The sequence below is a fragment of the Nicotiana tabacum genome, chromosome 16, assembly GCF_000715075.1.
Source record: "Nicotiana tabacum cultivar K326 chromosome 16, ASM71507v2, whole genome shotgun sequence".
Lineage (NCBI taxonomy): Eukaryota > Viridiplantae > Streptophyta > Magnoliopsida > Solanales > Solanaceae > Nicotiana > Nicotiana tabacum.
Genome location: NC_134095.1, coordinates 169,816,293 through 169,888,381, shown reverse-complemented (window position 1 = coordinate 169,888,381; position 72,089 = coordinate 169,816,293). Strand labels below are relative to the sequence as shown.

Genomic DNA, 72,089 nt, shown 5'->3' with positions numbered 1-72,089 from the left:
CATTTTGCATGCAATTCTTGTTTTCTTGATTTAAATCTTTGTTTGAGTATTTTCTTGGGGTTTTGACTTAATCTTTGTAGTATCCGACACGTAAAAGATTTTTTTGTTTTTTTTTGAAAAATTATTTGTTGGGTAGATAACCAAACTCAGGCGGACAATACAAAGCTGTCTGCAAAATCCAAGTTCACAAAAATAGTATTTTCTTCTTTGTTTTGTGTTGCTAAAGAATTATTAGTAGCCTATATTATCCATAATAGTGTTTTGTCAGCTTCTTTATTGCTTTGGGGAGTGGAGAAATGAAGAAAATTTTAAAGAATTAGTTGGTTTGAAAAAGATAAGGAGAGAGGAAAATTAGTTCTGATTTAGGTAGAATTTCTACTTGTAAAAAGATTCTCCTCTTTTTGTGGTTATCATAACTTGGAAGAAAGTGGAAAATTGAAGAATTTTTCAAGAATTTAGTTAATGTGGGGGAATGAGCTAGGCAAGAAAACTTTATATGTATGAATAGTTTTTTGTCAATATAATTTCTAAGAAGGGGTTTTGCTTCTTTTTATAAGAAGGGGTTGTTTAATTTCTCTCCAAATTCTTGAAATAGTATTGTTGACAATAGTATATAATTCATTGGTGGAGATAAATCTTGAAAAAGGGGTGATATTAAAGGTTTAAAGATTCTTTCTTTATATACTTTTTTGAGGTGTTTAGGGTGTTTTTTTGTGTAAAGATTTGTGGGGTTGTAGTTATTGGTGTTTATTTGAAAGAAAATGGTTGGTAGTATTGAGGTGAAAAGTGGAAATTATGTGTACTCAAATGGGAATGTACACAATCATAATGGCCTAGAGGAGAAACTTGATGAACTTAGACAAATTCTTGGTAAGGCTAATGGTGATTTGTTAAGAATTGTTTGTGTTGGTGCTGGTGCTTGGGGCAGTGTATTTGCAGCTTTACTCCAAGATAGTTACGGCCAATTTCGCGATAAGGTTCAGCTTAGGATATGGAGAAGGGCAGGTAGAGCTGTAGATAGAGCGACAGCGGAACATTTATTTGAGGTGATCAATTCAAGGGAGGATGTGTTAAGGAGGTTGATTAGGAGATGTGCATATCTCAAGTACGTCGAGGCAAGATTAGGCGATCGGACACTATATGCAGATGAGATTTTGAAAGATGGTTTCTGCTTAAACATGATCGATACACCACTTTGTCCATTGAAGGTTGTGACTAACTTGCAAGAAGCTGTTTGGGATGCTGATGTTGTGATTAACGGATTGCCCTCGACTGAAACACGAGATGTGTTTATGGAGATCAGCAAGTATTGGAAGGAAAGACTAACTGTACCAATTATCATTTCTTTGGCAAAGGGTATTGAGGCTGAACTAGATCCAGTTCCTCATATTATTACTCCTACGCAGATGATTAATCGGGCAAGTAAGCTTTTATCTTTGCCTAGCTTTAAATCTTGTTTCCGGCTTATCTTTACTTAACCAATAGAAATGAAATAGAATTTGCTTCAGTATGAAATGTGATTGTTTAGAAAATATGCAGTGCAATATGGTGTGCTTCGTCGCTGTTTGAATCTTTATGTTTGTTAAACAAACTAAAACTTGTCACTAGGGAACAATTCTAGAAATTTTGAAATTTTCTGATTCTGGTCTAAAATGTGGATCTTTGTTTCTCAAGTTGAGAGTAGCTTTAGACATTTCTTAACACGAGATTGCAGACATCGCTTTATATCTTCTAATGCATCACCTCTATCTCAGAAACATGATATAACGGAAAAGACAAATGGAAGTCATTCATCGATATGTTAGTAGTTGTAAAAGAATAGGAAGAAAGCTTAGCCTTTTCAGTTTCTTAACAATATCGTCTGTTCATTGCAGCTGGAATACCAGTAGAGAACATCCTTTATCTTGGTGGACCAAATATCGCCTCGGAGATTTACAACAAAGAGTATGCCAATGCTAGGATTTGCGGATCAGAAAAATGGAGAAAACCACTAGCAAAGTTCTTAAGACAACCTCATTTTATTGTTTGGGACAATAGCGACCTTGTAACACACGAAGTCATGGGAGGCTTGAAGAATGTCTATGCCATTGGAGCTGGTAAGTCCTGGCCGATCTCAATGTTCATTTGTCTGAGGGTTTTATTCTTCAGGTTAAATCCATTCCTATTTGATTCTTCATCTGTTTTCTAGCAAGCTTTATTATTAAGAAACCAGCTAAAATTAGGAATCTAACGCGAATTCTATGACTATATTCTGCCTTGTTTTTGATTCCAGGGATGGTAGCTGCGCTAACAAATGAAAGTGCTACGAGCAAATCAGTATATTTTGCACATTGTACATCGGAGATGATATTCATTACATATTTGTTGACGGAAGAACCAGAAAGGCTTGCAGGGCCTTTGCTAGCTGATACGTATGTGACATTGTTGAAAGGTCGTAATGCTTGGTATGGTCAAATGATAGCTAAGGGAGAATTGAGCCTTGATATGGGTGATAGCATTAGCGGCAAAGGAACAATCCAGGTATTCATTTTTTATTATCTCTGGTCCCATTTTGTTGCTCTCAAGAGTACACCAAATTTAAGAACTGGTCTTTCATTTTCTTCTTTCGAAAACAATGCTAAGGTGTTGTAGAAGACTGATTTTGTACCATAACAATACTTATGCCGTCGTGCACTTGCTAGTAAAACAAATTGGTTTTGAGGTTGAGCTTATTCTTCTGTTACCACATTAGATCCCCGAGTACCTCAGACAATCATATCACAAGAGGTAATCTGCAAAATGAACTGAAAACACATACATGCCTTTGATTTTGGCATGGACAAAAGTTAAAGGGCAGCCCGACAGAGTCCGGGGAAGGGCCATACCACAAGGGTCTATTGTACGCAGCCTTATCCTTTCTTTTTGCAAGAGGCTGTTTCCACGACTCGAACCCGTGACCTCCTGGTCACATGGAAGCAACTTTATTAGTTACACCAAGGATCCCCTTCGCATGGACAAAAGATCTTGTTATTATTTGAAAACTCATATTTATATAGTCTAAAATACATGATAAACATTCTTTTTACAATGTATCATGTGCATAAGACTCTTAATATATGTGGATTAGAGTTATTTGCCTCTCTTCCTTTACAGATGGAAAGCAAAGATAAACTACTGAAATAATATGCTTTTCACCAATCATTTTGATTCTGGTTGTACAGTGAAAATGTATACTCAACGTTTGGATTTGCCACTGATTGTCGATCCTGAAGTTTTCCAAGCAATTTCCTCTTTCATTCATAAATGCATCAAGTTATTCAGCTCTATGTCTTACTGTAATAGCTTCTAAGTTCCCGACTTTCCAAGCGGTCACATACTCTTACTTCGTGTTTAGGGAGTTTCTGCTGTTGGAGCTTTCTATGAACTTCTAAGTCAGTCAAGCTTGAATGTGTTACATCCCGGAGAGAATAAGCCGGTCGCCCCAGTTGAGCTGTGCCCCATCTTGAAGACTTTGTACAAGATACTCATAAAAAGGTAAGTCTTTGCACAACAGAACATAAAAAATGTTGCTTGTAATTTGTTGCTAATTCCATGATATGAACTCAAAAAGAAGAAGAAAAACAGCTGCTCAGGAATTATTGTTATTTCTATAATTAGAATTTAACTTATATGCACTAACAATATTCAATAGACCCTTATGGTCGAGCCCTTCTCCGCACCCCGCGCATAGCGGGAGCTTAGTGCACCTGACTGCCCTTATTTTACACTAACAATATAAAGAGCTTTTACAGTGTCTGTGACTGTGTAATGTAACATGTTTTATCAGGTTGTTTGCCTTGTTTTCTGGTTTCTGATTCCACGTGTTACGGACAATTACCTATAGTTATCGTTTACGTGACGTGATAGTTTAGTTCTTTTACGCATTCAATGTATATAAGTTAAAACTCTTATATTTACGTGCATAACCAATGGACTGCTACCATGCTAGTAAAACTTGAAAACGAGAATGATGAGAAATTTTCCATTTTTAAGCGCTAACATCTCTATGTGGTTTTTGTACTTCCAGGGAACAAGGGCCAATGGCAATTCTTCAGGCACTGAGGGATGAAAACTTGAATGATCCGCGCGATCGGATTGAGATTGCGCAGAGCCATGCTTTCTACAGGCCTTCACTTCTTGGACAACCTTGATCAATAGTTCATGCAAAAAGACTTAGAAATTAAGCAATGAATAAGTATATAGACTGGTTCAAATTGGATGAAGTGTTATATGTGGTGAAGAAAACATATAGTATATTTGATACTCAATTTGTGCTGATGAAATTACCAATACATGGTCCTATTTTCTTGATATTCATTTTGAATTTGAAGCTTATTTGTTCTTTAGGTGTATAACAGATTTTGATTTGTAGCTGCTGCAAGTATGCTAACCAAACTTCACTATAATCATGAAAACAAAAACCAGCTGACTTGCTGACTTGCTGCAATAAAACAAGAAATGAAAGGCTTGTGACATTGCCTAATGTTGGTGTACTTTGATCCGTTCAATTCTTATAATTTTTATGGTTGAGAGATGGGTGAAAGTAGGAGTATACCTGTTTAACGGGCCAGGTTGACCCGTTTCCGGACCGGCCTAGATTGGTTGTTAGGGGGCCAGGTGGGCTGGGTTAGAGGGGTTGCTCCGTTTAAAAAAAAATCTGGTTAACCGGACCGGTCAAACCCGGTCAACAAAAATACTGTTGAACTGGTTAACCGGCCCGAATCGGTTCAACGGTTATAAATTTGATTTTTTTTAAAAAAAAGTGATATGACCGTTGGCAACGGTCAGCTTCAATTTGGCCGTTGCCCAATGGGTTAATTGCAAAAATAGCCTTTTTTATAAAAAAAATTATACTTTTGGTAATTACTAATTTAGCCCTTTGAAAAACTATAAATACACACCCCTCCTCTTCATTTCTTCACTCATCTCTCATTTCTCAAACTCATATTCTCAATTATCATTCTCTTATTCTTCACCTAAATTGCAATAAACTATTTGGTTCTCATTTTTTTTTGGAATTTAATTTATCGTATTATTTATTATTTGAAGTTTGAACAATTGAACTTCAAACTTTGAACAATTGACGTTTCTTCGTGGTAACATTGGAGTTGCGAAATCATCAAGTGTTCAATTTATTGACGAATTTGGTGCACTCCCTCCAACTCTTTCTCTTATTTATTATTTTATTTGAATATTTAATTTTTGCTAGTAGTTAAATTTTCACAATATGTTTAATGCTGCAAAAAGAGTTTGTAATAAGGTTGTTAATCGGGGTAATTAGAAAGATAGAAAAAAAGGTACTACTTCAACATTCGGTAGCAATTTAAATGACTCTACACATGTTTCTGAAACATTACCTGATAATAATATAGATTATGAACAATTACAGGGAGATTTCGGTATAGAAGATAATGAATTAGAAGTTGAAGAGGAGACACCACTTACACCTAGTAGTGTTGGAGTTGGTAGCAGGGGTGGTCGTGGTGGTAGTAGTAGACCACTTGTGGGCCCGACTACTAATCGGAGAAAAAAAAGTAAGGTTTGGAATTTTTTGACGAAATAGAGAATACTGATAGAATTGTAAAGATGATTTTAAACATAAGACTGAAGGACAATTAGGGGGGACTAGGACACTTAGTAAACATATGAGAATTACTCATCCTATAGAATGAGGCTCTGATTTAGATGAAAATCAAGGAACTCTAAACCCTAGTATTGGATGACTTATGAAATATGATAAAATAAAGGATCATGAGGAATTAGCAAAAATGATTGTTTTGGGTTGTCTACCTTTTTCTTTTGCTTCTTCATCATATCTTATTATGTATATTCAAAGGATTTATAATCTTTTATTTAAAGGTATCCCTAGAAGTACTTGTAGATATGATATCTTTAGACTCCATGGACGATATCAAATATACATACGTTATATGTTTGACTACCTTCCTTGTAAAGTTTCTCTAACTTCTGATATTGGCCATGCTGTTAATGGAAATGATTATTTGACAATTACATGTCATTGGATAGATAATAATTATTGTATGCAAAAACGTATTATCGCTTTTAAATATAATGAAGATCAAAGTCATACTACTATGTTTATAAGTACTACTATTTTGCGAAGTTGTTGAATTTATAATCTTAAGAAAAAAGTACTATGCATGTTTTTTGATAATGCTTCTAACAATAATGTCGCAATTTCAATATTAAGACTGCATTTGTAACCACCACTTGACGAAATTTTTCATGTTAGGTGTGCATGTCATGTTTATAATTAATTGTTAAAAGTGGCCTTGATTTATTTTCAACTGAGATTACTCATGTTAGAAGAGCAGTTGATGTTATTCAAGGAAATAATAGACAATCTAGAATTAGAGAATTTAAGAATAAGTGTACCGAGCAAAATGCAAGCAAAATTCAAAAAATATTTCTTTCCAATTCCTCCGATTTACTTAATGGTGTTGTTTTAAATCCTTCTATTAAGATGTCTGATTGTCACCAATTAATCAATGCTCTATATACTTATATGGAGATTAGACCAACTGAAACCCCAGATATAAATTCTTGTATGAACAAGCTAAATGATTATTTACAATAATTATATAATTATTATGCAAATATAGTTGATGCTACTGCTCTTAATGTAGGCAATGTTAATCTCACTATACATTGCACCATTATACTACTATGGATGATGATGAAGGCCTTGATGGTTTTAATATTTGGTCTACATTTCCTACCACTCAAATCAGTAGCAAGAACATTGATAAACTTCAATTCTACTTGCAAAAGCAAAAAGAGTCTCGCACAAAGGAATTTTCACCGTTGGGATGGTGACATGAGAATGAAAAGCAATTTCCTATTCTTTCCGTTATGGCTCGGGATGTGCTGAATGTGCCAATTTCAATTGTTGCATTATAGAGTGCATTTAGTCAAGCAAGACAATAACTTGGAGACACCCGACACTCATTGGGAAGCAATGCTTTGAAAGTTTTATTATGTTTCAGAGATTGGATGAGATCGGAACGAAGAAATCAGGGACGTGAAGATGTTGATAGACCAGAAGACGAGGAACTTGGAGATACCATCTGAATGTAACACTCCAGAAGATGGCCAAGAAGTTCATATTGATTATGAAGAACTTACTAAGGCAATGCAAAACCTTTGAATTTACTCTGTTTTCGTTAATTTACTTGTTGTTAAATGTAAACTTTAATTTGTAAGTTTGAAATAATAAAAAAACAGTTGCAAATTATAAGTGCAATTTTTTCCATCTTCATTGTATTCTATTATCTTAAATTCTTAACGAAATATTCAAAATTTCAAATATAAGTATTTTAAAGCCTTTGCGTCCTTTTATTCAAATACTCTTTTTATAAGATTGTTTTTTATTTTTTATTTTTACTTTATATTAATATAAATTACGATAGTTATACAAAATTCAAAAAAAATACATTAGCTCGGCCCGACCCGACCCCTTGGACCCATAACCGTTAAGCCCGATTTGAAAAAATTGGTAATCGTCCCGGATCGGAAACTGGTTGGTCACCTTTTTTCTCAACCCGAACCGGCCCGACCCGGCCCACCCGTTAAACAACTTTAAGTAGGAGAGACTCTTGGTACGGTAAATGCAAGTCGTTGAGTCAAACCGTGGAAATTGTCTCTTGCTAACATGCGAAGCAATTTTATAATAATAGATCTAATATGATATGGTCTTTTCCCAAACCTTGTGCATAATTGTCTCTTGCTAACACGCAAAGTAATGTTTTGTATAATAGACCATATAATTAACATGTTGTGGTCTCTTCCTGAACCCCTACGCATAGCGAAAGCTCAGTGCACTATTTTGTGAAACTTTCCCTTTTTCATGTGTCACAAAAATTTGATAGAGGTTGTAACTTTATCTTTTATTCTAGACCGTTGTTTAAGTGAGTTATTTAAACTCGTTTCTTGTAATGGCAAAAATAAGAAAATGTCAAAATAATAAGTGGTCGTTAGGACATAAGAATCATAAAATTCCAAAAAAAAAAAGTGAAATTATTTTTCAAAATGAAAATGGTATTTTGAAATTTAACTGTCCTCTCGCATACCCAGTACCCATTACCCAATAAAAAAGGCAATGGTACTAGTAAAACCATAAGGGTTCGTTTGGTTCCAAAGTTGGATATCTAGGGATTGATAATTCCTGAATCATAATCCCGAGATTTTTAATTCCACCTTTAAAGTGGGATAGTTAATATCAAGGTCTTGGTATAAAATTTATATCGGTATTAGCTAATAACTACACTCAGACCTCTCTATAGCAGTATCCCTATGTAACAGTCATTCACTATAAAAGCCTAATTTTTCTCAGAATCGATTTTTTATGTTATATTTTACCTCTCTATAACAACATTCTGCCTATAACAACAACAACCATCTTTATGACAATACGCTCTTTGTAAAATTACCCCTCTATAACAGCCATGCAGATTTTCTCAGATTATTACTATAATAATTCTAAATATTTAAGCAAATATTTTATAACTTTAATGTACAACTTATAATAGCTATATATATTATCTTAAGGATAGCAGTATGTTCCATGAACATATGCACATCAAATATTTTTATAACTAAAGATCTACAAATGATATATGATAATAGGCGAAATCGAGGTGATTTAGCTATTGTTTATGCTTCCGCTTGATTATATTCCAATGACATATTATGGTTAATTGATTAAAAATAGGCTTTAATTGTGATATGTATACATTGTAGAATGAGGAGCCTATATGATGCTTTCAAGAGGATATTGGAATGATTTATGAGCAAGAACAACCCTTCGGAGTTGAGTGCGCGCAAGGACGAGATGAAAAAATGGACGAAATCAAGCTCCAGGTGCGCGAAGAAAAGCGCGAAGGCGCACAAGAGTTCGCGCGTAAGAAAGGCCGAGACAGAATCATGCGCGAACTCGCGCGTGTCTGGTCCGAAAAAATGTTATTTGGGGTAAAAATAGAAATCTGGAGAGAAACCCACTTAACCTATATAAAGTCAAGCTCGCCCAAGGTTAAATCATCAAGGTTTTCATAGTTTAGTGCAAGAAATAGAGAGGCAAGAGGCAAGGAGGAGTTTTGACCATCAAGTTCTTCTTTTCTTCTCTTGTTTTTGCTATTTTGTGATGAAATTGAACTTATTTGGGATGAACACTAGTATGAGTGGATAAGACCCATTGTTTTGGGGTCATGGGTAAAACATGAATGTTGTTGTTTGGAGTTTAATTTGACAAAGTGGGTTTATCATATTGGATTGTTTATTTAATTCTGCGTTGAATTATTTTGCTGAGTAGCTAACAGTGAAATACTATCTACGAATCTTTAGTTGAACTCAAAAGTGAGAACTTTAGATTGCATATAGAATTAAATAGAGCAAGTTCTTGAACCCGGGTCTCGAGGAACGGATTCGCAATTGGGATAGACATATACCAAATTGCCTCGCTTGGTTGAAATACAGGAATTGTAAATGCGTTCTTGTTAATCTTAATTTCATAGACATATAGGCATTGAGTTGACTTGAATAGGCGAGTAAGAACTCGACAGATTCTTATGAGTAATATCAACCCTGTCAATCAATAACCCAGATAAATTGATTAGTCATTCTAAGCCAAGAACACAACACGATTGTTAACTATGCCCGTGACCCTGGAATATCCTCTCTTACTGTTTGTTACTCGAAATTGCTATTTGTTTGGTTACTTGCTTTAGTTAGATTAATTATTTATAGTTTAAGTAGTAAAACAATTACATCTCTCTTTTGTGAACAACCTCTTGGGTAGATACAGAAATTGAGTTTGAATCAGTCAACAGTTAATCATAAGTCTTCGTGGGAACGATACTCTACTCACTACTCTATTACCTGACGATCACGTGCACTTGCGTGAGTGTTTTTGGTCGCAACAAGTTTTTGGCGCCGTTGTCGGGGACTTAGAAATTAGCTACTTGACTGAATTGAGCTTTTATTATTTATTTATTCGAGTTTTAACTCTCAGTTCACTTTGTTTGTGCTAATACATGAGTTTCTATTGAATGCGAAGAAGTAGAAGCGCAAACAATCTCCTTCCTCTCGATCCCGAAATTGAACGAACACTTCACAGATTGAGGAGGGAGGTGGACGCTAGAACCAGAATTGAAAGAGAGTTGGACATCGTAGTTCAACCACAGCCAATTGAGATGGCAGGTAATAAGGAACGCGTGGTGATTGAAGCCGCAAGGCTCAGTCTGGCTAATATGACTCAGGCTATTGTGAAGCCTGTTCACTGGGCACTTTGAGCTGAAACAATACATGGTGCAGCTGATCCAATCCACAGGGTTATTTGTGGGTTTACCTCATGAAGACCCGCAGAGGCACATTCAGAATTTCTTGGAAATTACGGATACCTGCAACTATCCGAATGTTTCCAAGGACTATGTCAGGCTGACACTTTTCCCCTTTTCACTGATTGGGGAAGCTAAGGAGTGGTTGAATAAAGAGCCAGCAAATTCAATCTGCACTTGGGATGATCTGGCGAGGAAATTCTTAATCAAGTTTTTCCCCACTAAGAAAACAAAGGTATTAAGGAGTCAAATTCTTGGGTTTGAACAACGAGCTGGCGAGACACTACATCAAGCATGGGAAAGGTACAAGAAAATGCCCAGAGACTATCCTCATCATTGCCATACGGACGAGGTATTGGGTCACACTTTTGTAGATGGGTTAGATGATGCTTCAAAGATGAATCTTGATTCAGCTTGTGGAGGTAGTTTCATGGCCAGACCGTACAGTGAAATCCAAATCTTGCTGAATAACTTCACTGCTAATGATAATAACTGGCAAGGGGTGATTTACGAAAGGCAGTTAAGCAAAAATCAGTTGGGTTACTTGAGTTAGACAAAGCTGGCCATGAGAGCCGATATTGCAAAGCTGGCCAATCAGATGACTAGGATGACAATGCAGCAACCACAGACAATGCAACACGTACAACAAATGACTATTTGCTGCGAACTCTGTGGCGACAGTCATATGAGTGATATGTGCCCCACGAATCCAGAATTCATCTATTATGTGGGGCAACAGAACAGAGGTCCACCGAATCAACATGCACAATACGAGAATTCTTACAATCCAAATTTGAGGAATCATCCCAACTTCTCATGGGGTGGAAATCAGCAGAATCAGAATCAGCATAGATCCTAAGGGAATTTCAATCAGCCTCAGAGACCACCCCAACATATGGAAGAAAGTACCAATGATCTGCTAAAGAAGTTGTTGATTGACAATTAGCAACTCAGGACCGACTTCAGAAATCTTGAAAGGCAAATGGGGCAGTTAACAACAAATCAAAACACTAGACCTGCAGGCGCCCTCCCTAGTGATACAAAAAAGAACCCTCAAGTAAATGCAGTTACACTTAGAAACGGGAGGGAGCTAGAGGAAGTGCCAAAGAAAAAGAAAGACAAGCTCATACCTGAGGGAGAGTTGATCCCTAAAGTGACTCAAAAGCCAAAGAAAGCTGCTGAAATTTCAGAGCCAGTGGAGGCCCCAAGACCACCACCACCTTTTCCCTAGAGATTGTAGAAAAAGAAAGATGATCGCATGTTCACAAAACTCCTCTCTATGTTGAGCCAGGTTCAATTGAATATCCCACTTGTTGATGTGCTTCGTGAAATTCCAAAGTATGCTAAATACATAAAAGATATAGTGGCTCACAAGAGAAGATTAACTGAATTTGAGACAGTGGCACTTACTGAGGAGTGCACTTCAAGGGTCCAAAATAAGCTCCCTCAAAAGCTTAAGGATCCTGGCAGCTTCACGATTCCTATGCGCATTGGCAATATTGATGTGGGTCGTGCTCTTTACGATTTGGGGGCGAGCATAAATCTAATGCCCTTGTCCTTGTTCAAGCAACTAGGTCTGGGAGCTCCAAGGCCCACTACTGTGATGTTACAGCTGGCTGACAGATCAATAGTACACCCTGAAGGGGTGATTGAAGATGTGTTGCTGCAGATTGGGAAATTCATCTCCCCCGCTGATTTCATTATCCTCGATTATGAGGCTGACGAACTGGTTCCAATCATATTGGGGCAACCTCTTTTAACTACTGGTGATGCAATTATCAAAGTGAGAGAGGGAAAGATGATTTTGATGGTAGATGACGAGGAAGCAGTTTTTAATGTCTACGGAGCAATCCAACTTCCCCGCCACTATGAGGAGCTCTCAATGATATATGTTGTTGAGGCCGATGAGCAGATTCATTATCCGAATGTATATCTAGACGATTCTCTAGAGAAAGCACTTATGTTGCTTGATAGCCTGGGGGTTGATGAGGAGGTTGAGGAGATGATGCACATCCTTGATACATCTTGTGCGTACCTGCAAGGGACGCACCCCTTCGAGCCTTTAAATAGACCAGAGGGGCCTCCTCCAAAGCCGTTAATTGAGGAAGCCCCAAAATTGGAACTTAAACCCCTTCTACCTCACCTGCAATATGCTTATTTGGGTGACTCTGACACTTTACCTGTTATTGTCTCGTCTGACTTGTCTAAATTGCAGGAAGAAAAGCTATTGAGAGTGTTACGTGAGCACAATCGAGCACTTGGGTGGACTATGTCTGACATTAAGGGCATTAGTCCAGCCTTATGCATGCACAAAATCCTCATGGAGGACGGACACAAGCCCAGTGTAGAGCAACAACGCCGACTCAATCCAATCATGAAAGAGGTGGTAAGAAAAGAAGTGATTAAGTGGCTCGATGCAGGTATTGTATTTCCTATCTCAAACAGCAAATGGGTAAGCCCCGTCCAATGTGTACCCAAAAAAGGGGGGATGACTGTAGTAGTTAATGAGAATAATGATTTAATACCTACAAGAACTGTCACCGGGTAGAGAATTTGCATTGATTATAGAAAATTGAACAATACCACCCGGAAGGACCACTTTCCCCTCCCATTTATTGACCAAATGCTTGATAAATTAGCTGGCCAGGAGTACTACTGCTTCTTAGATGGTTACTCAGGGTATAATCAGATTGCTATAGCCCCAGAGGACCAAGAGAAGACCACTTTTATGTGTCCTTATGGTATGCGTTCAAGCGAATGCCCTTTGGTCTTTGTAATGCATCTGCGACTTTTCAAAGGTGTATGATGGCTATTTTTACTGACATGGTTGAGAGGTTTGTGGAAGTGTTCATGGACGATTTTTCTGTGTTTGGATGTTCTTTTGATAACTGCTTGATGAACCTTGATAAAGTACTTGCTAGGTGTGAAGAAACTAACTTGGTGCTAAACTGGAAAAAGTGCCATTTCATGGTACGTGAAGGTATAGTCCTGGGGCACAAGGTGTCCAAAGATGGTTTGCAGGTGGACAAGGCAAAGGTGGAAGCGATTGAAAAATTGCCTCCACCGATATCTGTCAAAGGCATTCGCAGTTTCTTGGGCCATGCAGGTTTTTATCGCCGTTTCATTAAAGATTTCTCAAAAATTTCCTCTCCCTTGTGCAGGTTGCTTGAGAAAGATGTCACCTTCAAATTTGATGATGCCTGTCTGAAGGCATTCGAGGAGATGAAAGGAAGGTTGGTTACTACACCAATCATAATTGCTCAAGATTGGGAGCAGCCATTTGAGTTGATGTGCGATGCGAGCGACTTGGCTGTTGGTGCTGTCTTGGGGCAAAGGAGAAATAAGATATTCCACTCCATCTACTATGCGAGCAGAACTCTGAATCCAGCTCAGATTAACTACACCATCACTGAAAAAGAGTTGCTTGTAGTGGTGTGGGCATTTGACAAGTTCAGGTCATATCTTGTGGGGACCAAAGTCATCGTCTACACAAATCATTTAGCTATCGGATACCTATTTGAGAAAAGGACACCAAGCCGAGACTGATTCGGTGGATCCTGCTCTTGCACGAGTTTGATTTAGAGATCCGAGATCGCAAAGGAACAGAGAACCTAGTGGCTGATCACTTGTCCAGGTTAGAAAATCAGAACCATGTGGCTGAAGGGGGTGCAATCAAAGAAAATTCCCTGATGAGCAGTTATTGGCAATCACCTCAAGCACAACCCCGTGGTATGCAAATTATGTGAACTTTATTGCAAGTGGGGTGACACCACCAAAATTGACACCAGACAATAGACGAAGGTTCTTGCATGATGTGAGGCTCTACATGTGGGATGAGCCATTCTTATACAGGCTATGTGCAGATCAGTTGATGCGGAGATGTGTTCCTAAGGAGGAGATGGGTGCCATACTTCATAGTTGTCACACCTCGTCATACGGAGGTCATCACGGTGGAGACATGACCGCCCAAAAAGTGCTACAATCAGGTTTCTATTGGCCAAAATTGTTTAGGGATGCACACACCTTTGTTAAAATGTGTGACAGGTGCCAAAGAACCGGGACGATCACTAAAAATCACGAGATGCCGCTGCAAAACATCCTGGTAGTGGAGCTTTTCGATGTTTGGGGAATTGACTTCATGGGACCTTTTCCATACTCGAACGGCCATAGATACATCTTGGTGGCAGTTGATTATGTGTCTAAGTGGGTGGAGGCCATTGCTCTTCCCTCTAATGATGCAAAGGTGGTGGTAAGCTTTATCAAGAAGCATATCTTCACACGCTTTAGAACTCCCAGAGTGTTGATCAACGATGGAGGTACGCATTTCTGCAACAAACTGTTAAATAATGTCCTTGCAAAGTACGGGGTCAAGCATAAGGTCTCCACTGCCTATCACCCACAGATGAGTGGTCAAGTGGAGGTTTCAAACAGAGAGGTAAAGCAAATTCTTGAGAAAACAGTGAGTGCAAATAGAAAAGATTGGGCCGGAAAGTTAGACGACGCATTGTGGGCGTATCGAACAACATACAAAATTCCCATAGGTGCTTCTCCTTATAGATTGGTGTATGGGAAGGCATGTCACTTGCCCGTCGAACTTGAGCACAAGGCCTATTGGGCAATAAAGAAGCTGAACATGGATGGGGACTTAGCTGGAGAGAAGATGTTGCTGCAACTCGATGAGCTCAAGGAGTTCCGATTACATGCATATGAGAATGCCAAATTGTATAAATAGAAGACTAAGAGGTGGCATGACAAGCACATTCAACATCGAGAGTTCGAGCCAGGGCAAGAAGTTTTGTTGTTCAATTCGAGGTTGAAGCTTTTCCCCGGAAAGCTTAAATCTTGTTGGTCGGGCCCTTTTGTTGTGGTAAGCGTGAAACCTCATGGAGCCGTGGAGTTGAGAGATATGAGTTCAACTGGCACTTTCTTGGTAAACGGTCAACGGATAAAACATTACTGGGGTGGTGACTTTGCACGTCACAAGACCTCAGTGGACTTGAAGGATGCTTGAGAACATGTTGAGTCGTGCCGCGACGTTAAATCAGGTGCTGGATGGGAGGCAACCCATTGAAATGTTGTAACCATCGTGCCGCGACGTTAAATAAGGCGCTGGTTGGGAGGCAACCCAACGATAGTAGTAGTGTTTGAGTTTGAGCTTTAACTTACTAACAAATGCATGCGACGAAGGGCGGGGTGAAAGGACCATCAACTAGGAGCAAACCAGGTGAAAATAAATGCAAAAATAAACGCCCAGGAGCGCGACTTCGCGCACAAGTTCGCGCGCCTGGGCGAACCATTCTGCCTAAAAACAAAAAAAGACGCGTGAAGACATGCGCGAGCTCCTAAACTTCGCGCGCTTGGGCGAACCATTCTGCCTGAAAACAAACAAAGACGCGCGAAGACACGCGCGAGCTTGCGCATTAGTTCGCGCGCCTGACGGAACTCTTCCGGTGTTTTGTGTTTTTTAGTTTTAGTTTTTCTTTTTATCTTTTTATTTTTTATTTTTTTAATTTAATTGGTTATTTTTTTTAGTCACAATTACCCCCCCCCCCTTCTAATACACAACACCCGTTCCTCTCCCCCATTCTCACCCAGAAACTCCCAACTCATTCACCAAATTCCAGCACCCCTGCCCCCATCCCCCTCTCACGATTTCCTTCTCCAAACTCACTAGCATATTCCCCATTCTCCTTCACAAGGTATGAGCCCTAGTTGTAGTTTTCTTTCTTTTTCTCTTTCTATTTTCAGTTTTTTTTTCTTTTTGTATGTTGTATCTTATGCCATTAGTGTAGATGTGTTTGGTGATTTGGTGTTCAAACTTGGTAAAATATGTTATGGGGTTAGTTTGTTACAAGTGTGGGGTGGGTGGTACTTGAATTAGGTTATAGATGACATTTGTGGGAGGCCCTTGTTGCAAGACACTTAGAAAAGAGTTGTGAGAGCCTAATGCCTACAAGTTGTTTGTGGAAAGGCCTCAATGAGCATGATTATGTAGTTGTGACCAATTTGTCGTGTGAAGTTTGAGTAACCAAATTAAGTCACACTAATTTTGTTGGGCTAAGCTAATGTGTCCACATTTTGCAGGTATTATGGAACCATCGAAAAAGCACCAAGCCACGGGTCCATCCTCAAGTCGCCAAAGGGCAGCTCCTGCACGTCCCTATGACAACAACAAATTTGCCTCCCCTGAGGCTCAGACCCATTTTACAGAGAAGGCTACCAAGAACCAATTCCGGAGAGGGGCATTGACATCAAAAAGGTCAAGAAACGATGCCCCCACATGTACAATGAGTTGATGGAACCTTCATTGACGAGCCAGGGGAGGCTAATGTAATGGTTGTACGTGAATTCTATGCTAATCTACCAGAGCATGTCAACCATGTGGTCACAGTGCGCCGCAAGGCGGTGGATGCCTCCATTGAGGCGATACGCATAGCATATCAATTGCCCGACCCTCTGCCTGGGAATACTGACTTTTATGAATATGGGCGAAATCCAACCGATGCCAAGTGGGAGTGTTTCTTTGATGACATTTGCGTACCAGGAAAAATGGTAGAGTGGCTGGAACATGGAGAGAAGTTCCACTCCTCCGTTTTAACTCCAGAGGCAAAGAGCTGGCTGTATGTGATTAACAGTTGCTTTATTCCCTCCAAAAATACTACGAAGGTGAATGGACCCCAGGCTGCATTGATTTGGTGTTTCATCAAGGGTCTTCCCTTCGACATGGCCAAAGTGATCCACGACTAGATGTTTATCCGATGCCCCCAACGCCTATATGGGTTATTTTTCCCATCCTTGGTGACTAAGCTTTGTAGGAAAGTGCAAGTACCAGAAAATACTCATGTGGATAGGCTGGTAAGAAAAAGCTACAAGATCCGACCTGGAAAGAACACCTCGGGGGCAGCCCCAGCAGCAGCGGCAGGTGGAGAGGATAAGAGTGGTTCTGATGCATCGGAGGAGGAAGAGGAAGAGCAAATGGATGTGGAGGGCGAAGCGCAGCCCAGGCGCCCAGCGCAACAGCTGCATCACTGTCACGAGCAACGTCCTCTTCAGGGACTGCCAGAGTGTCCTGGCACACCACATTGGAGCAGGAGGTGGCTGGTCTATGCATCTCCATGAATGATTTGGGCACTCGTGTGGACGCGATAGCTGACCGACAAGTCAAGTCAGAAAAGAAGTTCATGGGTTGGCTGCGAGCTTTAGGGCGTGCGTGCAACGTGAACCCCGAAACCGTTTTCGATCAAGAGTGAAGCTTCAGGGAAGTCTCTTTACCTCACCGCTCTTTTAAGTTTTAAGCCATGGGGACATGTCTTCTTTTCTAAGTGTGGGGTGGGGGATTCCTTCATTGTATGTTGTATGTAGTTGTATAAATTGTCGGGTTGTTTTGTTTGTTTCATATTGACTTGATAGTTTTTGTTAAGCAGGAGTAGTTTTTTTTTGTTAATTTAGATAAATGGCTCGGCCCGACGACGGATCCCTTTCGACGGGGTTCTTGAGGGACTGAGTCGAGAAAAAAAAAGAATTTGTAGGCTCTTCCTGATGACAAATGTAGGCTCTTCCTAATGACAGATCTTTTAGACAATTTTCTTGAGGGAAGTGAGTCTAGAGAAAACAACAAAAAGATTTTTTTTATTTTTTTCTTAGGTAGTGTAGCAATTCCCCCTTGGTTTTTCTTTAAGCCGCGGTTCTTTTCCAAGGGTTTAGCTTGAACCGGGCATAGGTAGTTTTTATTTTTGTTTTCTTTTTGATTTGTAGATTAGGGTAATGGGATACGAGCTATAAAATTGAAAGAGAACCCATAGCGTTGACACACTTGAACACAATAGACCCTAGAGTGTAACGCTTAGTCCTAATTGTTGAATCTCACTGAAAGTGCCTTAATTTGTATGTTTGTTACCGAATTGAATGCTCGTAATGGAGTGTCTTGATGAGCTGATCTGGAATGAGTCTTATGCCATATGTGGTGAGTTTTGTGTAGTCCATGTATTGTACTTGTGTCTAGAACTTGCCCGGTATGTGAGTTGAAGCGAAATTTTAGGTGATGCTCGGTTTGAAAAATGATGTTAGGCTTTCTTTGACCTTTTTGAGCTTAATTGCTTATCACAAATAAAATTTGTCCCTAGTTAACCCTTTTGAGCCTTTAGACTTTTGTTTGGCACCCGCATTACAAGCCTATACCATTTTGTTCTTAATTGACATTGTTTCGATCCTTTTACCTCTTAAAGCACTTCAATTGTGAGAGAAGCGCTAAAAGAAGTAAGAAGAAAATAAGTGTGGGGTGACTTTTGAGTGGAACCAATAAAAGAATGAAAGGTGCACTATTATTGTAAACGAATACACCACTTGCAGAAATTGAGTGACAAGAAGAATAAACTGGAAAAAAAAAGATGATTACATTGTGTCTTGTTCCAGCTAGTGGGAATGAATTAATAGAGTGCTTAAAGAAGAAAGGAGTATTTGTGGGATGATATTGTGTGTGAATGAGAAGTGGGTTCAAGAATTTATGCTGAAAATTGCTCGTGTGATGTGTTAAAGTGCTTAGGGGTTGAGTCACTATTCCTAAATACATCTTACCCGTCCCTTAGCCCACATTACAACCATGAAAAAGTCCTAATTGATTTTGGATCGAGCTAGCCTACCTTAGTAGAGATTTACATTAAGGGCAAGCTTATGGTACCAATTGCATGCATGTGACCTCTTTTGTGAGAGTGAGTGATTTCCTTGATATATGTGAGTATATGAATTGAATGTGGTGGATTGAACTCAGTTTTTGTTGATGTAATTGTGAGGGCATATGATTCGTGACGGAAAAGCAAGTCTTGACTTCTGTGTAGAGTACTTTGAGGAAGTGTGAATATTGCATGGCACTTGAGAGTCGACTTTGAGGCTAGGATTGTTCACTGCTAGGCGTAATACATGTACATTGTTCTAGGTGTAATGCGTTAAGGGAAATGGTTGAGTGAAGGATTCTCTAGAGAGTATAGTTGATTGCTCGAGGACTAGCAATGAATTAAGTGTGGGGTGTTGATAATAGGCGAAATCTAGATGATTTAGCTATTGTTTATGCTTCCGCTTGATTATATTCCAATGACATATTATGGTTAATTGATGAAAAATAGGCTTTAATTGTGATATGTATACATTGCAGGATGAGGAGCCTATATGATGTTTTCAAGAGGATATTGGAATGATTTATGAGCAAGAACAACCCTTCGGAGTTGAGTGCGCGCAAGGACGAGATAAAAAAAATGGACGAAATCAAGCTCCAGGTGCGCGAAGAAACGCGCGAAGGCGCGCAGGAGTTCGCGCGTAAGAAAAGCCGAGACAGAATCATGCGCGAAGAAACGCGCGAGCTCACGCGTGTCCGGTCCGGAAAAACGTTATTTAGGGGTAAAATTGGAAATTTGGAGAGAAACCCACTTAACCTATATAAAGTCAAGCTCGCCCAAGGTTAAATCATCAAGGTTTTCATAGTTTAGTGCAAGAAATAGAGAGGCAAGAGGCAAGAAGGAGTTTTGACCATCAAGTTCTTCTTTTCTTCTCTTGTTTTTGCTATTTTGTGATGAAATTGAACTTATTTGGGATGAACACCAGTATGAGTGGCTAAGACCCATTGTTCTGGGGTCATGGGTAAAACATGAATGTTGTTGTTTGGAGTTTAATTTGACAAAGTGGGTTTATCATATTGGGTTGTTTATTTAATTCTGCGTTGAATTATTTTGTTGAGTAGCTAACAGTGAAATACTATCTACGAATCTATAGTTGAACTCGAAAGTGGAAACTTTAGATTGCATATAGAATTAAATAGAGCAAGCTCTTAAACCCGGGTCTCGGGGAATGGATTCGCAATTGGGATAGACACATACCTAATTGCTTCGCTTGGCTGAAATACAGGAATTGTAAATGTGTTCTTGTTAATCTTAATTCCATAGACATATAGGCATTGAGTTGACTTGAATAGGTGAGTAAGAACTCGACAGATTCTTATGAGTAATATCAACCCTGTCAATGAATAACCCAGATAAATTGATTAGTCATTCTAAGCCAAGAACACAACACGATTGTTAACTATGCCCGTGACCCTGGAATATCATCTCCTACTGTTTGTTACTCGAAATTGCTATTCGTTTGGTTACTTGCTTTAGTTAGATTAATTATTTATAGTTTAAGTAGTAAAACAATTACATCTCTCTTTTGTGAACAACCTCTTGGGTAGATACAGAAATTAGGTTTGAATCAGTCAACAGTTAATCATAAGTCTTCATGGGAACGATACTCTACTCACTACTCTATTACTTGACGATCACGTGCACTTGCGTGAGTGTTTTTGGTCGCAACAATATATCTTGCATTAGAAAAATGTCAAAAGATACTTAAAAGGTCTATTTATATTTTTTGAAAATATGCATATCATTCTTTTTTTATTTAAAGATGTACACATAATATATCTTATATTGAAGATGTAATATGTAAACACAATCTATTCATATTTTTTAATTGTGTGCCTTAGAGTTAAATATTTGTGCGTTTAGTTAAGAATTTTTTAATAATGTATTAGATTTCTTTAGCAATTAATTCATGAAATATTTATATCTGTTGAGATTTTGAACTTAAATATTTTATTAATCTTTTATATATAATATTATAAAATAAAAAAATTAGTTTTTGGATAATTTTTGTCTATAACAATCAAAATATATTTAAATGTCAAATGCTATTATAGGTGTATAACATACATCAAGTATAAAAGCCAAAAAAAAAATTTGGAACAATATTCCTCTTACTAAAAAGGCAACATTCTATTGGCTAATACGTTTCTTAGAAAGCTGATTTGCAAAGTCTCCCTCAGCTACGGCGCTTTGATTTTTTAACAGAAAATGGCGGATTCAAATAATCTAGAAGAAACCTTAAAACCCTTTTACCACAGAGCTTCAGAGGCTGAGGTTTTAATCTCAACTCATTCTTACATCAATTTTTTAATATAATTTGTATTTCTTGTTCAGTGTTGTTTTTGTTCAAGTTTTGTGCTTTTTCCCTTCTATAGGATCTAATGTTTTAATGGATATAAATGTGAAAGTTCTATGCTTTCCTTTTGATAGATTTAATGATTTTTGGGTTTTGAATTTTCTTTCAATTTTGTTATATTATGAGAAGGGAGCCTTGGCGTAACTTATAAAGTTGTTGCCATGTGACCGGTACGGCAAGGATTCAAGCCGTGAAAACACCCTCTTGCAGAAATGCAGGTTAAGGTTGCGTATAATAGACCCTTGTGGTCCGGCTCTTTCTCGGACCCCGCGCATAGCGGGAACTTAGTGCACCGGGCTGCCTTTCTTTTGTTATATTTTGAGCTTATATAAATCTTTGCTTTAGTTGTATTCATTGTTATCTGGAGTTCAACTTATGCTGTTATACTTTAGTATTAATGCCCTTTTCCCCCTTATTTGGTCCATTGGAAAAAATAGTTTTCTGCAAAAACTTTGCCCGAGTGAGCTTGCTCGTATTGCCACTCCCCAGCTCGGAAAGGACAAAGGTTGCAGTTGGTTTGCAAATTTGTCAATTCATGATGAATCCTCATAATACATGTAACTTAGAGGCGTTTAGTCATAATCCAGCGCACAGTAGCTTCGCGCCATTGGCTATCGTTGTGACGTGACACACGTTATTGGTATGATAATAACATGAGTTGAGCTTAACTGGAGAGTGAGTATTTATATAGCCGACCAGGGGCGGAGTTAGTAGCCCGGCTATAGGTTGGGGCGAACCCCGTAGCTTTTACTCAAACATTGTATTTGTATCAGTAAATCTATTAAATTAATAGCTTTTGCTCAAATAGTGTAGTTGTATCCATCGTTTGGCATTTGTGCATCTTAAAGTCAGTGTCATAGATTATGTTCTTCTTCCAATGAAGATTGGATTTGAAGTTACTGCCTGAAGGCTTATACAGTTATACTGACTGTTCCATGGTATGCACTAGGAAGTAGGAACTGCCTAAGCTAATAGCTAACACAGTTATCCCAATGATTTTTCTAGAAGAATTTAGGACACTTTCTAATTATGCTCCTCCAACAGTTTACGAACATATGGCTCGAGTCTATAGGTATCCATTGAGATTCTATCCTAAATTAGGTGTTTACATTCTTAACGGCTGCTTCTAACAGAAAACACCTAATAGATTAATTACATTACATATTTATGTACATGTGTGTTTTCTCCAGAATTACACTTAGTTTTTTTTTGTTGTTGTTGTGTGTGCAATTTTGTCTCATTTTACGATCATTATATGCTAAAAGACATTTTCATTGAATGAAGGAACGATTGGCAAGACTTGAAATTTCAATTGCTAGTAAGACAGGTTGGTGAAGCCTTCAATTCTATCTCCACTTATTAATGATTCTAATTCATAAGTTTTCCCATCTGTGTAAACCTAAGGAGGACTCTGGTGCTTTTTCATGTTTATGTGCATTTTGGTGGTTCTTCAGATTCTAGAATTGAGGAATTAGAGAGAACAGTTGCTGAACTCCAGTCAAAACTGAAAGATGTTACAGCTGAGCTCAAAGCAGAAAAAGAAAAGGTGGAGATTTGGATTTCAATTCTGCATCCTTTTCGAAAACAGTGTTGGTGCAAATTAAAGATTGATTTTTTTTCTTAAATTTATTTCAGGCACATAAACAGGTGGAAGAACGAACTTCAGAGAATGCAAAGCTCAAATATCAAATCAAACATCTAGTTCGAAACCTAGAGGAGGCTCTTAGCAAGTTGGCGTCGAAGTGAGGTATAAAACTTTTTACTGCTATAGTGCTTACCCAGACCCCAGGGAAATCACTGGGTATTGTTGTTGTTGCTTCCGGAGGTTATATACACGTGATATCCACAAGTTATTACATAATCTTTGTTGAAATGTAATTAAAGTAAATAAAAATGAACTCTCTTTAAGAACTTAAGCTTTTAGATGAGATGATCACATAACCCCGACATTTATATTAGAACACACATAGGTCCTGAGTTCAAGTCTCACCGCCATCCATTATAAAAAAAAAGAAAAAGAATATCCACGTGCTTGACCTATGAAAAAGAATTAGGCTCCGCGTGCGGAGATATGTTGAAAACTTAATTAAGTAAAATAAAATGTTCTCTCTTTAAGAGTTTAAGTTTTTAGATGAGACGGTCACATATTTCAACATTCTTTTGCCTTTGCCGCTAGCAGTAAGTCAAAAACTGAGCAACTGCATGTATATGCTCCCTCTGTAATGAAAAAAATGCACACTTGTAATTATTATTAATGTGACTCAGGACCAGGGCTAAATTTCATTTTTGTTAATCACAAATCAAATTGTAAAATAAGCAATTTTTTGGATAGTAAGTTGGAGACTAGACCACCCAAGCTCCAAAGGTGTGGGTTAGTGGTCGATAAAGTGATATGAGAACTATGAGGGACTAGGGTTCCAATTCCAATAGAGACAGAAGAATTGTAAGGTGGCAGAGTTACCCACATTTGTATCAGTACCATGTGAAATAGTCGAAATGTGCGCAAGTTAGCTCAGACACCACATTCGTAAAGAGCCACGAAGAGTTGGAAAATAGACTTTGTGCAAGTTGCCCTGTCTTTGCTACTGTCAAGATAGTTGCACGCGTATAAAGGGCAGTCCGGTGCACAAGGCATCCCACGTCAATGATACTATCAATAGGTTCTCGTTTGCTTGAAAATATCTTAAGCTGAACTAGCTTATACTCCTCATCGTGCTAATGTGTCGTGATTTTTTCCCTTATCGCAGGTTGTTCTTCCTAAAGCTACAGTTTGATCTTGGTCCCAAACATGTTCCAGGATGTTAGCTATTTTACTTCCATAAGTTAGTTGCATGTCTTGCATGCTAGCAAAGGATTTATTTTAAACTGTTGATTCTTTAGTACATGAGCTTGAAGGAAAAAGGTAGAATTAAGTGTGAAAATTGTGGAATATGTTTTTATGCATATACGAACATTTGAGGACGTCTGAACTTCTATTGTAACTGCTGTTTTTAATTCATGCTATATCAAATTTTTTCCAGTGGCACATCAAACTGTTTAGATGTCGTTTATGTACGAAAACTCGAAAACTTCTGCAAAATCTGCTCAAGTTTTTGGCATAAACGTTCAACCAAATGCTCTTAGGACTTTGGACTAGTGGTAAGAACACAGTGCATGATGTGTGGATTAGACGCACATCACGAGTTCGAACTCTATTGCGACAAAAACCTAGTATTTAAGCGAAGGATAGAGATGCATTAGACGCACATCACGAGTTCGAACTCTGTTGCGACAAAAACCTAGTATTTAAGCGAAGGATAGAGATGCAGGCTTAGTATTGACTTAGTTTGCATCGAGAATTTCTCGGTTACAATATTCAATTAAAACCCAAAAAAGAGAAGCTTTTTAGTTGTCTATCTCTTACCATCCGTGGATATTAAGACTCAGGTCTTAACTTAATTATGCTCATTTCTATTACTAACATTTAGTAAATTCAAATGGCTTATCGAAATTATACTATGTTAGGTGAACCTAATCCGTGAATTATAGTTAAACAAGAAATATAGAAGTTATTCAACACTGACAGGATATAGAATGTGTAATTTAAATAACACAGGAAATTTTGTATAAAAAGTTGAATTCTTCTCATTATTTTTTGAACATTTTCATAAAGGAGAACTATAAGGGGTCGTTATGCTGAGATTGTTGTTTATTCATTGTTTGGTATGTTGTATTAAGAATGACAATGACATAATTTCTAAGAAGAAGGTATAAGTTATACCGGTGCTAATTACCCCACCTTCTATAAGGTATAAGTTATCCCAATGTTAAAATTAACACCGGAATAATTTATACCTGGTTTGCTAACCAAACAGAGTATTAAGGTGGTATTAAATTTTTATACCACCCTTATACCTTCTTATACCTCGTACCAAACGACCCCTAACAGTTATCTGATGTCACATGTCTGCGCCTAACAATAATATACAGCATATCAGAATAGAAGAACTAGAATTCAAATGTTTGATTACTACAACAATGTTTCTGCAGAACTATATATAGTGGCCAAGTTCAATAAAATGAAAAGCAACACCAGCCCAAGTTTTAACAATATCAGAACCTACATATTAACACTATACGGTCAAACCTCTTTATAACAGCCTCATTCGTTACGAATTTTTTTACCGGTTATAGCAAAGTATTGTTATAGAGAACATATACTACATAATATGAAAATTGGTTCCATAAAAAACTTAACTTTTATAGTAAATGACTGTTATATAATGATGTTGTTATAAAGAGGTCCGACTGTATTTATAGAGAAAAGCAGCTGCAACATGCCAGGCTCAATTAGCAAACTAAGCAACAAATGAAACTCAGCTCTACAAAGGAAGGTTCTTGATTACCAGGGTAATGATCATTTCAGTACCAAAAGAAGGGTAATTATCAACAAAAATAGTAAAGCCTTCCGGGAAGAACTTGGCTATAATGATTCCTAGAATCAACTTTTTCTATATTCTTTCTCATGTATCTGTTCTTTATATAAGCAAAACTTCGTTTCTCTGTACAGTTGGTTATATGAACATCATTTGCTAGTATCCCCTTTTTCTCATAGAGAGCTCCTTTTCTTCTCAAAAGAACTTGTAAACGATTCTGTTATGTTTCATTTGAGAATATCCAAACAAAAAGAGGATATAGAGATCGCTTCTATTTTGACCGGCCTTTACCTAGAAGCGTAAAGTGAAGGACTTCTTGCAGCTCAGCTTTGCAAAGAGTATATACCCCGCCCAGATTCAATTGCCTTGCCACGGCCTTGAGTTGATTGAGTGTCATAAATTTTAGATCTGCTACGTGTGGTGTTGGAACAATGAATGCTGTGGAAGCAAGAGGTTTGACATTCTCAACTTTAATGACTTGAAGACTTGGATTTGATCTGTCATGTGATTTTACCAACCTATTCTGAAAGTCTCTCAAATTCTCATTCTCTTGGAGGACTGGTCCTCTAGAACTCGTTATCCTTCTCTTCTTCAATTGAGTCAAAGAAGTTGAACTGATCTCTGGAAGATCACCAGTTCCTTTGGCTCCACCGAGTAGTAACATATTTTCCTTGATTGTTTCGTCTCCAGACTCATCACCTCTCTTCTTCTGAGTACTTCCAATTTTCCACTGCCTCTTGAGTTTTACACCAGAAAGTGTCTTGAATCCTAATTCCTCGGCAAGACATAGCTCTTTAGTCTTTTCTTGAGGTAAGTTCCATTTGACGTTCAGCCTCTGACCTTCTAGTTTCAGGAACAACTTTGAGTCAGATTTATGTATGGTAAGTACTTGCCTTTGCGGGGGTCGCTTCTCTTGCACTTTACCTTTGACTTTTCCCAGTGACTGGCTTCTTTCTTCTACCTTTAATCCAAGAAAAGATTTTGCACCCGTCTTTTTTTCCATTACCAATTGACTTGAGGTGTGTTTTTCTCTTGTCTGACCAGCCTTCCCTCCATTCTGTGTCTGTTCATCTCTGTATTCTTTGGGTTCTTGTTTTACAGCAATTAGACTGGTCTTCAGAATTGATCCAGCAGGCTGTCAAAACAACATTAACCCCCTTTTAGATGGAAAAATCTTAAATAAGCACTCGATAAAAATTTCGAGAGGTCATAATTTCTTTTCTATAATTACAATGAGAAGGCCAAGAATGACACGCTTAAACTGAGATTTGAAACCCCTAAATTGTAAAACTTGCTTTGAAGATCTTTAGTTGTTGTATTGTGATTTAGAACACGTTAGGTTGACACATGAAGCTCTCATGGTTGAATGAATAGATATACAGACTCGAATGACTCTACAAGTACCGAAGCCACAGACTGTGCCCGTAGCTCACTCTCTAAGCTATAGATTGCCCCTGGCTTTTCCTCTTTTTAATATAGGCTAAATGCTGATATAAGAGTCTACATTCAAGCGGTACATCTTTGAAAAATAAGACTTCTAGCCTGTTTGAATACTGTTACAGCACACTAAAGCAAATGGAAGATATTTCCCAACCTTAGGTCCTTTTCCATTGCTTGTTTCCTCGACTTGTGGAGATGAATTTATGATTACCCTTTCATCATTAGAACTTTGTTGCATCAATTTATCTTCAAAGATATCTTCTGATATGTTGATCTTCCTCTTTGTTGTTCCACAAGAATGAGCTTTGTCTTTTAGAGACTTCGTGCTTACACTCTTTAAAACAGCACATGCAAACTGCTTCTGCAAGAGAGTAGATAACATAACTGGTTATTTGAATGATCTAGATCGGTATGTAACCTTATATGAACAAATTTGCTCAGAAGATTTATAAGTACATTGTTGAGATGTGAAGGATATTCTCTATTGCTTGCATTGATTGGCTTTCTGGGAATATCACACTTGTTCAAATCCTTCATAGTGGAATCGTCACTAGCATGGCCAAAAGCCTTTGTATTGGAAGGTTTGGAGATTGTATGCGCATCCTGTTCATTGTTTGAGAAAAGATAAAAATCCAGTGAACTGGACGAGTTAAGATGGGAAATTGATGCAACGGGGGAGCTGAAACGCATTCATTACAAATACTACTTCCATGAGAATATAAAGCCCTTAGAGGTACCAGTGAGCGGTCTTCAAATATTAGTAATAGACTCACAAAAATATGAGAAGTAACCATAGGGGTATTTATCTGATAAACTTATGCAGTATATCCTAAATGGCTGCAATCCTGCACACTTATGGCACCCTCAATTCCAGACTGGGAGAACCCGCAAAGTTACACTATTTCCTTGGTTCAAATTTTCTTGCATTTTGCAATCTTTTAGTGGAACAAAGGGAGATTATAAGCACTTACTGTTTCTTGATGATTTCTTTCTTGAACCGCAGATGGTGTCTGGACTGTAACAATGGCCTGGACAGCGACACCCACGTTTATTTCTGCAGTCTCATTATCCTTTAAATCGTGGTAGTCCGTTGCTTCAACTTTTATAAGACCTGCTGCAGCTAGCTTTGAACTTCCAAGGCTAGAGTTTGCAGGCTGTTGATTTCAAAACAGAAGTCATGTGGAAATTCAAGAGTATAGTCTCAACCAACTACTTAGGGGTCGTCTGGTTACCGGGATAAGGATATCAATCCCGGTATAAAATCTGCGATTATAGTTATCCCATGTTTGGTTTTGGTATTAGCTAATAGCCTAATACCAATATAAATTTTATACCAGAATGGTGGTATTAGCTATCCCATATAGGAGGTGGGATAGATAATCCCAGGGGATATCCAAAACTGAACCAAACGACCCCTTAACTGTAAGTTCAATGATTAATAGTAGATATAAATTCAACAATTGTCTTCATTTAACAGCCATTGTTTTCCTTCTTTAGTTTTTCAATTTTAAGAATCAGATTAAATTCCAAAAGTTTCATGTGAAACAGCAATGCTCATGTGCATCCAGTAAGTTACTAATACCTATCTTAAGAACAACAGCAATTAAGCAATCTTGCATGGAAAACAATAAAAACAGCCATCGAATCCAATATTAGATAAGAACAAGTAAATGTTCTGAGACCAAACCTGCTCGTCTCGTGGAGAAAAGAAATTTCTCAGCAGTCTCTCTAATATCTCATGAATTCTCTCTGGGGGCTTTCTATTTGTTAGTAAGTGGACACCAGAAACTTGGACATTTTTATGTTTCAAGGTCGTTATCAAACTATCGAGATGATCAATCTTTTTATTTAAAGCAGCAAAGCATATGTCGGACCATTTTTCATCAGTGCAGGCTAGTTGGCTCTGTAGCATCACTATATCATCTTTAAGTTCAGCAATTTCTGCATCAGCTTTTGCAATGAGCATCTCCAGCACTTGCAGACAACATTTCTCGTTTAAGGCATTTTCCTCTATAATGTCTGTCGACGCAAATCGATAGAAAAAAATGAAGTCAGTTAGATGTACATTGATCGAAAGGAAACCAGGTTTATTAAAATAAAAGATCTGATAGACTTGTCAAGAAAATATACAAATACGAGAGTTAATTAATATGAACTTACCGAGCTTTTGATTGAAATAGAAGTTGAAGGCCAAGCTGTTTGTTCGATAACTGTTTTCATCTGAAGAAAAAAATAAATTAGTGCTTAAACCAAAAGGAACAGTATGTCCACTTCAACGCTGCTTCTACCAAACAAACCTGAAAACTAGTAAGGTTAAAATACGTAGGCAGTCCACTCATCAAAATATAATAATTATACAAACCTTGACAGTAAGGTGAACTCCAGATTAACAAATCCATCTCTTTAAGAAAATTTACCCTGTATGAGAGACAAAAAACAGAGGATCACAATTACATTTCCTAATTTAAGAGAATACATCTTCCACTAAATATAAGCTATGTTACATGACCACTTGTCTAAGACAAATCATATTACACTACGACCAAATCCCCTGGAAAAGAAGATTTGTTTCTATATCGAAAGCAACTCCAAAGTATCTCCTGTAAATCAGGATATGTGTAATGAATGCTGCTTCATTTAAAATTAAAGGCAGCATAGCATGGGTGAAAGCTTCAAAATATTGAAGACATGAACTGAAATTTGTTAGAAGTATCGCATATATTGTACACCGACGATACTCTAGTACTGTCTAAAAAGAAAAAGAAAAGGAAAATTAATGTAGCATTTTACTATAACAATGTTAAAGCTTAGTCAACCACAAAATATCACAGAGAAATTATTTTCTTCTTCTTTTCTTTCTATTACATATAGAAATTATCTGAACATTCTAAAATGTTGTGAGATCATCAACTCAGTGAATACTGCACCGGAGAAAAATCTTATTGATTGATAATGACAATGATACAATGAGCCCTATATATATAATACATGTCCTACTCCTAATACATATGGAATTAGGGTTATTTACTACTATTTATACAATGAAACTAACAGGATCAAGAAGGTGCATATAAATCATATGTACCGAGCTTGTTACATATATAACTAATACGAGGACCAGTGAGAGACTTGGTGAAGCTGATCGTTCGACTTCACAAATTTTGTAGCAATATCTCCCGAGAGTATCTTTTCTCTAACAAAGTGACAGTCAATCTCGATGTGTTTAGTTCTCTCATGGAACACTGGATTTGACGTAATATGAAGAGCAGCTTGATTATCACACACAAGTCTCATCTGACTAATCTCACCAAATTTCAACTCCTTGAGCAACTGTTTGATCCAAATTAGCTCACATGTGGTCATAGCCATTGCTCGATATTCTGCTTCTGCACTAGACCGAGCAACCACATTCTGTTTCTTGCTCTTCCAAGACACCAATTTCCTCCTACTAAGACACAATATCCAGACGTAGAACGTCTATCAGAAGGTGATCCTGCCCAATCAGCATCTTGGTATCCAACGATCTGCTTATGGCCTCGATCTTCAAACAATAAGCCTTTGCCAGGAGCTGATTTTATATATCGAAGAATGCGGTTGCATCCCAATGACTATCACAGGGAGAATCCATAAACTGACTCACAACACTCACAGGAAAGGAAATGTCAGGTTTAGTCACTGTGAGGTAATTTAATTTACCAACCAACCGCCTATATCTTGCAGGATTGCTAAGAGGCTCCCCCTGTCCTGGCAGAAGTTTAGAATTCGGATCCATCGGAGCGTCAAAAGGTCTACAACCTGTCATTCCTGTCTCCTCAAAAATATCTAAGGCATACTTCCGTTGTGAGATCACAATACCTGAGCTAGATTGAACGACCTCAATACCCAGAAAATGCTTTAATCTACCCAGATCCTTAGTCTGAAAGTGCTGAAAGAGATGTTGCTTCAACTTACTAATACCATCCTGATCATTGCCGATAATAACAATATCGTCAACATAAACGACCAAAAAAATACAGAGATTTGAAGCAGAATGTCGATAAAATACAGAGTGATCAGCTTCACTACAAGTCATGCCAAACTCCTGAATAACTGTGCTGAACTTACCAAACCAGGCTCGAGGAGACTGCTTTAGACCATAGAGGGACCGGCTTAACCGACATACAAGGCCACTAGACTCCCCCTGAGCAACAAAACCAGGTGGTTGCTCCATATAAACCTCATCCGCAAGGTCACCGTGTAGAAAAACATTCTTAATATCCAACTGATAGAGAGGCCGAACAACAGCCATGGATAGAAAAAGGCGGACTGATGCAATTTTAGCCACGGGAGAGAAAATATCACTGTAATCGAGTCCAAATATCTGAGTATATCCTTTGGCAACAAGACGAGCCTTAAGTCTATCAACCTGGCCATCTGGACCAACTTTGACTGCATACACCCAACGACAACCAACAGTCAATTTACCTGAAGGAAGAGGAACAAGCTTCCAAGTACTACTCGTATGTAAAGCATACATCTCGTCAATCATAGCCTGTCGTCATCCGGGATGAGACAATGCTTCACCTGTAGACTTAGGATGGAAACAGAGGACAAAGATGACACAAATGTACAATGTGATGATGAGAGACAATGGTAACTTAAACCGATATAATGAGGATTATGATTAAGTGTGGACTGTATACCTTTTCGTAGTGCAATCAGTTGATTAAGAGGAGATAAGTCCGCAGTATTAGCAGGGTCAGGTGCAGGACGTGAACCAGCTGGGCCTGATGCTAGGGGCGGACGACGATGGTAAGTCAGGAGTGGTGGAGCTGTAGAAGGTTGAACTAGACTAGGTGGTGGCACTGGAGCTATAGTTGGTGGAACTGGACTAGGTGGTGGCACTGGACTCGGTGGTGACACTGGAGCTATAGGTGGTGGAGCTGTAACTGGAACTGTAGGCGGTGGAGCTATGGAGGAAGATGAATAGGAGATAGGGTCTGAATCTCCAAAAGAAGGAACAGGTAGCACCTCAGAAATATCTAAGTGATTAACCGGACCTGTGAAGTATGATTGGGTTTCAAGAAAAGGTAACATCAGCAGACATAAGAAATCGCTGAAGGTCAGGAGAATAACATCGATATCCCTTTTACGTTCTCGAGTAACCCAGAAATATGCACTTAAGAGCACAAGAAGCTAACTTATCTTTTCTTGGAGTAAGGTCATGAACAAAGCACGTACTCCCAAAGACACGAGGTGGAAGAGAGAACAAAGGTAAGTAGGAAACAGGACAGAGAATGGAACTTGATTTTGGATAGCTGAAGATGGCATACGATTAATAAGATAACAAGATGTAAGAACTGCATCCCCCAAAAACGCAGTGGAACATGAGATTGTATGAGTAGGGTACGAGCAGTTTCAATAAGATTGTCTATTCTTTCTTTTAGTTATCCCATTTTGTTGGGATGTGTACGGACAAGATGCTTGATGAATAATCCCATGGGAGTTCATAAACTGCTGAAATAGGGAAGACAAATACTCTAGGGCATTATCATTACGAAATGTGCGGATAGAAACCCCAAATAGATTTTGAATTTCAGCATGGAAGGTCTGGAAAATAGAAAACAACTCAGATCGATTTTTCATCAAAAATATCCAAGTGCACCTGGAATAATCATCAATGAAACTGACAAAGTAGCGGAATTCTAAGGTAGAACTAACCCGACTAGGACCCCAAACATCTGAATGGACTAAAGTAAAAGGTGACTCTGCTCAATTGTCAAGACGCCGCGGGAAATGGGAGCGGGTATGCTTACCGAGCTGACACGACTCACACTCTAGAGTGGACAAGTGAGATAAGCCAGGTACCATTTTCTGAAGTTTTGACAAACTGGGATGTCCTAACCGTTTATGTAATAAATTTGGTGAATCAGTAACGGGAGAAGTTATTGGAGGAAGACAAGATGCGAGTCCATGTGATTTTGCAAGGATAAGGTAATAAAGTCCATCTGATTCACGTTTGGTACCAATGATCCGTCCTGTACTGCGTTCCTGTATGAAAACAAGGTCATCAAGAAATAAAACAGCAGATTTAACTGATTTGGCTAAGCGACTAACGGCTATGAGATTAAAAGGACTACCAGGAACATAAAGAACTGAGTTTAAAGGTAAGGAAGGAAGTGGACTTGCTTGACCTATTGCCGTTGCCATGGCTTGAGACCCATTGGCCATTGTGACTGTTGGAAGAGATTGAGAATATGAGATACTAGTGAAAAGAGATTTGTTACCAGAAATATGATCAGATGCACCTAAATCAATAACCCAAGACTCAGAAGGTGAAGATTGGGAGACACCAGTCATGCTACTATTTGTTGGAACAACGGAGGTTAATCCAAAAGATGTATGTTTACGTGCTTTGTACTGAAGCAACTCAATATATTCAGGTAAAGAAACAATATGGATTGGATTTATTGCATTTAATCCAACGGATTGTGAGTGTACAAATTCCATTATAATATCATGCCGGAAAAAGCAAAAAATTGCTGGAGATCACTGTTCACGCCGGAAAAATCACTGTAGCTCGCCGGAAAATTCCAAAGTTGTCGAAATATGTCGGAAATAGTACCAATGGACTCGGAATTGCTGTTCGACCAGGCTGTGCTGAAGAAGCTCAGCCAAAAAATGGCCGGAAGAAGCCTCACGCGCCGGCGCGTCAGGTCGGAGACTTGCCGGAAAATATTCTCCCGGCGGCGCGTGAGGGCGCATGGAAGGGTTTCTGCCGGAGAAATTTTTAGGGTTTGGTCGCCGGAAGATGATCTATCTCGTGGTGGTGTTGGTTTTTTGCGCAGCGCTAATGGATATGAACTTTTTCTACGGACAGTACTGTTTTGCCGGAAAAAGGCTATATTTTTTTCCTTTCTTCCCGGAGTCGCTGGAATTTATGCACAGCAATAAATATCTCATGATTGCTCTGATACCATGTGAGAATGCACGGGAGAAAAATCTTATTGATTGATAATGATAATGATACAATGAGCCCTATATATACAATACATGTCCTACTGCTAATACATATGTACATATGGGATTAGGATTATTTACTACTATTTATACAATGAAACTAACAAATACAATAGAATTCAAGTACTAATTCGAAATTCTAACTCATCTATCTTTTTTTTTCAATGGCAGTGGTGTCCAGGCCAACTTGTCCACACCTTACTATCCCACCGAGTACCTGCTACCTTTCACAGCAAAGGTATCGGGTAACTCTGCCCACCAAAGAGTTAACTAGAGGTGTCGGGTTCGAGCTCCAGGAATTGAGTCCCGTTGGCAGGAGGACTAAAGCGACCGCCGCCCCCCCCCCCCCAACCCCCCCCCCCCCACAGAGTGGGTTTTCTAGGGCTTGAATCAGGATACACCAAAAAATATGGTGATGTTCACCCCCTGTCCTCGTCCTCTACAGTATCCTCACCCCCACCCCCAAAAAAAAAAAAAAACTCAGACACCCACCTCAAAAACACAAACTAAAATATGTTCATGAAAAAACCATCTCAAAACAAGAAACATACTGAAATATAGATTTGTCTATATACAAAATTTTGAACCCTTAAACATGCATAAACAAAACCAAAAAAAATTCTCGTTTTGCAGAAAACTGTTAAACAAACTTAATGAAACAAAACAACTAACACTTTTCAGTAAAGCATGCGCAAAATCGTATTAATAGAAAATAAAGAGGAAATAAAACTAGTTCAAAATGTAGCTAATAATACGAAATGTGTAACGTAGTAAAAACGAAATACCTGAAAATTCTATAAGCATTTGTAAACCCAATAATGAAATGGGGTAAAGGGTTTTAAGACCCCAAAAAAAATTAGAAGAAGAGGGGGGTGGGGGTGGGGGTGGGTGGGTAGTGAGGTAGAAGAAATGGAAAATGCTAAGAATGGTGATTTTTACACAGCTAAATAATGCTTAGTATAGCGTATAGAGAGAGTAAGAAGGGTATGACTGTAAATAAGTGAAAGTTTAAGGGCTAATAAAATGGGAATTGGTGAATATTTGTGACGTGGAAGATTTAGGGGAATTATTGGGTCCACTATCTGATTCCTTAAAACCGGATTAGGGGGCCCCACTTATGCTGACGTTTGATCTTGCCAAAAAAGAAAAAGAAAAAGAAAAAATGGGTGAAATTAAAAAATAGCCAGATTTACAAGTGGTAATTGAAAAATATGCACAACTTCAAAAGTAAATCTGAACGAAAACACTATTCAAAATCTGAAAAATATTCCGACACAATATACTGGAGTTCGAATTTTTTACATGTGAACTTCCATCATAATGTACTGGAATTCCAGCATAATATGCTGGAAGTTCATATACAGGTACTCTAATCTCCAGTATATTATGCTAGAACTTTCAGTGTGTTGGAGTTCCAACATAATATGTTGTAAGTTAATAAAGAGGTGCACATGCTGGAACTTTCCGTGTTACAGTAAAATAGTGACTATTTTTCAATGACTTTGTCAATGCTGACTATTTTTCAATTATCAATCCGAAAACTAGCTAGCTCGTGCTATTTTCACAGAAAAAATTTAAAACCAGTACCTCGTATTTTTTTTATGAGAGGTAGTGTTTCATTTATTTCCTTTTTTTTTCCAACACCTATGCTAACCTATTAATCTTGCTCTTTAATTGATTTGATCTTTTTAATATTTTGATAAAGACAATTTTCATACATGTATTATTTTTTTATACTTATAACTAGTGTATTCTTATATTTTCTATCCTTAGATTTATAATACTATTTGTTGTTTCTTTTGTTTTGGTTTTTTTATTTTCTTGTTGTTGTTAATGTTTCCCATTACGTGATTTATTTTCTTTATATGTTTTTTTTCGAACGGAGAGTCTATCAAAAACAGGCTCGTTAACTTTACAATATAAGAATAAGATTGCGTATACATTATTTTTTTCAAATCGTACTTGTGGGACTACACTAGGTACATCGTTGTTGTTGTAATAAAAAACCTTCCCATTTTTCAATAATAGTAAGATACAACTATAAAAAAGACTTAACATTTTTTTCAGATAAGCTATTGTGAAACTAATTCTTGCTTTACTCATTGGTTCTAGACTTAAAAGTTATTTGCAAGAGTCACAAATCAAAACTTTTGGAGTGGTAACTTTACCTTCGGGGGTCGTTTGGGTGAGAAATAAGTTATTATCTCGGGATTAGTTATTCAATTATTTCATAGGGATAAAAAATACTACAATTCCAATATTAGTTATATCACGATTTTATCCCAACCAAACGTGAGATAAACTATATCAAATTTAAGTTCAAGATTAATTATTCATTATCCCTCGTACCAAACGAATGTCATTTTTATAGATATTGGATTGAGAATAATACTTTCCTTAAAAAGTATATTTCTCATCACTTCCTAACAAGGACCAATATTCTTTTCTGCACTTTCACATGCACATGCTATAAATAGCATATTCTCGTAAACAGTCAAAAATATGTTTTCTTCCTGTTTGACAAATAAAATTATAATATTTATTTATTATTTTCTTTAACTATATTCGATGCTCGAAGTTGATTGTTTGGCTAATCCGATTCGCATCGTGTAAATTCCCTAAGAAAGATATACTTTATGCAGAGGCGGATGTAGTCATATAACAACGGATTTAATTGAACTCATAACTTCTATCGCGAAGCACAAATTTATATGCAAAAATTCATTGAAATTGAAATAAATGGTGAATAGGAACCCATAACTTTCGGCCTATATTGAATTAAATACTAAGAACTTTAAAGGCTAAACCCATAGAGTTTAAATTCTAGATCCGCCTCTAACTTTATGCCGAGGGATTTTGTATTTCGAGGCACGAACCCATAGACCTATAGTTAAGATTGGGAAGTTTTCAACTATTATGCCGCCCTCTTTGTTGATGTATAGTTATGGATTTAATACATGTAAGGAATAATCATAATCTTCAAAATAACGTGATGAAATAGATATGATCCCTTCTTAGGTCTTGTATTCGAGCTCGAATAATAAAAAAAAACTCTTGATAGGAAGCCTTCTTCCCTTGATGAGTTATACACAAACCGAATTTGAATTAACGATAAAATTTCAAATATCACATAAAAGAGCAACTCGGTCCACTAAACTCTTATTATGCACGGAGTCCGGGGAAGGGTCGAAGCACAAGGGTCTATTGTAGGCAACCTTACCATGCATTTTTGCAAGAGATTGTTTGCACGGCTCGAACCCGTGACCTCCTGGTCACATGGTGAGAAATTCAAAAATAGCCAGATTTACAAGTGATCATTCAAAAACAGCCACAGTTTTAAAAGTAATCGAATTTTAGCCATTTTTCATGTAAAGATAAATCTGAACGAAAACACTGTTCAAAATCCGAAAAAATACTCCAGCATAATATACTGGAGTTCCAGTATAATATACCGGTCCGGCATAATATACTGGAGTTTGGAGCACTGATGCTCCAGTCTCCAGTATATTATACTGGACCCAGCAAAGTATACCGGTCCAGCATAATATTCTGGAAGTTCATACACAGGTGCACCGAACTCCAATATATTATGCTGGACCGGTCTCTGTTACAGCAAAATAGTGGCTATTTTTCAATGACTTGGCAAACGCTGGCTATTTTGGAATGACCAGTTCGAAAACTAGCTAGACCGTGTTATTTTTAGAGTCACATGGCAGCAACTTTACCAGTTTCGCCAAAGCTCCCTCCTTCAAAGATCCCACCATGCGCGAGGTCTGGGGAGAGGCCAAACCACAAGGGTTTATCGTATGCAGCCTTACTCTGCATTTCTGTAAGATGTTGTTTTCACGACTCGAACTCGTGGCCTCCTGATCACATGGCAGCAACGACTTTGTCATTTACCCCAAGACTCATCTTCCTCAAATAGCACATAGTTAAAAAATAATTATATTTAGGAATGTTAGGGTCAGAAGAGGGAAGGACAAAAGTCACACAATGACAAATCATATTCTCAATTTCTGTCAGCTTCACACATCCCTACAACAGTTCCCAAACACACAAAAAACCCACAAATCAAACCAAAGCCACCCTCTTTACACAAAATTAAATCATGTCACAACAAATCAAGAAACACAAACACAAATATACATTCACATCAAACCTTCAAATTCCATGAATGAAACAACAACAACAACCTCTTTTCCTCAACACAAATTCCAACACCACCCCACCACCCCCTTTACCACCCCCACAACAATGTCCACAACACAATCAGAAAAACAAGCACTTTTCATTACCTCACTTATAATTTTCTGGTACTCATCAAACATTGGTGTCCTCCTTTTAAACAAACTTTTACTTTCCAATTATGGTTTCTCTTTCCCAATTTTCTTAACTATGTGTCATATGTCAGCTTGTGCTGTTCTTAGTTATGTCTCAATTGTTTTCTTAAAGATTGTACCTTTTCAAAGGATTAAATCAAGATCTCAGTTTTTTAGAATTGCTACACTTAGTATTGTCTTTTGTGGGTCTGTAGTAGGTGGTAATATTTCTTTAAGATATTTACCTGTTTCTTTTAATCAAGCTGTGGGTGCTACAACACCATTTTTTACTGCATTGTTTGCTTATTTGATAACACTGAAGAGGGAAGCTTGGATTACTTATGGTTGTCTTGTTCCTGTGGTTGCTGGTGTTGTTATTGCAAGTGGGGTATGTTTATAAATTTAATATTTTTTACTTAAAGTTTGAATCTTTAATTTTGGATCAATTGTTAGTTTTTTTTTTGTTAGTTTTGTGTTTTATTTGGTTTGATCTGTTCTTGATTTAAATTTTTGAAGAAAGAGAAATCTAATTATGAGCTTTTTGGGATCTTGAGAAATCTTTGGTTGTTTAACATTTAAAAAAAATTCTTTGAAGGTTAACTCTTGCTAGTGCAAATTTGTTAGATCTGAGAATTTGTAGCAGTAATAATGCTTATGATTACCCTACCCCTCCCTCGGGGTTGGGGTAAGGTATACGTACACACTACCCTCCCCAGACTCCACTTGTGGGATTTTACTGGGTTGTTGTTGTTGTTGTCATCGTTCTTTGGAATGAGAATTTTGTTTGTTGTGAAATTCTATTCAATTGTCGTAAAGATTATGCTTTTTTGAACAAAATGTTACTTGGTTGAAGTTTGTATTGATGATATTCAAAGAAGCTGACTTGGAATCTATGTTGTTCGGATCCTTCAAAAATGCCACCAGGTGGTGTCGGATCCTCCAAAAGTTATTCATTTTTTGGAGAAACCGACACAGTAGAGCAGGATTGTCGGAGGATTCGAGCAACATAGCTTGTAATGACACTTTTGTTCTTGTTCATGGAATGTGAAAGTTAATAGTTAATAATATAGTCACAGTTGTGTAATGAATAGGCTATCATGAAAGTTAGTTGAGGCATCACGTCGAACATTTTTTCAACTGCTTTTATAATTTAAATTATTGGGAACTACATAAGATACCTCTTTATTAGCAATTTTAAGTGCATGATCAGTTTTTTCTGATGGAATGACAAGTATGTGGATTGATGACAGGGGAGCCTAGCTTCCACCTTTATGGATTCATCAATTGTATAGGTGCAACTGCTGCTAGAGCGTTTAAGTCCGTTCTTCAGGGCGTCCTTCTTTCCTCTGAAGGGTAAGTATTTTGTTTTCCTAAACATCTGCGCTGATGTTGCACTTTTGGAATAGAATTACCAAGGATAAGAGACAGTATATGATGACAGGGTGCGCCGATTTCCTTCTGGTGTAGGTTTATGTCATTTCTTTGTTTCAGTACTGCATATTCTTTTGTGTTTTGGTTGGGCTTGGTGATAATACTGCAAATATAATTCAACATTTAAACAATCTTTCTTCTTCCAGCTTTTTCTACTTCTCTAATCTTTTGCTACTTCGTTGCTATTGTTTGTCTATTGTTTCATTTTCACTGCTCTTGAGCCGAGGGTCTTTCGGGAACAACCTCTCTACCTTTATAAGGTAGGGGTAAGGTTCGCATACACACACCTCCCCATACCCCACTGGTGGGATTTCACTGGGTTTGTTGTTATTGTTGTTGCTAGTCTTTTGCTACTTAGCTATTTCAAGTTTAGTCATTTTCTGTTCAATTCTGAATTTGTGAGTTGGCTAAGGATGGTATTCAAGAGAATAGAAAGTTTGGTATTTTGTATCTGATTAGAGATTGAGATTCTTCTTCTGCTCCAAAACTTTACCAGTCATCTATGAAGCGTTAAAATATTTAGGGCTCGTTTGGTACAAGGGATAAGGGATAATTAATCCCAGGATAAAATTTGAAATGAGTTAATCCCAGAAACTGCTGCAGGGGTATTTGAAAAAGCAAGGTATTGAGTCTCAAATGACATGCCCATACACCCCACAGCAAAATGGGGTTGCAGAATGGAAAAAGAGACATTTATTGGAAGTTATTAGGGCACCTTCCTTTGAGATGAATCTTCAAAAGTCTTTATGGTCTGAAGCAGTGTTAACCTAGGTTTACCTGATTAATAGGGATGCTTTCCGTGGTATTGAAAGGGACCTGTACAAGTGTGAAATCCTAATGCTAAAAACTTTATTCTTCTACCTAATTTCTAAATGTATCGAAGTCCTGGGTAGTAAAGAAAAGTGGGATGCTATATTTCCAGGATTGCCATTCTAGTTTTGTTGCCTGCGACACTCGTAATGGAGCCCAATGTGATAGATGTTACTACGACACTTGCAACAGAACATAGATACCTTGGCCTACTTATTTTGGTCAATTCGGCGATGGCATATGGAGCCAATTTGCTGAACTTTTTGGTGACAAAGCATACCAGTGCGTTGACACTCCAGGTAACTAAACATACCAGTGCATTTGATAGGGAGTATATAACAAAAAAAATCCGATTTTGCTCTATTTGAACAGTGTTCGTGGATTCAAATACAGCCTTGCCTGAACCTAGCTCTGCCCCTGTTGTTTAATTATCAAAAGATCCTTATGTATATTGTTAAATATGCAATAAAATGGAGTTTAATATTAGGTCACAACCAATTAATTTTCTGAAATAGTTCTAACACCAGATTCCTGGGGGTCTATCGGAAACAACCTCTCAACCTCAAGGTAGGGGTAAGGTCTGCGTACACACTACCCTCCCCAGACCCCACTCGTGGGATTATACTGTGTTTTTTGTTGTTGTTGTTGTTGTAGTTCTAACACGAGAAGTAAGTAATTTCTCCGAAATTATTCATGCAATTTTACATCAATATACACAGTAAATAGTGGTATCCATTGCTTTTGACTCGTCCTAAACATCTTCATACTCTGTCAACTTCTGTAGGTCCTAGGAAATGCAAAAGGCGCTGTGGCTGTTGTTATATCGATACTTCTTTTCCGAAATCCTGTAACTTTTATTGGAATTGCGGGCTATACGATGACTGTGATGGGGGTTGTTGCTTATGGAGAAGCCAAAAGAAGATACAAATGAGCTGACATTCGGTCTTTGTTTCTTCTCCAATGAAGCCCCATAGTTTTTGTTTCTAGAAGTTTAGAGACATCGTAGACTTAAAACAGATTCCACTGCAATGTTGTAGCGCGTAGACAGATAGGATATAGAAAAGGGGTTGGTAGTCAGGGGATTGTTCTCATTCATCAGCTGCAATCTTTACATCCAGATGTTAGGATGTATGGATTTGTATCAGACTCTTGATGTTATTACACTAAAGTAATCTAATGTCTTATTTGATATCTTTTTGCGGTTGTGCTATGTTAGTTGTCCATTTTTCTCAGTTTTCTGTTGATGATGAGATTGTTAGGCCTGCATTTATGCTTAAAGAATGTAAAGGAACTATAAAGATGCGTTTGAAACTTGGTGGATAATGGGTCCGCTCTTGTCTCTCTACCTTTCTCCACGTAAATACGAGGCTTTTGTTTGTGACAGCTCGCTCCTCTACCATTTTCCACTTAAATACCAGACCTTTTGTCTATGACAGCATTCAAATTTCAAACCCGTGACATGCACCTAATCTACATATCACATATTACACTCCAGCCACTAGACCAAAGCCCCGAGCCTATAAGACTCTTCTTGTTCCTAAAGTGAGTAACATTTTAGTTACAGTAACATCGCTTGGAGTAACATGTAATTCTACCACTTCTCTCTCACCAAATATTTCGTCAAAGGTTACTGTTTTCAGTTTCGTGGTCCAAACCTAGTACACTATAATTTTACTGACGAATGAACACATTTGGGCCTTATGCTTTAATTTGGTTTATAAATATATCCGTGAATTTATATAAGTAGGCGTTTGGCCATATGTTACAAACTTTTTTTACTTTATTTGGAATTTATGATGTTGGAGTTGTGTTTGGTTATACTTTATGCAAAGGAGAAAAGAGAGCACTTTATTTGGAATTTATGAAGATGGAACTGAAAAACAGTTTTGGAGAACTTCAAATTTGGAATCTCACTCCAAGTTGAATTTGAAAATTTTATAACCAAACACCGATTGTGAAATAAAGTGAAAAATTATTCCGGAAAAGAGTGAATAAAATTCATGGCCAAACAGCTTCTAAATTTGGACATTCAATAAATCGGTTGGATAGACTATCATATAAATTATTGGGAAAATCTTAGTGAAGAAGTCGAGACCTAGCAACACAAGTAAATATAAATAAATGTCGTGAATGACTGGGATGACAGACAAATTCCATGAGTGGATGAATTTAGACGAAGAGAATAGAGAACCTTCGCTTAAGAGAATTTTACCACCTTAGTGGGCCTGCTCGATGCAAATCATATTAGTGGGACCAGTGAACTTCGGGTACTGAATGGTTCAACCAAAAACAACCATCACTAGATAAACGAATGAAATGCATTAAAAAAATAAATGAATCTCAAGAGGAATAACAAAGCAATGTATTAGAGAAAGCTTGGGGATGAACAAATAGACAAGAAGGCAAACAAATGTTAAATCCGAGTGAGAATTTGTCAAAACATAACAGTGGATCAAGCAGGAAATTACTCCTCTCATTTCAATTGTTTCAACCTATAAACACTTCCAGAGCAATACGTGACCAACGTGAGTGCAAAGTTTCAAAATCTGGCCTTCTCATGAATATTTTCTTCACAAACCAAAAAGAAAGAAAAGTAGCTTTTCCATCAAACAAGTAATGAATTCCCAACTACTCAAGCACCTGTGCACAAAAAGAGACGAGAATCGACCAAGAACTTTCAAGTGGAACTTGGAGGTTAGAAGGTAAATTTAGCTGTTTTATGTCTTTATTTTGTATTTCTTTCCATTTGTTTTGTTTTCGTACTCACCTCAAAGGCTCAAACAGACCTAGTAGCATCCGAAGTTCGACCAAGCAAACCATATATCTCTTATGCATTTGATTACCACACTCCTAGGCAAGTTCTGGACCACTTGGTAGCAGATCATAGCCGTCATGGTGCTTAGAAGTCTCCTTTTCGACAGGGATCAACTTCAAAATAATAGCAACGATCAAGCTTGCAGCACCAATCAAGACACTGATCAGCCATAGTTGCCAGCTAAGTGGTGTAGTGCTGGCAAAAGTGCCTAAGAACTCGACGATGATAACTTGGAAAACAACTGTAGCAACCATGACTCCTAAGAAAATCCAGCTGCTAAAAATGCCACGGAAAATGTTTATCTTCTGCATATCACGACTGTTTATTTCGTTGAACACCTGTACGGAACCAACCAAGAGTCAGCAGGTTAGTGAAGGTCCTTCCGTATGAGAATGCAAATCCACTTTTCAATAGAATTTGGTATCTTCTATATCGGGTTTTCGTTATACTAGTACAGAGCACTAAAGAATGAACTGAAAAGGACTGCTGCTGGTATATAGATACAGTGCTCATGATAAAAGCTGGCTTGATAGAATAAATAATTGAATATAAAATACATACCTGACAAAACACAAAGGTGTTAAAAATGAAGGTATTCTGGATTTTTGTAGCATCTGAACCTTCAAGTCTCAAAATCTGCTTTCCGGCAAAGTTGAAGGTTAAGAGTATAGCCAGCTGGTAGATACTGTGTCCTATTATGTTTCTCCACATTGTCTTTGTAATGAAACTCACATCCCTTCCAACAGGAGGCCGACTCATTAGTCCATCATGGGGCGGTTCAGTGGCCAGTGCCAATGCACCTAAAGTATCCATGATAAGGTTGACCCAAAGCAGCTGAACAGCAGTGAGAGGAGCAGATCCTGAAAGTGTTTGCAGCAGAGAAGTATTCAGATACTATTTCCATTTTATTCTGTCCCAAAAAGAATGATACCTATTTATATTTAAAACAATTTAACTTTAAGCTTCCCATTTTATTCTTAATGAGATGATTTATAATCACACAAATACCAATGACTTGTTTCAGACCATAAGTTTAAAAAATCTTTCTTTATTTCTAAAATTCCGTGCCCGATCTCTCTCTCTCTCTCCCCCTTCCTCCCTCTCCGAGAGTGTGAGTTTTGATTCTTTAATACACAGATCGCAATAAAAAAATTGAATGAACTCAATCAAAGCAATGAATACCTGAGGCGCATGCAGAAATAAAATTGATCATCAGAGCCACAACATTGACAGTCAACTGAAATTGCACGAATTTTTGAATGTTTATATATACAGAACGGCCCCATTTAGCCACATTCACAATTGTCCTGAAGTTGTCATCAAGCACTATAATATCAGCACTTTCTTTTGCAACCTGATAATGTCATTTGAAAATAGTGAAGATCAGAAACAGCTTTAAAGTTTCAATATCTACCAAGCACTAATCTAGGTAAGATCTAACAAACAACCACAATAAACCACTTGGATAGTTCATGCTGGAGCTGAATGGATATTTGTATTACAGACATGTGACACTTTTTCAGGAGAAACAAAAATGCAAAAATGCATACGGACGGTTTGTAGAATTCCCCTAGCAAATGTCGACCATACACAGGAAAAAACAAGTTCTACTTATGTGTTGGGAGTTAATGAGTTCTAGGTGATCAATTAAATTATTAAGCTTACTATTTTGGTGAGATGATATTGAAAAGAAAGATGAAAAGGAATATTCAAGCAGGGAACTTCAAGCATCGATGAGATAGTTAATATCATAGATATTAAAAATATAGAATATAAAGAAGACTGCAATTGGTAAGAGCATTTAAGCATGCTTATGCCCCATATATGAGAAGTGAAGGCAAAAACTTTCAAACTGGAGCATGCAACAGGAAAATGGTATATATGACCATATCAACCCAGAGCAGGAGCATATTTACAAACCTCTGTTCCTGCTATACCCATGGCCAGTCCAATATCTGACTCATGCAGAGCAGGGGCATCATTTGTGCCATCACCAGTAACTGCGACAACTTCTCTAAACATGCCTCTTAAATTCTTTACCAGCACATGCTTGTCTGTAGGGGATGATCGAGCCATAACCTATATACAATATATAAAGCACATTTTTAGCAAACTGTATTCAAAGAGAAGGATCTACAAGGATAAAATAACGCAATGAAAAACATACCTGAATTCTAGGAAGTATTTGTCTCATTTCATCAGGACTTTTGTTGCGAAATTCTGGGCCTTCAATGGCCAAACCATCGGCAGTTAGTATACCACATTCTTTAGCAATGGCTATAGCCGTATTAATATTGTCCCCTGTGACCATCCTTACAGTAATTCCAGCAGCTAAACAAGTTTTAACCGCCTCTTTAACCCCAGGGCGAACTGGATCTTTGATTCCAACGACTGCAACCAATGTGTAGCCATGATCGGGGATATTATTTTCTTGATAACCATCTTCAATATCCTTGAACGCCAAGCAAAGAGTACGCAAGGCTTCATCAGCAAATTCCTTAATGACATCCATGATGTTTGTAACCTGTTCTTCTGACATATCAACAATTTCACCATTGGAATCAATAAACCTGTCACACATTTTCAAAACTATCTCAGATGCACCCTTGCAGAACGCACGGGTGTTGCCGTCAGGAAGAGCAACAAGCACTGACATTCTTTTCTTTGCTGAATTGAAAGGTTCAACCTTCAGCATATTACAATCCCTTTTTTTATCATCAATATCACCAAGAAGTAATCCGTATTCTAATATTGCAGATTCTGTGGGTGTACCCAGAACATATTTCTTTCCATCCTTGTCTTTAACCACCTCAGCTCCTGTATTATGAAATATTGCCTGCAAAAGAAAGTCCAGTGCACTTTCTGATATATCCGTTATTGCATCTCCACCTGCACCATTTTCTACCTTTTTAGCCTTTCCGCAAATCCATATTTTATTTACTACCATATGGTTTGTTGTTAGTGTTCCTGTCTTATCCGTGCAGATGCAAGATGCTGAACCCATTGTCTCACAAGCAGAAAGATGCCTCACTAATGCTTTATTATCCATTAACTTTTTCATTGCAAATGCAAGGCTCAATGTGACAGCCAGAGGTAGTCCTTCAGGAACTGCAACAACGATTATAGTTACAGCAGTGGCAAAGTAATTTAGAAGAGTTAATGCATCACTGGACGACCATTCGGTGAATTGATGGTGATTTGCTTTATCCACCAGAAATCTGACTATTAACACAAGAAATGTCACCACAGCAAACCCCAGCCCTATCTTTCCAATAATAGTGGCAACACCATTCAGCTTAACTTGCAGAGGAGTCTCATCTTCTCCTCCCTCGCTAAGAGTTTCCATAAGCTTACCCCATTCAGTTCTCATACCAACAGTGGTCACTAACATCTTAGCTGAACCATCTTGTACTTTAGTTCCTGATAAAAGAAAAGGGTCTTTTTTCATATATGCTTACTGGTACACTCTCACCAGACAAGCTCGATTGATCAATTAGCAAACTATATCCTGATATGAATATTCCATCAGCCGGAACAAGATCTCCAATAGATAAGTGAACTACATCACCAACCACCAAGTCATAAATGGAAACCTTCTGCCTTGATCCATCTCTTGTGACCTGGATGGATATCTTTTTCTTCTCCTTATCCAAATCCCTGAACTGCAACGACTGCCTATAGTCACTAACTGCAGTAACAAAGACTACCAAGAATATGCTGAGTAGAATTCCTAAACCATCATATGTTCCTTTTGGCCAACCTTCAGTAGCAAGTCCGACGCCAATGGAAACAACAGCACAAACTATCAGGATGACGAGAGTTAAATCATGCAGAGCCTCCCACACAAATGTCCAAAAACTTCTAAAAGGTTTCTCAGTGAATTTGTTTGATCCATATATATTTTGTCTCATAGGTACATCACTAGATTTGACTCCTTCGTTTGATGAGACTTTCAATTTACCTGCAAGCCCTTCGACACCTCCAAGTTTATTTAAGGTTTTTATATCATAGGAACCAACTATAGATGCAAGTTTATCAGGGTTAATTCCAAAACCAGCATTTCGAGCTCCTTCTGGCAAGTCTTTTGCCAGTTCAGCCCCTATATCTTCTCTGACCTGGTCAGAAGGCCTACCATGATCACCAGCTGTAAAAGAATAGAAGTGAAATGAGAAAAAGCAGAAAGAAACTTGCAGAGCTACATGTTTTAATGAGTTAAAAGATAAACTCAAGATCTGAGCAAATTGTACCATCAATGAACTTGAGTGCTGCCATATAAGCCATGAAACCAACTCGAATCTTTTCCTGGAAATTGCATGTGGTAAAATGTAGCTTGCTCAGAATACAAGATTAGAGAAGTTATATCAGTCACCAACACAGTCCTCCATAGTATGGTTAACAAAATCAATTACCAATCCAACGCTTTCCAGTTATATCATTAGTTCCATGATGAGACAACATAGTTTTGTCACAAGATTGCGCTGATTAGGGAACTCAACTATAGTATTTGAACAGCAAAATGATTCAGGTTCTCAGTAAAATGATACAACAATCATTCTTAGTGTCATAGGATATGGATGATGCCAAGAATCAACTGCTTTTATTTAACAAAAGTAGTGTTTTCCACATGACCATTATATATTTTTTTCAATATCAAGTGACAATTAGACATTAACATGTAACACTTAGTGACTAGAAACTAATGCTTTTTGAAGTGACAGATCAAAAGGATAAACTTCCAAATAACTATAGCAGGCTGATTGTTGAAGAATTGCACATAACAAGGTCATAGTATGGGTGAGGGCAGAGGCGGATTTCAGATTTGAATTTTATGAGACCAGGATGTCACTAAACCCACTGACCTTTTGAGTTGCTGATTTGAAATTTAATATTTGTACTTGTTTAGTTGATTTCTTAACACATATATAAGGTTTGAGTCAAAACTACTAGTTCAACTGAACCCGTAGCTTCTATTATGCATCTGCCCTGGATGAGGTAAGAAAAACATCATCGTTCAGTGAGCACTGTCTGAGGGATCCGGCTGTTGCCAGCATAGGAGTATCTCAAAAAACTGAAGCAGCAAATTACATGGAATAAACCAGCAATACATGCAAATCAGCAATTAGATTGAACAAATATTTTTCTTTCTCTTTCAAATCTTTGCATGTCAAGAAACCCTTTTTGCAGTGTTATGATGATTATGCATTACGGTGATGAGCATACTTATTTGATTTTCCTTTGTTTGTAGAGACGTCTCAACCCTGTTATTTTTTTCAAGTTTTCTGTCTTCTTGCAGCTTGCAGGATGGCATAGTTGCTTTGAATGCAATAGTTTTGTATAATTTAAACAAAAAGGAACAAATGTTACTAATAGATATAACATGTAGTTTGTTGAGCAATTTGTTCAAAGCATAAAGCATTCACATGTCAGCTACTGTGTATTTTTTTGTACGTGACTGTCCATGATGTCTTAACCCACTTTTAGTTTCCTGTTTCTCTTCTCTTTTCTTTTCTTATGTACTATATTTTATGACCCAGGTGTTCGGACCAGCTTCCGCACAACTCGGCTATCTTATTACAGATATTTGGTGTCTTCCACAGGTACGGGTAACTCTACCCACCAAAACTCACACAAATGAAAACCAATGACCCAGTGATTTTTATCTCCATTGAGATTTGGACCTGCCCACCTTAACAGATGACCTTTTTCCTGAGACATTTATTTTATTTAATAAAGATAAACCCAAAGACTTTTCTAGGTATCATGTGATTAGATGGTCGAGAAGTAAAATATTCCAGGAAAGGAATATGGGATGGTATACGTGAAAGAATACAATTTACAGCCACAGAATACTAATTAATTATCTTTTCTTTGTCAAAAAATTACAGTTACAGACAAGAATAACAAAAGTGGGAATATTTTATTAAGAGAAATACGAGTAAGTGGGAATTGATGTTCCATGTGGCAACCGAAGGTTAGGGAAAACAAACGAAACACTTCTTGGTGGGACAAACAAAAAACTGCAGATCGGGCCAGACTGCCGACAAAAACTCAGAAGATATTTTTCTTCTGGTCACACATCTCTTTCTGTACTTGTATGTACTATCCAATGTCAATGTCACAAGGAAGTTTCAAGGAAATGCTGCTGACTACGTGTTTATTAGCTAGATTTGGCCCTTTTGGCACTACCTAAACAACGATATATTCCGTACTGTATTCCTAATTTCTAAAATCCTAAAACCCGTTATTCAGAACCCAAAACATCACTAAAATGTTCTTTAAGTCCAGGAGAAAGCTCCTTATAATATAATTTAAGCATGTGTTTGTGCACGTAAAAACAAACTTCTTTTGAGCACTATCCGAGATGAGGTATGGTCTGTTATCTCCATGCAAATTGATGCCTGGAAAGAGCAATTTCCACTGCCACTCCTATGATGCTAGAAGAAATGTCAATGTCAGATGGAAGTTTCAAGGAAATTTCGCTGCTGACTAAATGTTTAGTAGCTAGACTTTTGACTTTTTTGGCACTACATGAACTACATCATATTTGATGTTGTCCCAAAAAAAATAATACTTTTATATAAAAACAATTTAACTATAAACTTATTATTTATCCTTAGTGAAACGACTTATCACCACATAAAATTATTACTATAAATTATTTTAGATCACAAATTTTTTTAAAAAAAAATCTTTCTTAAACTCATACCAAGGTAAATTTCATATAAAATGGGATGAAGGAAGTAATAAGCATCTGGTAGTGCACATAAGAACAGACTTCAAGTTAAATTTCATATAAAATGAGACGAAGGGAGTAATAAGCATGTGGCAGTGTACGTAAGAACAGACTTCTTTTGTACTCATCTACTCAGCAGATGAGCTCTACTGCTCTTCCAGAGATGAGATATGGACTTCTTTCTCCATGCAAATTGAAGTCTACATAGAGGAAAAGAGCACATTGTGCGGCAACTACTGCAGTCTTGTGAAGTCCAATTTTGAAAGTTGAAATTACCATACTCACCATACAATTAACAGTGGCTTTGTATTTCTTCAGAAATGCGGCAGACCATAAGTTTTTTTTGTATGTTTAGAAATGGGGCAGACCATAAGTATGATTAAGAAGGCAGCTAAAAGAACTCAAATTCTTATAACGTTTTAGGCACAGAATTAACACAACCATTTATAAGTACGTAAGAATTAATCGAGCTAATTTAATGACAATGACGTTAAACAATGTTTGACAACACACTTTAATGGGGAAACAAAGCATGTGTCCTAAAGGCAAAACAATCTAGGTAAATATGAAAAAAAACCCCCCCCAAAAGATAAATACCAGGCTTCAATCTCCATGTAAATATTAAGTTCAATAATCTAACTTCCCGCTAAACATAGATTTGGGTCATTTTAAAAAATATATATTATTTGTTCATAGAATTTGATTAGTTTCCAAAAAACATTTAAAGAAAAAATTTAAGTTTCCAAGTGAACATTTTTCTTCCACTCACAAAACTTTAATATTATTTTAAGTAAAATGCATGTCCAAACACAACTTCAAGTTCCAAAAATTATTTTTCAATACAACCTAAAAAACTTTTTTTTTTAAAGTTTTAACTAAATTTATATCTAAAGGATGGCAAAGTGATAAATTCCTCGAACTTTTATCACTTAAATTAAGCTACGAGGCAAATATGGAAGAACCCATTTTATCCTCAACAGAACATATTATGCTGGCAAGTTACCTAAAACCCAAACCCAAAGGAGGGCTCCAATAAAAAGGGAATAAGTGCATCTCTCTTCACTGAACTACCGTGATTATAAATTTTTATGTGGTCCTCATAAACCACCAATGCATTATCCAATTGTTAGGCAGCCCACAACACCAAAACAGTACCCTACACCGGTAGATATAGATAATTATAATAACGTAAGGCTACGGTCAGTTATTTTGCCTCTAGAATTTAGAGCACAAATGACTAGGGCCTCATTTCCTCCAAAAAGTCATAGCATTTAGCAGTAGCAGCAGGAAATTAGTCCCCATTAATAAAGTCTTACTAGTTTGTCAATAAAAAATTACTCCCCTCGGTTCAGTTTTACGTGTCTACAGTATCAAAAATATATTCTCACTTTTATTTATTCATTTTAGCAAATTAAGAGCAAATTAAGAGAAAGATAATTTTTTTAATCTTGGTTTACCCTTATTATTAATTACTTATTTTCAAAATTATTTCCCAAGACTATTTGAAATGCTATAATTATTAGGGGTTATATGGTAAAATATATACTACAATCAAACTTATCTATAAAAGCCTCATTCGTTCCAGAATTTTTTTTGAATATTATAGCAAAGCGTTATTTTAGAAAATATATAAAAAAAAATATCATGAAAATTTGCTCCATAAAACTTGGATTTTATAGTAAATGATTGTCTGACTATATAATTATTATTTTTTAAGGGACTTAAAATTTTTCAAAGAGTACAAGTAAAAGTGAACAGACGGAGTACTAAATATAGTGTTTGACTTGCTGATCAACGAATAGTTCCATCATAAAGCTAGAATATATTTATAATAAATCATTACTAACGGAAAATTTTAAAAAAATTGTTGTTGTTGTTGCATTAATTAAGAAAATTAAATATAAACTAATTCATTTGTCTAACCAGATCTGGTTTCTAACTGACACAAATGTTTTCTATAAAATTCTCATATTCATTTTTGTATATAACATTCATTTAATTGTTTGTAAATTTTAATAGATATACTTTTTAAAGAAATTATAAAGAATATTGGAAAAAGTTTACATCTTTCAGTCCCTCATGAAAGATCCAAGTTTTTGTCTCTATTTATTTGAACAACATGGTCCTCCATATTAAAAGTAATTTGCTCGCAAGTGGAAGATAGTCCAGCGAAGAATCCCAAAAAGAAAAATGACCAAGAATTTTCTAACTTATCGTGTCCGAAAAGTCAAACGAGAATATGTCATTGTAGTAGGAAATATAATAATAAAAATCAAATATGGAAAGTGCTGAAGCACTACTAATGGTGGATTTCATATGATCTTTTACCATATATACACTCTCATTTCATATATTGTTGAAAAACGAAACTTTTTGACAAATTAAGTTTTATGCGATGATCGCGTAGAAAATTTTTACACAATCACATCACTTTATAGATAATTGCAAGTAATTTTATTTAATAAAACTTAAAATAAATATTATTAAATAACTTAATATAACAGGTTTTTTACACTGATTGTATGAAAAATTCATAATGAAATCAGATTGTATATAACGATAAATCCAAAAAAAAAAAGCGGATCTGTGATAAATTTTCTGTGGTTGAAAATATTGTAAAATATTTTGGATATGTAAAGGATGAGATTTACAGAGCATGAGAAATGTTAACATTTCCACAACAATTTTCGGTGTTTTCCATCAATGTACATGTATTTTGGCACAAGGTACCATTATTATGAAGTATTACTCATTTATCATGTATTAACGTTCTAGCTAGAATATCTAATAGTCTATTTATTTAGACGTTAAAAACACAAAGAAAAATTCAAAAGGAAACGAGATTTCAAAGCCGAAAAATCTTCGCCGGTCCAAAAAAAGATTAGTAGAAAGTTTCAAAAAAGGTAAATCTTCTACACAGATCATTATTGAGCTCATTCCGCCTTATTTCTCGGAAAACAAAACAAAAAGAGATGATCTGTCTCCATCTCTACCAATGAAATGTACAACTATTCAAGCATATTGTACCAAACTGATAAAGCACGCTATAACAAATTCACCATTAGCAGCAGAGGATCTAAAGTATCCATAAACATTTCCGATGTTCTTCCCAGTAATGCAAAGGTATTTCGCTATAAAATATCTAAAAAATATATCTCGATTTCGGATTTCAAAATCAGTTCTATAAAGTTTTTCAAAAAGTATGTAAATCTTCTCCAGTTATCATATTGGAACTCGAACTCATTTTCCGGCTTCTTTTCGATTCAGAATGAAATATACAAGTATCAAAGCGCATTGTACCGCACTTATGGAGCATCATATTCTAATGATTCACAGTTACAGGATTTCCAGAGAATTTTCAATGTTCTTTGATTAAAGTACCAAACAAATTAAGTATGTATTTCCTGTTCTAACAACAATCTCTAATCATCTATTTAGCAGTAAAAAAACAACAAAAAACGACATTTGAAAATCCTAAAAAAATCTTCTCGTTAAAAAAAAAAACTTAAAAATATATCGAAAAATTACTGAATCTTCTTCACTATACTCTACCTTTTCCTGCGACTTATTTTCATGATATTTTCACGGAAAGCATGAAAACAAAAGAAAAAAGGAAATGAAAACGTACTCTGGTTTTCTCCATGAGCTCTTTAGCTTCTTCACGTTTTTCGAGATTCGGAGCATATCTGAACCGACGCCGGCGATTCTTAACGAGAGAAACAGCATCTCTCCACCTCCTCTGAGCTGCTTCCGACGGATATTTCGCCGGCAAATCAAACGCCTCCGGCTCCAACAGCGACATCGCAAATGTTTATATAACCGTAGATTCGTAGATCAAATGGATACGTAAATAGGTATGTATATATATACAGTAAGAGAAAAATGTAAAAGCCGGAGATTTATAAAAAGAAGCAGAAAAAAGGAAAATATTATTTGGGGTTTTATTGGACTATTTAATTTTAGAGAGAGAATAAAATTGTAACGGGGATTGGTTATGAGCTTTTTCTTTATTATTTTTTTTTCTATAAATAGAAGACGCGTTGATTTAGGACAAATTTGTTTAAGTAGTCCCTTTAGTCTGGTTATATTGCTAGTTTGACCCTACCTTTTTTGACTCCTCTCTAAAAGTCAAAACAGGAGATATGACTAGGGCTGTTCATTCGGATCGGATATTCGATATCCGAACCGATCCATTCAATTTTGAATTTCGGATTTCGGATTGGATCGGATTTCGGATTATGTTTATTAAAATTTTGGATTTCGAATCGGATTTCGGATTGGTATATTTTAATCCAATCCAATCCAAATCCGAAATTATTAGGACATGTATAAATACTCCACTTTAATTTACATCAACCTCCAAGTTATTACCTTTACAATTATTAGATTTAGCTATATTGGCACCATAGTACTCTCATATTTGCATAAACATGAATTTTTCTTAATGTATTGCCTCTTTTACAAAGAAAATATACATATTAGTTTAACTTTGAGGCATAATAATACGATCTGATATCCGATCCGATCCAACTTTAAAATCCGATCCGATCCGATATAATTCGGATCGGATTCGGATTGCATTTTCTATAATCCGAAATCCGAAATTCGAATCCGAAATATGCTAAATCCGATCCGATCCGATCCGATCCGTGCACAGCCCTAGATATGACTACACACAAAAATCCTAGTTTTATAGAAATTTAAGCAATTTTTTTTAAGCGCAGTACGGTGCGCTAAGCTACCGCTATGCGCAGGTCAAGGAAAGGTATAATCACAAGGGTTTATTGTACGCAGTATTACCCTGCGTTTTTTGCAAGAGCTTGTTTTCACGGCTTGATTCAGTGACCTTGGTCACGTGGCAACAACTTTACCAGTTAAGCTATATATATATTATGGTCAGTATAGTTTAACTTGTGATTATAAATAATTATCTTTTTATTCGATCATTAAATAACGTGTAATACAGAAATTTATATTTACTTATATTTAATGGAAAATTGAGTGGGACCTTATAGAAGTTTTTCAATGGTACATGATTTATTTTGCTTCAAAAAGTTAATAAAAGGGCTAAATTACATGCTAGAGTGTAGGAGCTACACCTTTTTTTTGGTTTTTAAGTGTCCGGTAATTGCATTGGGGGCCCGATTAAATCTGAGTTTTCGTCCGAAAGTCCCATATTGGGGGTAAAGTGTCCCGTAACAAAGGCGACTCCATATCCAGGGCTCAAACCTGAAACTTCTGATTAAGGATGAAGGAGTATTTACCACTCAACCACATCCCTTGTTGGTTTAGGAGCTACACCTTATCATAATATAACTTAGTTTCAAGATAAAAATTATAATTTTTATGAAGATTATATATAAATATCTTTTGAGTGGCATGATAATCTATACTGTATTAAAAACACGAAACTCCTTAGCGAAATGTCGCTCGCCTTTTTTATCCTTTAAAAATAGATTTTACATTGGATAAATTTGTAATTTTAATTATTTTTCTAATATTTAGGACTTCTAAATCAAATAAAATTTTAGTTATTAAACTTTTCCTTATTTGGATTAGGTAAGAAGTCCTAATATTTAGAATTTAAAATGAGTAATATTATCTTTCCATGTTTAGTATTTGTGGAAGTTGTAACAATATATAGGACGACAAAATATAATACCAAGCAAAATTGTATGGTGTATAAAAGGTGCAAAATTTTAAACGTAGAATAATGGCAAATACTGTAAAACGTTGTCCTTTTTTCCAAATCAACTAAAGTTTGTTTATCTAATCATTACTTTGAACCATGTAGGAAATTTTAAATAGGAAGTAAAAATCAATTATTATTTTAAATATATAATATAAGTTATTTATTTATTTAGAAAAAATTATAACAAACTTTAATGTGCTAATTTTATAAAAATAATGTTTAATATACTTAAGAAAGTTGTCCCCTTTTCAAAATTACTTAAAGTTTTATCTATTAAATTATTCCTTATTTGAACTGTGTAAAAGATCTTAACGTAGGATTTTAAAATCATTTAATATATTAATTATCTAATATAAATTATTTATTTATATAATTATAATTCTTTACATATTAACTTCGAACCATATATATGAACCATAATACATTTGCATATCAAATTGGGGCTACATTTCACCCAAATAATACTTTTTTACATAATTTTTGAAAACTATATTTACCAATTAGAACAAGCAACTATATATTTAAAAATATAAAAGATATAAAGAGATAGGGAGAAAGAGAGATCAGAAAAGTAGTTGGCTAGAGTCAATAACACTAATTATTCTGCAAACACAAAAATTTAAAAGTGAAATATGATCATATTAGTTTTTTAATCTTTTTGAACATAGAATTCATCGTGGATAAAATTATAATTATAGTTAGATATTTATATCATGAGATGATCTTAAGAATTTGAATCAATAAAAAATACATTATTTTTGTTAATATTGATAATAAATAATTAAATCTATAAATTATATAACTAATTAGAAAAATAATCCTATTCAATTCTTTTCTAAATTCATGAAATAAATTTTCAAGTTGACAAACTCTTAATTAGGGTACATCAAGTTATTTTTATAGAAAGAACATTGGTACTAAAACCAATCAAAAAATAAAGCAAACCCAGTTATAATATAAATTAATTTTTCCTTTTTTCGCATTTGTTCCAGTAAATAATAGGTCTCTATATTTAGTTCATAATTATTTATTGTAAAATATTAACTAAACATTACTCATTTTTAGACTTTAGATTATCACGTATCAAATTTTTAAGAGTTATAAGCTAAACATCTCATTCCCGAAAATATCAAAAAATTAAATTTATTTATTTATTTTATTTGTCAAATTTTCGAAGAATAACGATAACAATATTTTTGTGTTTTTTATTTTCAGTATTAGCCTATTAGGTCCCTAAAATATCAACAATTTTCATAAAATATTCCCAGAAAAGTCCTCAAAATCACAATAAGAATTTGCGGACGTTAGCGGGACATGATTATTTCCTTTATTGAGCTAGCTAAATAGAGTCGGCATTCATCATTTTTAGGAACATATAATTTTTTTTTAATTTTTAATTTATAACTCAAACACATTATATGATAATACCTAAGTGATTTTTAAACTTATTTACTTATTACTATGGGTACACGCGCAAAACGCATATTCTAAGACTAATACTCTATTAAAAGCACGAAGGCCCTTAACAAAATATTATCGTCTTTTTTTACCCTTCAAAAAACGATTTCACACTAGACAAAATTATAGTTTAATTTTATTTTTCTAATATTTAGGAATTTGATATCAAGTAAAATTTTAATTATTAAATTTTTCTTATTTGAAAAAGTAATTAACACCAAAAAAAGAAAAATCTCAAGTTGACACCTAATTGGAGAAATCTAAGTAGGAAACTAAATATCGTGCACCGAGAACTCTATTAGGTTTAGGAGTCTTCATTATGAGTATAAGCGAATAGGATTAAATATTTTTCTATTATGAAAAAAAATATCCTTTGAATTTTGGCAGGATAGCTTCCCTTTGCCTTTTACAATATCTATCTATATTATATTAAAAGGAGAGTAGTATGCATTGTGGTTAAGCCAAGTGGCAAGCTAAAATGAAGCCACTTGGCAATTTTAGGACAACATTAATAATTAGAAATTATATATAGAAACATAATTAATGGAAGTAGTTTAATAAATCTTATACATAATCTAAATAGATCTTAGACAAATCTAATCTATATATCTATAATTAAATTTATATGTATATTTGTATCTATATCTATATCTATATCTATAATTTTGTATTTATATTTATATATTGATTTACTCATAGATTTTTTTCTATATTAGCTAGAAATATGGATGTGAAAATTAATTAAAAACTATAATAGAAAAAAATAAAAATATATAAAGACGTAAATTGAGATAACCTATAACTATTTATACTTTGGAGTAAGTAAAAATATAAAATAAAACTAAAATTTATTTAAGATATTAAGGATTTATTGAGTGTAACAATTAAATAATTTCAAGCAGCGAAATAAGATCTTACATAAAGTATACAAATTATTTATAAGGTAAGAGAAAAATTAAATAATTAACAAAAAATATTTTAATAACAAGAATAATAAATTCATATTAATACTGATAAATCGTGCAAACGAATATTTTATATGTAAATATTACTAAAACATTTAAATATAATGTGTTTGAACAATTAAGAAAATATTTTTCTATGATTATATTTGAATTAAGTTCAGTTAGTTTAAATTTGAAAGCATAACATAATTTTTTTTAAAATATAGTCCAATTAAGAAAATAGAATGACAAAAATTATTTGAATTTGAGATGAGAAAGTTCTAAAATTTTTATCTATATTATATTAGAATGAGTGTGGTAAAAATAGATACTAAATTCAAACAGGCTAATAAAAATTAACATGACAATGTAATAATATTAGGTATTGAATAATATAAAATCAAAAATAAATAATAAATAGAGAAAAAATAAAAATTCAGATTATTTATCATAGGAAAAAGGGTAAAACTTATTTAAATTTGAGATGAGAAAGTTTTTTATATTATACTAAGAAAAGTCATAATATAAGTCCACATAACTCAAGTCTAATAAGTAGTTAAAATCAAAAATTAAAAAAATTGAACAATAAAAATAAATTAGAGATAATGTAAGGACATTTATAAATCATAAGTTTAGAAAATAAAATAAAATAAATATACAATACTTAAAAATATTATTAAATTTTAAATAATTTAAAATTTTCGTGTAATAAAAACAAAATCATAATTAAAAAAATTATATATTTATCTTATATTATTAAAGAAAAGCAGTTGATAATGATATTAAATAAATTTACAAGTTAACGAAAAGCCACATAAAATGTAGTAAGACTATATATTAGATTAAAAAAATAGCAAAATTATGTTAAATTATCATAATTTACTATTAGAAATTAAAAGAAAAGACTATTTGAATTTGAGATTAGAAAGTTCTTAAAACTATGATGTGAATGCTCAAATTATGGATATACCACGAAATTGAAGTCTTACTTATGAAAAATAAAATAATAACAAAAAATCAAAATTTTAAATTACAAAATAAATTTCTAATATAGGTAATTTTACAAAAATTAAATTTGTATCTTAAAATTAAAAGGAAAGAAACCTTATGTAAAGAAATAAAATGACAGTGAAAATATTATTACAACATTTAGATATAATATGTTCAAACAATTAAGAAAATATTTTTCTATGATTAATATCTGAATCTAGTGTAGTTAGTTTGAGTTTGAATGCATAGCATAATTATTTTTAAAATGCAGTCCATTTTAGAAAATTGAATGATAAGAATTATTTGAATTTGAGATGAGATTATTTTTTTGTTTTTTAAAATATTACTTAAAGAACTAAAATGACAGTAGAATATTACTACAATATTTAAAAATAATGTGTTCAAACAATTAAGGAATTTTTTTCTATGATTAAATACAATTTTAAAAATACAAATAAATTTATAATATTGGTAATCTTACTAATGAAAATTAAAAATTAAATTGTATCTTATAGCTAAAAAAGAAAGAATATTTAACTGCATCTAATACAGAATTAATTATAAGAGAACTCAATATATTTGGAACATGATAATCAAATAACTTATGTATTAATATTTTAGACTAATTAAAAGTTACAATTTAAAATAAAATATGATATTATTTTGGCTCTAAGTAAAACATTAATATAAAAACTAATTAACATTTATAGTAGGGAAGAGAATGTACATTAAAAAATAGAGGTAGTGTGAGGATACTTATATTTTAAATTAATTTAAAAATAGATAAAATAAAATAATTAAATTATATTTAAAAATATTACTGATAAATTTAAATAATTAAAATATTATGATTAAATATTAAATAATACAATAACTATAAGAAAAGAACAAAAAAAGAATTTATGTAAAAGTGATGTGATGAATAAGATATATTTGACTTCCAGATAAAAATAAAGTGATAATAAGAATTTTGTTAAGATAATATGATCTAATGTGCTCGAACAAGATATATCATAATATGGCATGTTTAGTATTCTTTAATATCGATAGTAGAACGAAATACAAGTACCAAAATCAAGGGGTTAGGTTGCTACAAATATATATTAAAAAGATTAGTTGTTCACTACGAGATTTGAACAATAATTTCATATCATGTTTCATAATTAAATTCTCATGTTATATAATTTTATCTGAGAGGTTTATATTTTAAGGTTATTTGTACATGATTCAAACAACCTACATCGCAATTTGAAATGATTTGTCCGCGCATCGCGCGGGTACTGGTACTAGTATTATATTAAAAGGAGAGTAGTGAAGCACGTGGTTAAGCCAAGTGGCAAGCTAAAAAGAAGCCACTTGGCAATTTAAAGACAACATTAAAAATTTGAATCATAATGGAAACATAATTAATGGAAATAGTTAATGAATCTTATACTTAATCTAAATATATCTTAGACAAATTTAATCTATATATCTACATTTAAATCTATATCTATATTATATTAAAAGGAGAGTAGTATGCATTGTGGTTAAGCCAAGTGGCAAGCTAAAATAAAGCCACATGGCAATTTTAGGACAACATTAATAATTAAAAATTATATATAGAAACATAATTAATGGAAGTAGTTTAATGAATCTTATGCATAATCTAAATAGATCTTACACAAATCTAATTTATATATCTATATTTAAATTTGTATGTATATTTGTATCTATATCTATATATTGATCCACTCATAGATTTTCTTCTATATTAGCTAGAAATATGGATGTGAAAAATTTATTAAAAACTATAATAGAAAAAAATATAAATATAAAAAGACGTAAATTGAGATAACCTGTGACTATTTATATAAAACTAAAATTTACTTAAGATATTAAATATTTATTGAGTTTAAAAATTAAATAAATTCAAGCAGCAGAAAAAGAACTTGCATAAAGTATACAAATTATTTAGACTAATTAAAAGTTATGATTTAAAACATAATATGATATTTTTTTGGTTATAGGTAACACATTAATATAAAAAATAATTAAAATTTATATTAGGGAAGAGAATGTATAAAATAAAATAGAGGTAGTGTGAGGATACTTATACTTTAAATTAATTTAAAAATAGATCAAATAAAATACTAAAATAATATTAAAAATATTAATGATTAAAATATTATCAATAAGAGGATAAAAGCATAACGGTACACCAAATTTCTAGAATAAACATTTATTTTTATTAAATACTACTAAAAGAATAATAAGCAAGCCATTAATTTAATTATAAGCTAATTAAAAATTGTATGATAGTATAATAATATTAAATAATAAATAATACAATAACTATAAGAAAAGAACAAAAAAAAAAGAATTTACATAAAAAAGATGTGATGAATAAAACATATTTGACTTCCAGATAAAACTAAAGTGATAGTAAAAATTTTGTTAAAATAATATGATTCAATGTGCTCGAACAAGACAGATCTCAATATGACATGTTTAGTATTCTTTGTCACACCTCCTTTTTACGCACCCGCGGGGCGCGGGGGGAGTTTTTTCCAATTAAAGGACAATCGAAACGGGATTTGTTTATTTATTTCAGAGTCGCCACTTGGGAGATTTAGGGTGTCCCAAGTCACCAATTTTAATCCCGAATCGAGGAAAATAATGACTCTATATTACAGTCTGCGTACCAGAAATCCGGATAAGGAATTCTGTTAACCCGGGAGAAGGTGTTAGGCATTCCCGAGTTCCGTGGTTCTAGCACGGTCGCTCAACTGTTATATTCGGCTTGATTATCTGATTTTATACGAGTGTGAACTTATGTGCAAAATTTAACTTTTAACCGCTTTCATCATTTACTGTTTTTATCAAGAATTGCAACATTGTGAAAATGTATCTCGAACCATGTTACAATCAATGTACCCGTGGTCGTCGACACACTTTGACTCCATTGAGATTTGGATTTGGGTCACATCAATGTGCACCCGAGTTTAAGGAAATTAAATTATTAAAGGCGTGCCTAACGCAACTAGCGTATTGTCATTTTGGGGAAGGCCGTAAAATTCGCTAACCGGCCTGTCCCGAATTCTAAGTGTTTTAATATATATACATTTAGAGGGCCCCGCAACTTTGTATTTTTTATTTGTCGAGGCTCATCTCATTCTATTATTAAAAGGAATTTACAACGTCATGGAAATGCATCTCAAACCACGTCACAATCAATGCACCCGTGATTAGAGACATATTTCGATTTCGTTGAGATTTGGATTTGGGTCACATAAATGTGCACCCGAGTTTAGGGAGATACATTATTAAGACGCGCCTAAAGCAACCAATGCATTATTATTTTTGGGGAGGGCCGTGAAATTTGTTAAACGGCCCATCCCGGAATCTAAGTATTTAATACATATATTTTGTGAGGGCCCCGCAATTTGTCCCTTTTATTCGGCGAGGCTCGTCTCGTTTTATTCTTTATTATATTTTTTTTTATATTTTTAAAAGGATGCCATTTTTACGTCTTTAACAATACTAAAACTTACAGCCTCTTTACAACTAAAATCCCATGACTTGTTAGAAGTTTAATAAAAGGAGTTTAGTGAATAAGTGTTTCGGGAGTAGTAACAGCATGCACTAATACTATTTTTTCCGAATGACCTAACCAAAGGAAAGGACGAACAGATTAACGTCAAACTTGTGTCATAGAACGACTAGTCCAACTTAATTAAATGACATCAAATAAACAAGAATAACATAACATGAAAATGAACCAAAATGCAGACAATGAAACATAGGCAGAAAATTTCCATACCAATTTTTATATTGCATCTCGAACATTCAACGTAAAGTTTATTTATCTAATACATCGAGGTTTACTAACCTTTGCACCTCGACAAACTCAGAACGACAAACACGACTCCGACGGAACTTAAGTCGGACCTCACTGAATCGAGGGACAACGACGAAACCTCGGAACAACCTCGACGTACCAGACCTCGACGAACGGCAACGACCTCGATGGAGACTGAAAGCTTGGCCAAAACTGTCAACGCACAAGATGCTGGCTGCTGCTGGATTTTCTCGACGCAGCAGGTTGGTTTGAGAGAATGCAACGAAAGGGGTCGTTTGGACAGTAGGGTGATGGTGTTTCGACGTGAGGGAGTCGATGGGGGAGCTGGTCGCGACTGGTTTTTTGGGTAGGGTTGTTGCTGGTGGTTTGTTGGTTTCGGACGTGTGGTCGAGGAGCTGGGTAGTGATGATGGTGGAGCTGGGAGGAGGAGGGTGGTCTGTTGGAGCAGGTGGTCGACGAGCAGGTGGGTTTGGACGTGAGGTTGTTGACGGAGTGAGTAGGGTTTATTTATGGTGGTTTCACGGTGGGAACGAGGGTGATGGTGGTGATGGGAGCTGAAGGTTTGTTGATGGAGGTTCGTTGGAAGCTTGGTGGTCAGTGTTGGGTTATTGTCATTGGTCGTGGTCGAAGGTGACGGACTGGGCTGGAGGTTGACGACGAGGGGGGGGAAGCTGTTGGTCGTGGTGTTGGGTTGTGACGGGGTGGTGTTTGGGAGTGTGGGCAGTGGTCGACGGAGTTGGGAGGAGCCGGGGTGGACAACAATGGTGGTTTGTTGATGGTGGTGATGGAGTTGTTGAGGGAGGTGGAACGATGGTGGTTATGGCGTTTTGGGACGTGAGGAATGGTGGGTTTGGGTGTTGGTTATGGTGGTTATGGCGTGGAGGTGACGGGGAGGGGTCAGCTGGTGGTTATGGTTTTCGTCGATGGAGAGGAAGAAGACGATGCACAGTCTTTTTTTTTCTTTTTTTAATCCCCCCCAAATCTCCTCCCTTCAACATGTTTTTGTCCGTGTATTTAGCATGGGTTTGCCCAGAAAAATGAGCCCCACGCGTGGTGGGGTTCAAGGCATATGTCCCCCACGCGTGGTGGGGTTCCCCACGTGTCCTGGACTCGGTTTATTATGGGCTAGGTCCGAAAATTAGGCCTAAAACCGGGTAGTTTGAACCCGAATATTATTCTTTTGCCCGGACCCGAGAAATAGGAACACGCTGCTTAACTAGTCCTATGTAAGCAAAATAACTACCAAAAATAAGACTAGTATTTAACAAAACTATATCTTTTTAAATATTTTTAAGGATTTAAAATAGCTACAAAATATTAATAAAACTATTTTTGTAATTTTCGTAAATATTAAGATAAAATATGAAGTAATATTTTTTGTATTTTTTCAAAGTTAAAATGACTATAAAATATTAATAAAACTATTTTTTTGTAATTTTCGTTTTTTAATAAAGACAAAATATAAAATAATATTTTTTGTATTAAAACGACTACAAAACATTAATAGAATTATATATTTTTTTTTGTAATTTTCGAATTTATATAAAGTACCAAAATAAAGTACAATTTTTTTTTGTATTTTTCAAGTTTATGAGAAATACATAAACTAAAATTATATATATATTTTTGTGATTTTTCTTTTTGCAACGAAATAAAGTAAAATAGTTAAAATGACTATATTGGACCCAATTACATATTTATGCTAAAAAAAATGTGAAAATCCTCGGGGAGGGTCAAAAATCACGTGCTTACAGCTGCCCCTCTTTGACTAGAAACACGAAGAGTTTTCCGACAAAGAACGACTAGACGTGTTTTTGACCCGACCATTACTTGGACGGACTACACTTAAGGAAAGGGAGGTAATGTGACCGAGCCCTGGTATCTGAGCTGCCTACATATCCTTGGTTATACAGGAATCAGGCCACGTGTAGTTCGGGAATGAGAGAGATGGTAAAGTGTACCGAGGTGAGGAGCCGATCGAGGTGCCGTTCCGTTGAGGTTCCGGTCCGCGGTCCTGTCGTTACAACAAAAAATGAAGACTGAAAAAGACTAACTAAGCCTATCAGCTACTAGTTACAGGGATTCCTATCTGTAAGTCTTCTGAAACTTGGTCTTGAGTCTTGAATGGTGCTTCATACAGACTTCAGATTTGAACCTTGATACTGCTAGTTGTAGGTGCTAGTTCTTGAGCGGACCACATCTGTTCTCCGCTTCCGTACCTCGGGTTCTTTTCCCCTCTTGTTTTCTTGTTGTCTTTTTTGACCAGCCTTTGTGAATGCTGGGGATTTTTATTGCTTCCTGCTGGGGATTCCTGTTGTATTCCTCTGCTTCATTAATTCTAAGTGTGCTCCTTTCTCATATGAGCGGGCTTTTGACTTCAATACCTCAATTGTATTCCCTTATTCTCCAGGTGGGTGCCTGATTTCTATTTCTTTTATCCTTGTTCTCCAGGTGGACGCCTGATTACTTCTTTTCTTTGTCCTTGTTCTCCAGGTGGACGCCTGATTTCTATTTTTCTTTGTCCTTGTTCTCCAGGTGGACGCCTGATTTCTTCCTTCCTTTGTCCTTATTCTCCAGGTGGACGCCTGATTACTTCTTTTCTTTGTCCTTGTTCTCCAGGTGGACGCCTGATTTCTATTTTTCTTTGTCCTTGTTCTCCAGGTGGACGCCTGATTTCTTCTTTTCTTTGTCCTTGTTCTCCAGGTGGACGCCTGATTTCTATTTTTCTTTGTCCTTGTTCTCCAGGTGGACGCCTGATTTCTTTTTTTCTTTGTCCTTGTTCTCCAGGTGGACGCCTGATTTCTATTTTTCTTCGACATACAACAAACTCCATTCTACAGGCGGGTCTCCTATTGGTAAGATTAAACTTAAGAAATGCGTCTCCTATGGTGAAACTAAACCGAGGAAGTGCGTCTCCTATTGGTAATGACATGCCTGTATTTATACTTGTGGGCGACCTAGAATATGGAATGAACAGACAAAATGTATTCCCTCATTATACTGGTGGGCGACCTAGAACTGAAATGTATTCCCGCATTATACTGGTGGGCGACCTAGAACTTAAAAGTATTCCCGCATTATACTGGTGGGCGACCTAGAACTTAAATGTATTCCCGCATTATACTGGTGGGCGACCTAGAACTTAAATGTATTCCCGCATTATACTGGTGGGCGACCTAGAACTTAAATGTATTCACGCATTATACTGGTGGGCGACCTAGAACTTAAAAGTATTCCCGCATTATACTGGTGGGCGACCTAGAACTTAAATGTATTCCCGCATTATACTGGTGGGCGACCTAGAACTTAAAAGTATTCCCGCATTATACTGGTGGGCGACCTAGAACTTAAAAGTATTCCCGCATTATACTGGTGGGCGACCTAGAACTTAAAAGTATTCCCGCATTATACTGGTGGACGACCTAGAACTTAAAAGTATTCCCGCATTATACTGGTGGGCGACCTAGAACTTAAAAGTATTTCCGCATTATACTGGTGGGCGACCTAGAACTTAAAAGTATTCCCGCATTATACTGTGGGCGACCTAGAACTTAAATGTATTCCCGCATTTTACTGGTGGGCGACCTAGAACTTAAATGTATTCCCGCATTATACTGGTGGGCGACCTAGAACTTAAATGTATTCCCGCATTATACTGGTGGGCGACCTAGAACTTAAATGTATTCCCGCATTTTACTGGTGGGCGACCTAGAACTTAAATGTATTCCCGCATTATACTGGTGGGCGACCTAGAACTTAAATGTATTCCCGCATTATACTGGTGGGCGACCTAGAACTTAAATGTATTGCCGCATTTTACTGGTGGGCGACCTAGAACTTAAAAGTATTCCCGCATTTTACTGGTGGGCGACCTAGAACTTAAATGTATTCCCGCATTTTACTGGTGGGCGACCTAGAACTTAAAAGTATTCCCGCATTATACTGGTGGGCGACCTAGAACTTAAATGTATTCCCGCATTATACTGGTGGGCGACCTAGAACTTAAATGTATTCCCGCATTTTACTGGTGGGCGACCTAGAACTTAAAAGTATTCCCGCATTTTACTGGTGGGCGACCTAGAACTTAAATGTATTCCCGCATTATACTGGTGGGCGACCTAGAACTTAAATGTATTCCCGCATTATACTGGTGGGCGACCTAGAACTTAAAAGTATTCCCGCATTATACTGGTGGGCGACCTAGAACTTAAAAGTATTCCCGCATTTTACTGGTGGGCGACCTAGAACTTAAATGTATTCCCGCATTATACTGGTGGGCGACCTAGAACTTAAAAGTATTCCCGCATTATACTGGTGGGCGACCTAGAACTTAAATGTATTCCCGCATTTTACTGGTGGGTGACCTAGAACTTAAAAGTATTCCCGCATTTTACTGGTGGGCGACCTAGAACTTAAATGTATTCCCGCATTTTACTGGTGGGCGACCTAGAACTTAAATGTATTCCCGCATTTTACTGGTGGGCGACCTAGAACTTAAATGTATTCCCGCATTATACTGGTGGGCGACCTAGAACTTAAATGTATTCCCGCATTATACTGGTGGGCGACCTAGAACTTAAATGTATTCCCGCATTTTACTGGTGGGCGACCTAGAACTTAAAAGTATTCCTGCATTATACTGGTGGGCGACCTAGAACTTAAAAGTATTCCCGCATTATACTGGTGGGCGACCTAGAACTTAAAAGTATTCCCGCATTATACTGGTGGGCGACCTAGAACTTAAAAGTATTCCCGCATTATACTGGTGGGCGACCTAGAACTTAAAAGTATTCCCGCATTTTACTGGTGGGCGACCTAGAACTTAAATGTATTCCCGCATTATACTGGTGGGTGACCTAGAACTTAAAAGTATTCCCGCATTTTACTGGTGGGCGACCTAGAACTTAAATGTATTCCCGCATTTTACTGGTGGGCGACCTAGAACTTAAATGTATTCCCGCATTTTACTGGTGGGCGACCTAGAACTTAAATGTATTCCCGCATTATACTGGTGGGCGACCTAGAACTTAAAAGTATTCCCGCATTATACTGGTGGGCGACCTAGAACTTAAATGTATTCCCGCATTATACTGGTGGGCGACCTAGAACTTAAAAGTAATTCCCGCATTATACTGGTGGGCGACCTAGAACTTAAAAGTATTCCCGCATTATACTGGTGGGCGACCTAGAACTTAAAAGTATTCCCGCATTATACTGGTGGACGACCTAGAACTTAAAAGTATTCCCGCATTATACTGGTGGGCGACCTAGAACTTAAAAGTATTTCCGCATTATACTGGTGGGCGACCTAGAACTTAAAAGTATTCCCGCATTATACTGTGGGCGACCTAGAACTTAAATGTATTCCCGCATTTTACTGGTGGACGACCTAGAACTTAAATGTATTCCCGCATTATACTGGTGGGCGACCTAGAACTTAAATGTATTCCCGCATTATACTGGTGGGCGACCTAGAACTTAAATGTATTCCCGCATTATACTGGTGGGCGACCTAGAACTTAAATGTATTCCCGCATTTTACTGGTGGGCGACCTAGAACTTAAATGTATTCCCGCATTATACTGGTGGGCGACCTAGAACTTAAATGTATTCCCGCATTATACTGGTGGGCGACCTAGAACTTAAATGTATTGCCGCATTTTACTGGTGGGCGACCTAGAACTTAAAAGTATTCCCGCATTTTACTGGTGGGCGACCTAGAACTTAAATGTATTCCCGCATTTTACTGGTGGGCGACCTAGAACTTAAAAGTATTCCCGCATTATACTGGTGGGCGACCTAGAACTTAAATGTATTCCCGCATTATACTGGTGGGCGACCTAGAACTTAAATGTATTCCCGCATTTTACTGGTGGGCGACCTAGAACTTAAAAGTATTCCCGCATTTTACTGGTGGGCGACCTAGAACTTAAATGTATTCCCGCATTATACTGGTGGGCGACCTAGAACTTAAATGTATTCCCGCATTATACTGGTGGGCGACCTAGAACTTAAAAGTATTCCCGCATTATACTGGTGGGCGACCTAGAACTTAAAAGTATTCCCGCATTTTACTGGTGGGCGACCTAGAACTTAAATGTATTCCCGCATTATACTGGTGGGCGACCTAGAACTTAAAAGTATTCCCGCATTATACTGGTGGGCGACCTAGAACTTAAATGTATTCCCGCATTTTACTGGTGGGTGACCTAGAACTTAAAAGTATTCCCGCATTTTACTGGTGGGCGACCTAGAACTTAAATGTATTCCCGCATTTTACTGGTGGGCGACCTAGAACTTAAATGTATTCCCGCATTTTACTGGTGGGCGACCTAGAACTTAAATGTATTCCCGCATTATACTGGTGGGCGACCTAGAACTTAAATGTATTCCCGCATTATACTGGTGGGCGACCTAGAACTTAAATGTATTCCCGCATTTTACTGGTGGGCGACCTAGAACTTAAAAGTATTCCTGCATTATACTGGTGGGCGACCTAGAACTTAAAAGTATTCCCGCATTATACTGGTGGGCGACCTAGAACTTAAAAGTATTCCCGCATTATACTGGTGGGCGACCTAGAACTTAAAAGTATTCCCGCATTATACTGGTGGGCGACCTAGAACTTAAAAGTATTCCCGCATTTTACTGGTGGGCGACCTAGAACTTAAATGTATTCCCGCATTATACTGGTGGGTGACCTAGAACTTAAAAGTATTCCCGCATTTTACTGGTGGGCGACCTAGAACTTAAATGTATTCCCGCATTTTACTGGTGGGCGACCTAGAACTTAAATGTATTCCCGCATTTTACTGGTGGGCGACCTAGAACTTAAATGTATTCCCGCATTATACTGGTGGGCGACCTAGAACTTAAATGTATTCCCGCATTATACTGGTGGGCGACCTAGAACTTAAATGTATTCCCGCATTTTACTGGTGGGCGACCTAGAACTTAAAAGTATTCCCGCATTATACTGGTGGGCGACCTAGAACTTAAAAGTATTCCCGCATTTTACTGGTGGGCGACCTAGAACTTAAATGTATTCCCGCATTTTACTGGTGGGCGACCTAGAACTTAAAAGTATTCCCGCATTATACTGGTGGGCGACCTAGAACTTAAAAGTATTCCCGCATTATACTGGTGGGCGACCTAGAACTTAAAAGTATTCCCGCATTATACTGGTGGGCGACCTAGAACTTAAATGTATTCCCGCATTTTACTGGTGGGCGACCTAGAACTTAAATGTATTCCCGCATTATACTGGTGGGCGACCTAGAACTTAAATGTATTCCCGCATTATACTGGTGGGCGACCTAGAACTTAAATGTATTCCCGCATTATACTGGTGGGCGTCCTAGAACTTAAATGTATTCCCGCATTTTACTGGTGGGCGACCTAGAACTTAAATGTATTCCCGCATTATACTGGTGGGCGACCTAGAACTTAAATGTATTCCCGCATTATACTGGTGGGCGACCTAGAACTTAAATGTATTCCCGCATTTTACTGGTGGGCGACCTAGAACTTAAAAGTATTCCCGCATTTTACTGGTGGGCGACCTAGAACTTAAATGTATTCCCGCATTTTACTGGTGGGCGACCTAGAACTTAAATGTATTCCCGCATTATACTGGTGGGCGACCTAGAACTTAAAAGTATTCCCGCATTTTACTGGTGGGCGACCTAGAACTTAAATGTATTCCCGCATTTTACTGGTGGGCGACCTAGAACTTAAAAGTATTCCCGCATTATACTGGTGGGCGACCTAGAACTTAAATGTATTCCCGCATTATACTGGTGGGCGACCTAGAACTTAAATGTATTCCCGCATTATACTGGTGGGCGACCTAGAACTTAAAAGTATTCCCGCATTTTACTGGTGGGCGACCTAGAACTTAAATGTATTCCCGCATTATACTGGTGGGCGACCTAGAACTTAAAAGTATTCCCGCATTTTACTGGTGGGCGACCTAGAACTTAAAAGTATTCCCGCATTATACTGGTGGGCGACCTAGAACTTAAATGTATTCCCGCATTATACTGGTGGGTGACCTAGAACTTAAAAGTATTCCCGCATTTTACTGGTGGGCGACCTAGAACTTAAATGTATTCCCGCATTATACTGGTGGGCGACCTAGAACTTAAATGTATTCCCGCATTATACTGATGGGCGACCTAGAACTTAAATGTATTCCCGCATTATACTGGTGGGCGACCTAGAACTTAAATGTATTCCCGCATTATACTGGTGGGCGACCTAGAACTTAAATGTATTCCCGCATTATACTGGTGGGCGACCTAGAACTTAAATGTATTCCCGCATTTTACTGGTGGGCGACCTAGAACTTAAAAGTATTCCCACATTTTACTGGTGGGCGACCTAGAACTTAAATGTATTGAAATTGCTTCCCCGTTCTTCCGAGAAAATTTTCGACAATCGGTAGAAAAATTTCTGCCCCGGTTTTTGGTGGTTTCCCTGGCGTTGCGTCTTGCTGCCATTATCAATCCTTTGTTCTCCTGCAGCAAACAAAAGGATTTAGTCAGTTATAATCGTGGTGGTAGAGGGTGCCTCTCCGTCGAACGATTTTTCTCTCTTCCCCTTTTTCTTGCTCCCTGTCCCCATAATGGGCAGAGTTGCCTACTGGGGGTCTCTAGCCTGCTGGGGGATTGGCTTTCAATTAATCCCCTTTTCTGCTTTCTCTTTAAACTCATGCTGTGGGAGTCTGTTTTTAACTCCCGAAACCACTCCCTTTATGAGCTTACTTCCTCCAAAATTGCCGGGCACGATTACTGCATTGCCTGGGA

The 72,089-nt window shown here is 36.5% G+C and overlaps 4 protein-coding genes and 1 pseudogene across 6 annotated transcripts in view; 3 read left to right on the top strand and 2 right to left on the bottom strand.

The window, feature by feature from the left end:
* Nucleotides 1–4,335, top strand: part of LOC107777922 (putative glycerol-3-phosphate dehydrogenase [NAD(+)] 1, cytosolic) — a 4,415-nt gene extending 80 nt beyond the window's left edge. The window contains exons 1-5 of the mRNA XM_016598092.2: nt 1–1,422; nt 1,875–2,096; nt 2,273–2,520; nt 3,374–3,513; nt 4,046–4,335. The exon at nt 1–1,422 is cut by the window's left edge and continues 80 nt beyond it. Of these exons, the coding sequence (XP_016453578.1) occupies nt 762–1,422; nt 1,875–2,096; nt 2,273–2,520; nt 3,374–3,513; nt 4,046–4,169 (1,395 nt within the window). The 5' untranslated portion in view covers nt 1–761 and the 3' untranslated portion in view covers nt 4,170–4,335. The remainder of the gene's footprint in view (nt 1,423–1,874; nt 2,097–2,272; nt 2,521–3,373; nt 3,514–4,045) is intronic.
* A 16,811-nt stretch (nt 4,336–21,146) lies between these two features.
* Nucleotides 21,147–28,392, top strand: LOC107777920 (uncharacterized). Of its 2 annotated transcripts, none has more exons than XM_075233632.1 (5): nt 21,147–21,313; nt 22,680–22,722; nt 22,850–22,941; nt 23,031–23,142; nt 28,254–28,392. In XM_075233632.1, the coding sequence occupies exons 1-4, from the start codon at nt 21,248–21,250 to the stop codon at nt 23,139–23,141; spliced, it is 312 nt and encodes a 103-aa protein (XP_075089733.1). In that variant the 5' UTR covers nt 21,147–21,247; the 3' UTR covers nt 23,142; nt 28,254–28,392. The 2 variants fall into 2 exon arrangements, with proteins under 2 accessions (XP_075089733.1, XP_016453577.2); XM_016598091.2 differs by lacking the exon at nt 28,254–28,392 and adding an exon at nt 24,143–24,389 and having other exon boundaries at nt 21,149–21,313.
* LOC107777919 (uncharacterized) lies at nt 25,861–35,131 on the bottom strand. Of its 2 annotated transcripts, none has more exons than XM_075233630.1 (8): nt 35,035–35,131; nt 29,613–29,668; nt 29,411–29,470; nt 28,938–29,269; nt 28,222–28,404; nt 27,707–27,853; nt 27,405–27,611; nt 25,861–26,945 (listed from the first exon to the last, which is right to left on the bottom strand). In XM_075233630.1, the coding sequence occupies exons 2-8, from the start codon at nt 29,647–29,649 to the stop codon at nt 26,082–26,084; spliced, it is 1,830 nt and encodes a 609-aa protein (XP_075089731.1). In that variant the 5' UTR covers nt 29,650–29,668; nt 35,035–35,131; the 3' UTR covers nt 25,861–26,081. The 2 variants fall into 2 exon arrangements, with proteins under 2 accessions (XP_075089731.1, XP_075089732.1); XM_075233631.1 differs by lacking the exon at nt 35,035–35,131 and adding an exon at nt 34,447–34,569.
* A 3,097-nt stretch (nt 35,132–38,228) lies between these two features.
* LOC107814305 (UDP-URONIC ACID TRANSPORTER 1-like) lies at nt 38,229–42,019 on the top strand. The gene is made up of 4 exons (XM_075233629.1): nt 38,229–38,960; nt 39,801–39,921; nt 40,898–41,108; nt 41,594–42,019. The coding sequence occupies exons 1-4, from the start codon at nt 38,243–38,245 to the stop codon at nt 41,738–41,740; spliced, it is 1,197 nt and encodes a 398-aa protein (XP_075089730.1). The 5' UTR covers nt 38,229–38,242; the 3' UTR covers nt 41,741–42,019.
* Nucleotides 42,020–43,149: 1,130 nt separating this feature from the next.
* LOC107814306 (calcium-transporting ATPase 4, plasma membrane-type-like) lies at nt 43,150–54,311 on the bottom strand (annotated as a pseudogene).
* Between the last annotated feature and the right edge of the window lie 17,778 nt (nt 54,312–72,089).

What these genes read in the sequence shown, in the direction of transcription:
- LOC107777920 (XM_075233632.1), top strand. Translation starts at nt 21,248, where the DNA reads ATGGCGGATTCAAATAATCTAGAAGAAACCTTAAAACCCTTTTACCAC. An exon ending in TTCAATTGCTAGTAAGACAG is followed by an intron (nt 22,723 to 22,849) that starts GTTGGTGAAGCC and finishes GTGGTTCTTCAG; the next exon opens with ATTCTAGAATTGAGGAATTA. An exon ending in TCAAAGCAGAAAAAGAAAAG is followed by an intron (nt 22,942 to 23,030) that starts GTGGAGATTTGG and finishes AATTTATTTCAG; the next exon opens with GCACATAAACAGGTGGAAGA.
- LOC107777919 (XM_075233630.1), bottom strand. Translation starts at nt 29,649, where the DNA reads ATGGATTTGTTAATCTGGAGTTCACCTTACTGTCAAG. An exon ending in CTATTTCAATCAAAAGCTCG is followed by an intron (nt 29,270 to 29,410) that starts GTAAGTTCATAT and finishes TTGCGTCGACAG; the next exon opens with ACATTATAGAGGAAAATGCC. An exon ending in AAAGAAATCATCAAGAAACA is followed by an intron (nt 27,854 to 28,221) that starts GTAAGTGCTTAT and finishes AACAATGAACAG; the next exon opens with GATGCGCATACAATCTCCAA.
- LOC107814305 (XM_075233629.1), top strand. Translation starts at nt 38,243, where the DNA reads ATGACAAATCATATTCTCAATTTCTGTCAGCTTCACACATCCCTACAA. An exon ending in TGTTATTGCAAGTGGGGTAT is followed by an intron (nt 38,961 to 39,800) that starts GTTTATAAATTT and finishes TGGAATGACAAG; the next exon opens with TATGTGGATTGATGACAGGG. An exon ending in CCAGTGCGTTGACACTCCAG is followed by an intron (nt 41,109 to 41,593) that starts GTAACTAAACAT and finishes CAACTTCTGTAG; the next exon opens with GTCCTAGGAAATGCAAAAGG.